Genomic DNA, 71,556 nt, shown 5'->3' with positions numbered 1-71,556 from the left:
TCATTAACAAAATAAATAGGGTAGTAAAATATATACAAATGAGCACAGTGCTGAGGGGAGGAGAAGGGAGAGGGGGAGGAGCAGAGGGAAAGGGGGCTTAGCTGAGGGGAGGTGGGGAGGGAAGGGGAGGAAGCAGAGGGTGGAGGGGGGAGCAGAGAGGAGCAGAGGAAACGGAGGGAGAAGGGGAAGCTCAGTCTGGGAGGGCCTCTTGGAGGAGGTGAGCTCTCAGTAGGGCTTTGAAGAGGGGAAGAGAATTAGTTTGGCAGAGGTGAGGTAGGAGGGCATGCCAGGACAGCAGGAGGACATGGGCCACAGGTCGATGGCGGGACAGGCGAGAACGGGGGACAGTGAGGAGGTGAGTGGCAGAGGAGCAGAGCGTGCGGGGTGGGCAGGAGAAAGAGAGAAGGGAGGTGAGGAAGGAGGGGGCCAGGTGATGGAGAGCCTTGAAGCCCAGAGTGAGGAGTTTTTGTTTCGTGCGGAGGTTGATGGACAACCACTGGAGGTTTTTAAGGAGGGGAGTGACATGCCCAGAGCATTTCTGCAGGAAGATGATCCGGGTAGCGGAATGAAGAATAGACTGGAGCGGGGAGAGACAGGAGGAAGGGAGGTCAGAGGGAAGGCTGACACAATAATCCAGCTGGGATATTATGAGAGCTCGACTGCACTAGGCTCTCTAAAATGCGCATATAATATCTGCTTTCTATCCCTACTAGGGTCTGACCCTCACGGGGGTCAGGGAATGGTGTCTAGAGAAACAGCATGGCTCAGTGGAAAGAGCACGGGTTGGGGAGTCAGAAGTCGTGGACTCTAGTCCCGACTCCGCCATTTATCAGCTTTGTAACTTTGGGGAAGTCACTTAACTTCTCTGTGCCTCAGTTACTTCATCTGGAAAATGGGGATTAAAACTGTGAGCTCCATGTGGGACAACGTGATTATCTCATATCTACCCAGTGCTTAGAACAATGCTTGGCACATAGTAAGTGCTTAACAAATACCAAATTATTTAATCTGATTATATTGGCACATAAGTGCCTAACAAATACCTCAATTTCTACTATTATTTCTGAGTCTGAAATTTAATGATGATGATGATGTTGGTATTTGTTAAGCGCTTACTATGTGCCGAGCACTGTTCTAAGCACTGGGGTAGACACAGGGGAATCAGGTTGTCCCACATGGGGCTCACAGTCTTCATCCCCATTTTACAGATGAGGTAACTGAGGCACCGAGAAGTGAAGTGACTTGCCCAAAGTCACACAGCTGACAAGTGGCAGAGCCGGGGTTTGAACCCATGACCTCTGACTCCAAAGCCCTTGCTCTTTTCCACTGAGCCACGCTGCTTCTCTAATGCTGCAATGGGTGTTGATGGAGCACAAAGATGGACAATCTCTTTTCTTGGAAGGCCTCTAAAAGTGTCATGGATGGTCCCCTGACAAATGGCTTGAACCTGATCTTGCCTGGAGACAGAGGAATATCCTCAAAGGCCTCTCTGGGCACCTTCAAGGATGAACTATATTGTAAACTCCTTGAGAATAGGTATCGTGTCTACTTACTATTTTGTAGGGAGTTCAAAGTAAGCACTCAATAAATACCGACTATTGATCGAAGGATTGATTGACCACATCATGATTCTAAGCTCCTCTTCCCTCTCGCTCAGTAAGTAGACCAGATCCCTGTCCTCCAGGAGTTTACAATCTAGTTCACCCTTGAAGCTACTCTCTCTCTCAGTGGTATTTATTGAGCGCAGAGTTGGTAGACACTTTAACTGCTCACGACAAATTTTTTAGTGCTCAAGATCTTCAACCCCCAGGGGGTGGAGTGTGAACAGCTTGGGAGCCAGAGGTCTTGGGTTCGAATCCCAGATCTACCACCTGTCAGCTGTGTGACTGTGGGCGAGTCACTTTACTTCTCTGGGCCTCAGTACCCTCATCTGTAAAATGGGGATGAAGACTATGAGCCTCATGTGGGACAACTTGACTACCCTGTATCTACCCCAGCACTTAGAAGAGTGCTCTGCACATAGTAAGAGCTTAACAAATACCAACATTATTATTATTAAGTTGAAATTCAGATTACTGAGTCCTGTTCCGGGTTCCCAGTCCTGACCCTCGGAGGGCAGGGAGAGCACCCTAAATCTTCCCACTCCCCACCTCAGGCTGACACCCTTTAGCTCCCCGGGACCTGCACTTCCCTTACTGCAAGGCTGGTTTAGAGTTCTACTGGGGCATCCTGCCCTCAGATTCATTCTCAAGTCCCTCCCTCTCTTCTTGGCCTGCACCCTCGAGGCCAATCCTCTCCAGCCCCAGCCCGATCCCAGGGCCAGCCCAGCCCCTGGGGACAGACAGTTGTCACCCTTGGGGGAAGGCAGCCGAGCTTCAGAAGAGCCAGCGGAGAGAAAGAAGTGGGAGAGGGAGGGGCAGTTGCCTGCTTTCAGACCTGACTGTCTGGATTTTTGAGTTTGGAATCCAGTTTGAAGTCTGATAGAAAACCGGGCTGCCCAGATGGGGCTCTCAGTGGTTTCCCCCTAGGTTGTGTGCTCCTAGATAAACAAGTCCTTTCTTGCGGCTGGGGTTCCGGCCTTGCCAGCCTTGCCAGCCCCCCTCGGGACTCGGGCAACGGCTAGCAGGGCCAGCCAGCCTGGGAGTTGAAGGCAAACCTGAAACTGGGAGTCCAAGCCAGATCCGTGGTCAGGGTTGGAACCGGAACACAAGCCGGAACTGGACCCGGAGCCAGGACCAAAGTCATAACTGGAAGCTTCTCCAGGCTTAGACAATCCCTCCTGCTCCAGCAAGGCCTGGAGAGACTGGGAGCAGAGGAGAATGTTTCTTTGTTGGGGGCTGGAGGTACAGCACAGTGGGGGCAATCATTAGGCAGAGTCTCACCTGCCTGAGGCTGCTAAAGTCTGGTGCTCGTTAAAACCACCCTCTCCTCTCAATCCAAACTGTTACCTCCTTAATCCAAGTACTTGTCCTATCCCACCTTGTTTGCTGCAGCAGCCTCCTTGCTGGCCTCCCTGCCTCCTGTCTCTCCCCACTCCAGTCCATACTTAACCTTTCTGTCCAGATCATTTTTCTACAAAAACGTTCAGGCCCTGTTTCCCCACTCCTCGAAAACCTCCAGTGGTTGCCCATCCACCTCCTTGTTAAGCAGAAACTTCTTACCAAAGGCCTTAAAGCACTCAATCACCTTACCCACCCCCAACTTACCTGGCTGCTTTCCTACTGCAACCCAGTCCGTACACTTCGCTCCTCTAATGCCAGCCTGCTCACTGGACCACGATCTCACCTATCTCACTGCCGACCTCTTGCCCATATCCTGCCTCTGGCCTGGAACACCCTCCCTCTTCATATCTGACAGACGATCACTCTCTCTCCCTTCAAAACCTTATCAAAAACACATCTCTTCCAAGAGGCCTTCCCTGACTAGTCCCTCATTTCCTCTTCTCCCTCTCCCTTCTCTGTCTCCCTTGCACTTTTAATTGCACCCTTTTTTTTACCCCTCCTTCAGCTCTACAGCACTTCGATCAGCAGCTCAGGCTCTGTTTGTAAGAGGGATGTTTGTAACCCTCATGAGAGATGTCGGAGAGGGATGGAGAGGGGCAAGGGGAAGCTTGTCCCCTTCCACTTGATTTCCCTTTTAGCCAGAGCCCACCAATTGGCAGAACGGACACTGGGTGCTGGGGGCGGGGAGTGAGAAGAAACCCTCTGGAGAAAAGGAAATAGACTCAGCACCAGTTCTGCCATTTCCCAACTGGAGTTGCTTGAGGAAGAGAAAACGGTACCATCTGAGGGCAGACTGGGAAGGATGGGGGCATTTAAGCCCAGGCCTCACCTCTACCCTCACACCACTTTTGTATTCCTCCTTACACTCAGTTCTTTCCCCTGCCCTCTTACTGTAAGCTCCTAGAGGGCAAGGATTGTGTACAAAGGCTTTGTACAGTGTTCTGCACACAGGAAACACTCTATAATAGTGATGGTATTTGTTAAGCGCTTACCCCAAGCACTGTTCTAAGCGCTGGAAGAGGTAGAAGGTAATCAAGTTGTCCCACGTGGAGCTCCCAGTCTTCATGCCCATTTTATAGATGAGGGAATTGAGGCACAGAGAAGTAAAGCTATCTGCCCAAAGTCACACAGCTGACAAGTGGAGGAGCTGAAATTAGAACCCACGACCTCTGACTCCCAAGCCCGGGCTCTTTCCACTGAGCCATACTATAAATACCAATGATTGATTGAGAGGACCTGAGCTTCATCCTGGAGTTCAATCCTCACCTGCTGGTCCTTCATCAGCCCCTCCTCGGCCTCTGGGAAGAAATGAAAAGGCTTCCCACCTGTAGAGTGCTTTGGGATCCTTTGCCAGGGGATCCAGGTAGGGCTGGGGGCAGCAGAACTAGGGCTGAGGGGAGTGAGAATCAGTTTCCTGCTGCCCCACAGCCTGAATTCTCCCAGTTCCCAAGCTTGTGGGGATGAACACTTGAGTGAAATTGAGCAGCAGCATGGTCTAATAGGGAAGAACATGGGCTTGGGAGTCAGAGGACCAAAGTTCTAATCCTGACTCTGCCACTTATCTTATGTATGCCCATCCACAACACATGTGCATCTGATGAAGAGGCAGGGAGGTTTTGTGGGAAAGCCCCGATCTGGAAGTCTGAAGACTTGGATTCTAGTCCCGGCATTGCCATTTGCCTGCTGTGAGACCTTGGGTAAGTGACTTAACATCTCTGTGCCTGCTTTGTTACCTGTAAAATGGAGATAATATACCTCTTCCCCCTTCCCGTTAGGCTGTGAGCCCTCTGCTGGGTATGGACTATATCCCATTTGATTACCTTGGATTTGCCCCAGTGTTTGGCACACAGTAAGACATTAATAAATGCCATCATAGTAATTAATTACTCTATTTGCAAATGCTTTTTATGTTTTCCTCATTGGGATAGGGACTATGAATGACCTGATTATCTCGTATCTTTCCCAGTGCTTAGTACCAGTGCTCAGCAAATATAATTACTATTATTGTTATTCATAATAATTTATTTTCTACTTTCCAAGTGCTTTGATTAACCAACGATTGCTACCGCTGCTTATTTCTGGTTTTCAAGACTGCCTCTTGCTCTCAGTCAGGTGGTTAGTCAGTCATTCGTATTTACTGAGTGCTTACTGTGTGCAGACCACTGTACTGAGCGACTGGGAGAGTACAATGTAACAGACATTCCCTGGCCACAGTTAGCTTACAATCTAGAGGGGGAGACAGACATTAATATAAATAAATTAGAGATATGTACAGAAGTTCCGTGAGGTGAATGAATAAAGGGAGCAAGTCAGGGCAGTGCAGAAGTTGAGTTGAAGAAAAGAGAAAGAGGGCTCAGTCAGGGAAGGCCTTTTGGAGATGTGCCTTCATTAAGGTTTTGAAGTTGGGGAGAGTAACTGTCGGCTATGGAGAGGGAGGGCGAGAGGCAGGAGGTGGGCGAGAGGTCGGTGGTGAGACAGATGAGATTGAAGTGCAGTGAGTAGGTTGGCATTACCGGAGCGAAGTGTGCGTAGGCTGGGTCGTACTAGGAGAGTAGCGAGGTGAGGTCAGAGGGGGCAAAATGAGTGACTGCTTTAAAGACAGTGGGGAGGGGTTTCTGTTTGAGGAGGTGGATGGGTAATCACTGGACTTTCTTGAGGAGTGGGGAAACACGGACTGAATGTTTTTGTAGAAAAATGATATGTGCAGCAAAGTTAAATCTGGACTGGAGTGGGGAAAGACAGGGGCTAGAAGGTTCACCTAATCTTTGCTTGAGAAAAGCAACCCCCTCACTAGATTACTGCCCACCAGGCTGGTCTGTCCAATGTCATGGTCTCCCGGCAGTGAAAGGTGGGGCACGTTATTTGAAATTGTGCTTCACTGCCTCTTTAAATCATTCTCATTCTCTCTTCTCTACCACTCAGCAGCAGAGTGGGTAACTTGTTGTCATCTCTGCTCCGCTCACCTCTCCTCTGACCCAGCAAGCCAGTGCTGCTGTGAACCTTACCCTGGTGTTGGTGGCCTAGGGGCAAGTCACTTTATCAGCTGTAAAATGAGGATAAAATCCTTGTTCTCTCTCCCACTTAGACTGTGAGCCCCTGTGGGAAAAAGCCTTTGTATGGTAAAGTAGGACAGCCTAATGGAAAGAACATGGGCTTGAGAGTCAGGGAACCTGGGTTCTAATCTGAGTTCCCCAGCTTTTCTGCTGTGACCTTATGCAAGTCACTTAGCTTTTCAGTGCCTCAGTTATGTCAACTGTAAAATGGGATTAAATGTTACTCCCTCCTAGTTAGAATGAGTCCCATGTGGGACAGGGACTGCGTCCAACCTGATTTTCTTTTATCTACACCAGAGCTTAGTACAGTATGATATTTGTTTGTGACACGCGTACTATACGCCAGGCACTATACTAAATACTGGGGTAGATACAACCTAATCAGGTTGGACACGATCCCCGTCCCACATGGGGCTCACAGTCTTAATCCCCATTTTACAGATGAGGGAACTGAGGCACAGAGAAGTAAAGCGACTTGCCCAAAGCCACACAGCAGACAAGTGGTGGATCCAGGATTAGAACCCAGGTCCTCTGACTCCCAGGGCCGTGTTCTTTCCGCAAGGCCATGCTGCTTCTCGACATGCTGCTTGGCACAGAGTAAGCACTTTAATAAGACCATAAAAGTACTGCCCTTTGCAGAACTCCTTAGCTACTTACTGGAATCTTCTTGACTGGGCTATACAATATATAATCTGCCTTTGCTAATTCTGACTTGTTTTTTGGTTCCCAGGACACGTGTTGTGAGCCCCATGTGGCACGGGGACTCGTTCTGAATTGATGATCTTTGATTACCCCAGAGCCTGGCACATAGTAAGCACTTATTAAATACTAGCAAAGTAAATTTCCAGACCGGGAAAGGACGATTAATGTGTTACCATTCCCCAAAGGTCCCGAGGTCTGGAGAAAATAGGGACTTGGGAAAAACCAGTGTCAAAGGAACCATTCCTCCACCCACTCCCCCTGAGACCGTGTTCTTCCCTTCTCCCACTCCAGGCTTCAGTTTCCCTACCGTGCAAAATGGAGAAAAGACCTGCCCCTCCTCACCATCGGTCTGTGGAGCAGAGGGTGCTTGGTAGGGAGGGAGGATGAAAAGGTTAATGTTTTCTGAGCACTGAGTAACGCTGCCCTAACTTTTTAAAAAATACCTGATGAGGAAGACAGCTACTAATATAAATATTAAATGTGAAAGAATAAGCAGCGTGGCTCAGTGGAAAGAGCCCGGGCTTGGGAGTCAGAGGTCATGGGTTTGAATCCCGGCTCTGCCACTTGTCAGCTGTATGACTGTGGGAAAGTCACTTAACTTCTCTGTGCCTCAGTTACCTCATCTGTAAAATGGGGATTAACTTTGAGCCTCATGTGGGACAAACTGATTACCCTGTATCTACCCCAGTGCTTAGAACAGTGCTCTGCACATAGTAAGCGCTTAACAAATACCAACAAATGCCAACATTATTATTTTTAAGCACTTACTATGGGCTAAATACCGGGGTACATACAAGATAAGCTGTTCCCATATGAGGCTCACAGTCTAAGAGGGAGGGAGAAGTACTGAATCTCTATTTTACAGATGAGGAAACTGAGGCACAGAGGAATTAAGGGACTTGCCAAGGTCATAAAGCAGGCAATTGGCTGTTAACTAGAATGAGAATCCAGGTTTCTCGACTCCCAGTCCTGTGCTCTTCCCAGTGCTTCAACCTTCCTCTGAATTCTTGTTCCCTTTGGCTCTGGCCATGACATTTGCTCTCAGCATTTTACACCAAGGAACTGTAAAGGGCCATCAAGAGCGGTTGTAAAGTCTCCTTCTCTAGAGAATTTACCTAGTTTATGGTACTCTACCAAGTGCTAAGTACAATGCTCTGTATACAGTAAGTGCTCAGTAAATGCCACTGATTGACTGATGGATTAGTAAGAAAGAGACATCAGTGGTCAAGCAGCAGGTGATATTTCCACAAGAACCAAAACTGAGGTCAAATAATCTAAAATCAATTCTCCAGCAACCTCACTGGGGCCAAGGTTAGGGTAGAGTAAGGGTTAAAGTGAGGATTGGGGCTAAGATTATAGATAAGATCGAGGTTAATGGCCAGGGGTACATGATTGCTCTGTGAGCTATTCACCCTGACAATGACTTAATTAGGCTATAATCTCATCTGTGAATTACTTCCCTCAATTTAGTTTAGTGCTCGGCACGCAGGAGGTGCTTAACGGTGGTATTTGTTCAGTGCTTACTCTGTGCCAAGCACTATACTAAGCACTGGGGTAGACATAAGCTCTTCAGGTCAGACACAGTGCCTGTCCCCAGCAGGATTCATAGCCTAAAGAGAGGAGAGAAGAGGTATCGGATCCCCAAGTTATAGATATGGAAATGGAGGCACAGAGAAGTGAAGCAACTTACCTAAGGTTACACAGTGGTCAAGTGGCAGAGTCTGGATTAGAACCCAGGACTCCTGACTTCCAGTCTTATGCTCTTTCCACTTGACTAGGCTGTTTTTCTGGAGGAAACTGGAAAGCAAGACATGTATGATCTCACATCAGACTGGTCATTCCACCAGACAAGAGGGTAGGTCCTGGCCCAGCCAGAGGCCAGAACTTAATAATAATAATATTATTATTTTGGTATTTGTTAAGCACTTACTATCTCCCCCGTTTAGACTATGAGCCCGTCATTGGCCAGGGATTGTCTCTATCTGTTGCCGAATTGTACATTTCCAAGTGCTTAGTACAGTGCTTTGCACATAGTAAGCGCTCAGTAAAAACTATTGAATGAATGAATATGTGCCAGGCACTGTATTAAGCACTGGGGTAGATACAAATAAATCAAGTCGGACGCAGTTCCTGTCCCACATGGTGCTTACAGTCTTAATTCCCATTTTACAGACGAGGCAAATGAGGCCAGAGAAGTGAAGTGACTTGTCCAAGGTCACACAGCAGACAAGTGGTGAGGGCAGGGTAAACTCCTCATTATTGGCTTCAGAGCTGTCCGTCACTTTGCCCTTTCCTCCCTCACCTCCCTTCTCTCCTTCTACATCCCAGCCCGTACACTCTACTCCTGGTACTAACCTTTTCACTGCTCCTCGTCCTCGCCTGTCCTGCCGTCAACCCCTGGCTCACGTCCTACCTCTGGCTTGGAATGCCTTCCCTTCTCAAATCTGCCAAACTAGCATACCTCCTCACTTCAAAGCTCTCCTGATGGCTCACCTCCTCAAGGAGGCCTTCCCAGACTAAGCCCCCCTTGTTCTATGCTCCCCCCTCCCCTCCACCCTGACTCGCACCCTTGGCCCCCTCCCCACCACACAGCGCTTGCGTATTTGTGTACATGTTTATAATTCTATTTACTTCGATTAATGTTGTGTATAAAGCCATAATTCCATTTATTTATAATGATTCTAGTGATGCTTTTTTAGTTGTGTTGATGTCCGTCTCCTCTCTTCTAGACTGTGAGCCCATTGTGGGCAGAGATTGTCTCTATTTGTTGCTGAATGTACTTCCCAAGCTCTTAGTACAGTGATCTGTTTTGCTCTGCCATCCGTCTCCCCCGGTTAGACTGTGAGCCCGTCATTGGGCAGGAATTGTCTCTATCTGTTGCTGAATTGTACATTCCAAGCGCTTAGTAGAGTGTTCTGCACATAGTAAGCACTCAATAAATACTATTGAATGAATGAATGAATCCTGTGTTAGTGTGAGTGTTTTAGTGTGAATGAATGATTCAATCACATTTATTGAGCACTTACTGTGTGCAGAATGCTGTACTAAGTGCTCTGAATGAATGAATGAATGAGTGAATGAAGAAATGAACCCAAGTCCTTCTGACTCCCAGGCCCGTCCTCTCTCCACTAGACCTTCTTCCTCCTGGCAGGGAGCCTGGAGCCAAGGTGATCCAAGAATGTGATCGTGGCCGCGAGCTCTCTCCGCAGCTGGGCCAGCATGCTGCTGTAGCGTCTGCTCTGTGGGCCGCTCCTAATCCAGATGTGTGTCGATGGGCAGCTCTGCACAGCCCTTGGAAATGGCGGGTGAGCGACCAAATTGTCCACACACTGGGCATTTCCCCAACACTGCTTCTTGGTGCAGACACCCACCTGTGGTCCCCCGGGGCCCAGCAGGGAGAAATGACGGCCCCCGTTCCAAGTTCCTGCACGGGCCACCGCCCTGCCATGCCACGGCTGCCAGGGCGGGGCCACCGGCCTCCCCCACTGGAGGATTGTGCGAAGGGAGGTTTCCTGCTGTCAGCCTTCACCCCACCCACCGGGAGACCACAGCTGAAGGCCTTGGGGTGGTGGAAGTGGATGGCGAAGGCATGAAGAGAAGGGCCAGACAGGGAAACACAACAGCTTCAGGGCAACTCTATTTCCTGAGCACTTACTGTGTGCAGAGTACTGTACTAAGTGCTTGGGGAAGTAAAATATAACAATATGACGTATTCCCTGCCCACAGTGAGCTTACAGTCCAGAGGGGGAGACAGACATTGTAGAGCTGTTTCCTATGGAGGGCAGCCCTTGACCCCTAGGGCACTGAAAAGTGTCTCCAGCCCATCCTTGTCCACTGTGCCATGGCGTGACTCTTATCTCAACTCTTGGGGACTCTCCTGAGCCCCTGAGCCACAGCCTGGCTCCTCAGTCCCCTCCCCCTGGCTCAGCTCCATGGTCCATCCAGGCCCTATTTGGTCTCCAGCTGTGGTATCATGTATGGCCAAGGGGAAAAAGCATGGACATCAGAGTCAGAGAGCCAGGGTTCTAACCCCAGCTCTACCACTTGCCTGCTGTGTGGCCTCAGACCGGTCACTTAACATGTCTGGGCCTCGGTCTCCTCATCTGTAAAACAAAGATTAAATACCTGTTCTTCCTGGTACTAAAGCAGTGAACCCCATGAGGGGCAGGGATGCAGGCCTAAGGGAAATAGGGGACAGCCCCAACTAGGCTAGCTTTACCAGGGACAGGCCCAGGAATTTCTAGAGCAGGCAGATTTCTAACACTTTGAGGCCTTCTCTCAGAGGGGAAACTAATTGGCATGAAATGTCCACCATTCATCTAGTGACATCTGGGGCACAGCTAATTAGAGGCGAAGAATTGGGCAAAACAGGGTGGGCTAAAACACTGCAGAAAGTTGTGAAGGAGCTGAGAGCTAAGATTCCACCTCTCCTCCGTACCAGCTGCAGGAAGTCACCTCCTCCCTAGCCTGGGGATCCATTTTGGTTGTGAACTGGCTCCGTTAGGGCTACAGCCACTGTACCGCAAAGATCCTAGGAAACCCCATACTGGCCCCCTGGGAAGGAGGGAAGGAAAGTGGGGTGCTCTGGCCTGAGCTTAGCCCCGCTTTCGGAGGTCGAGACCTGACTGAGGCTCACAGGCCGTGCCTGGGCATGTCCCCTTCTTCCCTCTAGACCATAAGCTCGCTGTAGGCAGGGAATGTGACTACCAACTCTGTTATACTGTACTTTCCCAAGTGCTTAGTACAGTGTTCTGCATATAGTAAGCACTTAGTGAATACCACTGATTGACTAGGACATCTGCCAAACTAGCTCACCTCCCCCCTTCAAAGCCCTACTGAAAGCTCACCTACTCCAGGAGGCCTTCCCAGACTGAGCCCCCCCTTCCTCTGCTCCTCCTCCCCTCCCCATTGCCCCCGCTCCCTCCCTCTGCTCTATCCCATAGCACTTGTGTATATATGTACATATTTATTATTTTATTATTCTATTTTATTAATGATGTGTATATATGTCTGTTGCTGAATTATACATTTCAAGCATTTAATACAGTGCTCTGCACACAGTAAGCCCTCAATAAACATGATTGAATGAATATATAATTGTATTTATTTATATTGACATTATTGATACCTGTCTGCTTGTTTTGTTGTCTGTCTCCCCCCTTCTAGACTGTGAGCCCATTGTTGGGTAGGGATTGTCTCTGTTGCCAAATTGTACTTTCCAAGCACTTAGTACACGGAGTAAGCACTCAATAAATTTGATTAAATTAATATTACGCCTTGGGCGTTGTAAGGCCAATACCGCGGGAGAATAGAAAGGTGGGAGCATAGTGGGACTTAACCAATCTAGCAGCGTCTGCGGGTGTCAAACAGAGAACAGTGGACCCCTTGATCCGTAATCCTGGGAAGAAGGCCCCTGAGAAAGAACAAGCACATCCCTGCATCAGGTGCAGCATGGCTCAACTCCAGGAATGTAGTCCTTATCTCATAGGGCAAGGACAGGTAGAGAAGTCTGGACTAGGGGGAAATGCCGGACTAGGTCAGGAGGGTACTTCCCATGGCGATAATGCACCCAAAGCCCCCCCCAACTACTGTTGTGCAGGAAACCAGCACAGCTAATAAAAGTTTGTAGCTTCCCCCTTGCTTCCCTATTCAATTTACTTATTAGACGTAGCCTTTTTGTACCTCGCATTATCTCACGCACTTAGATCTGCTATCAATGTGAACTGTATCTTGTGCACCTGTAGACATGCGAGGGCCAAGTCTTCCACTGGGGAAGGAAATGTGGATGTGTTGTGTTCTGGGAAGTTTGAGGGATCAGGACCCTGAGCTACTAGGGGAGGAGACAGTGTGCCTAAGGCATAGCTGCTGAGGGCCGGAGAGTGGTGAGTTTGAGGAAAGCCAATGCCAGATCGGAGACAGGAGGAATCCTCTTGTTCACCTACTGTTGCTCTTGAAATAGTCCCTTCTAGACTCTAAGCTCATCGAGGGAGGGATTGTGTCTACCGACTCTGTTGTACTCTCTCTAAGTGCTCTGCAAAAAGTAAGCACTCAATAAATACCACTGATTGATTCATTCAATCATATTCCTTGAGCACTTACTATGTGCAGAGCACTGTATTACTAATAATAATAATGATGGCATTTGTTAAGCACTTACTATGTGCAAAGCACTGTTCTAAGTGCTGGGGGGATACAAGGTGATCAGGTTGCCCCACGTGGGGCTCCCAGTCTTGATTCCTGTTTTACAGATGAGGTAACTGAGGCTCAGAGAAGTGAAGTGACTTGCCCAAAGTCACATGATTGACAAGCGGCGGAGCGGGGATTAGAACCCATGACCTCTGACTCCCAAGCCCGTGGTCTTTCCACTGAGCCACGCTGCTTCTTGGGAAAGTACAATATAATAATAAACAGTGACATTCCCTGCCCACGATGAGCTCACAGTCTAGAGGAGGAGAGACAGACATAAATATAAATAAAATTTCAGATATGTGCCTAAGTGCTTTGGGGCTGGGAGTGGGGAAGGGCAAAGGGAGCAAGTCAGGGTGAAGCAGAACACAATGGGAGATGAGGAAAAGTGAGGTTTAGTCTGGGAAGGCCTCTTGGAGGTGGTGTGCCTTCAATAAGGTCTTGAAGCGGGGGAGAGTGGTTGTCTGTCGGATTAGAGGAAGGATGGAGTTCCAGGCCAGAGGCAGGATGTGGACTCAGGGTCGGCGCAAGATAGGGGAGATTGAGGCACAGTGACAAGGTTAGCATTAGAGAAGCGAAGTGTGTGGGTTGTAGGAGAGAAGCGAGGTGAGGTAGGAGGGGGAGAGGTGATGGACTGCTTTAAAGCCAGTGCTGAGGAGTTTTTGTTTGATACGGAGGTGGACGGACAGCCACTGGAGACTTTTGAGGAGCAGGGTGACATGTCCAGAACGTTTCTGTAGAAAAATGATCCAGGCAGCAGAGTGAAGTATGGACTGGAGTGGGGAAAAGACAGGAGGTTGGGAGGTCAGCAAGAAGGCTGATGCAGCAATCCAGGCGAGATAGGATGAATGATTGTATTAACATGGTAGCCATGGGGATGGAGAGGAAAGGGCAGATTTTAGCGATGTTGTGAAGGTGGGATCGACAGGATTTGGTGACGGATCGAATATGTGGGTTGAATGAGAGAAAGCCAAGGATAACGCCCAGGTTATGGGTTTGTGAGACAGGAAGGATGGTGGTGCCAGCTGCAGTGATAGGAAAGACGGGGGGAGAAGAGGTTTTGGATGGGAAGAGAAGGAGCTCTGTTTTGGATATGTTAAATTTGAGGGGACGGGAGGATATCCAAGTAGAGATGTCTTGGAGGCAGGAGGAGATGCGAGACTGGAGAGAGGGAGAGAGATCAGAGGAGGAGATAAAGATGTGGGTGTCACCATTTGAAGCCGTGGGAGCAAATGAACTCTCCACGGGAGTGGGTGTAGATGGAGAATAGAAGGAGACCCAGAGCTGGACCTTGAGGGACCCCCTACATTCACTGAAACCTTGACATATGTAAATACTATCAGCTCCTAACTAAAATGTGGACCCGTTTGATCCATGTGTAATATTGGAGACTTGCTCTCCCAGGGATGGAGTGAGGAATTCTGGCATATCTCCAGACCTCAGCAGACAGACTTCAGAAACCAGGACCGGCTAGCCGAATCCCAGGAGGTTCCCAAGCCTAAATCTAAGAAACGTGGGCCGGAGGCAGTAAATGTGGGTCATGCTAATGTGGAACTCTCAGAGGCCCCACACTGGGTACTAGGAGCCTGGGGTTCTAGCTGGGTCTCTTGACTCCGAGAAGTGGTGTGTCCTGGTGGATAGCGCACAGGACTAGGACTGGGTTCTAATCCTGGCTGTGTCACTTGCCCGGCTGTGTGACCTTGGGCAAGGCACAACTTCCCTCTGCTTTAGAGAAGGATATGGACTGTTTCCAACCTGATTAGCTTGTATCGACCCCAGTGGTTACTACAGTGCCTGGCACATAGTAAGGACTTACTACCATAAATGAACGAAGTGACTGGAAATGGAATGAAGCCATTCACGATCTGTATAGCAATGAATACCAACCCATGCTGTTACTGGGAAAGACCAACAATCCATCCAGCCTAGGAACGTGTCACTGATAGCGACACCAAAAAGAACAATCACTATGGTATTTTTAAGCATTTACTTTGTGCCAAGCGCTGTGCAAGGAATCCAGTCAGATGAGAAAACACTCTGAGGAACCCATGAAATGGCAGCATTCCTGGGCATTCATCTTCATGATAAGGACGGACCATTTAACATCCCCAACGTTTCCCTTCCAGCAGCCCATCATAGACCATGAATTCTTCCCGGGCCCTCCAATTTCTTAAATTTCCCCATTCTACATATCATTCATAAATCAGTCAAAAGTCCTGGAGTCTCACAACTTCCACCTGCTGGCGAAGAAATGTCTCCTTTTGACCGAAGAAGCCCCTTTGTAGCCTCAGCTGGTGTCCCCTCACCCGGCCGGAGAAAGACAAGGCCTTGCCTACCCAACTCACACCTTCCATGACCTTTTAAACCAAATCACAGCCCCGCTGAGCCTGGATCTGTCCAATCTGGGATTCCGCTTTCAATTTGATTGGCTGGAGAGGTGGTGCCCCAGTTGAGCTCCACAGACCCAAACCTGCTGGGCCAGGTGCCTCAGTTTCCTGCTGTTGTAAAGTGAGGCTTCTCGCGTGGTCATTCGGGCCATTCAACTGGTTTTGTACCTGAGAGTTCATCCTTTCAACTGTCTCATTGTGTCAGGAACTTTTATATTTAAATGCTCAGCTCCTAAGGGATTCTGACCATTGTGATCGTCATTGATTAGTTAGCAGAATGGCATCATGGAAAGAGCACAGGCCTGGGAGTCAAAGGATTTTATTATTTAACTATTTATGTATTTATTATTTATTGAGCACCTACTGTACCAAGCGTTTGGTTTGAGAGAGTACAACAGAGTTGATTGATAGGTTTCCTGTTTCCTCTACAGTCTAGGTGGGGGGACAGACATTAATATAAATATTAATTATGCAAAGCAGCATGTCTTAGAGGAAAGAGCACGAGCTTGGGAGTCAGGGCACGGGGGTTCTGATCCCAGCTCCGCCACACGTCTACTGTGTGTGACTTTGGGTAAGCCACTTAACTTTTCTGTGCCTCAGTTACCTCATCTGTAAAATGGGGCTAAGGGCTGTGAGCCCCATGAGGAACACGGGCTCTGTCCAACCTGATTATCTTGTGTCTACTACTCTAGCACTTAGTAAGTCCATAGGAAATGCTTAAAAATACAATAATAATAATGATAAGATTTTGAAGGTGGGGAGATTGATAGTCTATTGGATATGAAGGCGGAGGGAGTTTCAGGCCAGAAGCAGGATACGGTTGAGGGGTTGGCAGCAAGAGAGACGAGTGTGGATACAGATTCAATACCTGCTCTTCCTTCTACTTAGACTGTGAGCCTCCTGTGGGACAGGGACTGATTATCTTCTACCTCAGAGCTTAGTACAAGTGCTTGCAATTAGTAAGTGTTTAACAAATATTTCTATTACTATTATTACCCTCACAGCTGTATAGGTTCTGCAAATTCCTTTAGAGAACCAATTTGTGTACCTTTAGGACACTACTCCCCCCTTCCCCCCCACCGAGGAAATATCTGTTGCTAGTGCCTTGATTAATGTGACAGTGTTTACCTGATCTGTTTGTAAGCAAAAAGTGCCTGTGAGCCCTATGTGAGACAAGGACTCAGTTCAATTTGCTGGTCTTGTGTTTAGTCCACAGTAAGCATTTAACAGATCTCATTATTTAATACGGATGGAGTCTGGAATGGACAAAATATAAACACAAAGCACTCCCACAGGATGAATATATGCTGATTTGAATAGCTATTTTAACTGTAGAAGCTATTATTATTTGCTGAGTGACAGTCTGTGAGCTGTAAGAACTTTGAATTCAGAGATACATGGAAAAGTAGCATAGCCTAGTGGACAGAGCACGGGCCTGGGAGTCAGAGGACTTGGGTTCTAATCCCAGTTCTGCCATTTGTGTACAGTGTGGCCTTGGGCAAGTCATTTCATCTCATATGTTTCCACATCTGTAAAATGGGGGTGTGAATACCTGTCGTCGTCCCCCCCCACTTAGACTATGACCTCCAGGTAGTTTAGGGACTGTGTCTAAGTAATCTTCTATCTACCCCAGCACTTAGTACAGTAGTTGGCATCTAGTAAGCATTTAACAAATACACTATTATTATTGTGGAGTCGGGGCCAGGGCCAACAAAAGGGTGTCCAACATCCTGGTCCATCGCCAGTAGCCATCGTGTTCTGGAGGCAGGCTAACACTCGTGAAGCGTCAACACCGCCCCGGGACTAACGAAGGCAGGAAAGAACCACGATGAATTAATGAGCCAAGACAAACTTTCATGGTTCCCAAGGGCAGCACCATCTGTCCAGAGTCTGGCTAGCAAGGTCCCCCTTGCCTACCCAGCAGACGGGGAGGGAAAACCCCACAGACTCGGTGTTCCCAGTGAGCTGCCGGGGCCTCCTTCTCAAACTGCCCTGGGCAACAGCTTCCCCTTGTGGTGGATGCCAAGGTCAAAGGACTGGGCTTTTCCACCCCCATGGTCTGCCCTCCCCCAGCAAGTAGAAATCTGACAGGATTTCTGAGCTCATAATAATAATAATGATGACGAAAACAATAATCAAATCGTAATAATACCGGTATTTCTTCCATGCTTATTATGTGCCAGGCACTGTACTAAGCCCTGGGGTAGATACAAAATAATCAGGTTGGACACAGTCCCTGTCCCACATGGGGATCACAGTTTGTTAGAAGGAGGAGGATTTAATTCTTATTCTACAGATGAGGTAACAGGCACAGAGAAGAGCAAGAGCAGGGATAGACACTCAATTACTGTGGAGCTCCTTGAGGACAGAATACTGTCTAACAAGGTAGATGCTCACCCCAAGAACCAAAGGGTGCGATTGGTCTTTAAATGTAGCTTTCCACATCCAGCAGCCAAGGAAGAAGAAGGGCTATATCTGTTCTGTCACCAGTATCTCTGCACTGTTCTGCTTTGCCTCAATCGTCATGCCCCCAGAGGCTCAGCCCAAGAAAGAGATGCACGGCGACCGCAGGGTGCTGGCAAGCCAGGTCAGCCCTGGGACTGTGCCAGCCTAAACTAAGCCAGATCATAAAGACTCCTGCTTGAGAGCAGAACCAAACCAAGAGACTCTCCCCAGTACCGTACTCTCCCAGGCACGTAGCACAGTGCCCTGAAGAGAGTAAGTGCTCAACAAAAATACCACTTGTGGGCCAACTGAGACACAAAGAGTGATGAAATAGGGGCCATGTCTGAATTGCATCCTTGTCCTTTTCTTAAAAGTTTAGTGTCCTGTTCACACTACAGATGCTTGATAAATACTACTGAATGAATGCCTGGGAAGATCACACACAGGTAAGATGATCTGGTTATAATACTAAAATTTATGTAGCACCTAGTTCATGTTGTTATCATGCTAGTCATCTCCAAATGGCATGACTACAGATCCCAACTGCGCAGATCTTTATAATGCTTACCCTTGTTGAATTCTAGGAGAGGAAATTAGATCTTCACTGGCTTTGCTTACTATTGTTTGCTTCCCATACTCAAATGAATGGCAGTAGATGCACCTTTTATCAATCAGTGGTATTTACTGAGTGTCTACTCTGCACAGATCACAGTGGCTGAGTACTTGGGAGATTACAATAGAGTAGACAGCATTACTCTGACACGTATTATTAAAGATCCTCCCGTATTTAGTGTCTGGTCTTCTCTTAGTTAGAGATGCCAACACATTAAGGATAAACCAATGTTGCCTTCAAAAAGCACCAAGCCCCTGAGGCTCAAAGGGAGGCTCTTCCTTCCCAACCCCTGTCCTCTCCCTGACTTCCCTATCACTGTGGGTGGTACGACCATCCTTCCCATCTCTCAGGCCCACAACTTCAGTGTCATCTTTGACTCGGCTCTCTCGTTCACCCCACACATCCGATCCGTCACCAAAACCTGCTGGTCTCACCTTTATAATATCGCCAAGATCCGCCCTTTCCTCTCCACCCGAACGGCTATTTTACTGCTACAGGCTCTCGTAATATCCCAGCTAGATTACTGTGTCAGCCTGCTCTCTCATCTCCCTTCCTCCTCTCTCGCCCCGCTCCAGTCTATTCTTCACTCCGCTGCCCGGCTCATCTTCCTGCAGAAACGTTCTGGGCATGTCACTCCCCTTCTTAAAAACCTCCAGTGGGTTGCCTATCAACCTCCGCACAAAACAAAAACTTCTCACTCTAGGCTTCAAGACTCTCCATCACCTTGCCCCTTCCTACCTCTCCTCTCTTCTTTCTACTGCCCACCCCACACGCTCCGCTCCTCTGCCGCCCACCTCCTCACCATCCCCCATTCTCGCCTATCCCGCCGTCAACCCCTGGGCCACGTCCTCCCGCGGTCCTGGAATGCCCTCCCTCCTCACCTCCGCCAAACTAATTCTCTTCCCCTCTTCAAAACCCTACTTAAAGCTCACCTCCTCCAAGAGGCCTTCCCAGACTGAGCTCCCCCCTTTTCCCTCTGCTCCCTCTACCCCCCCTCACCTATCCGCAGCTAAACGCTTTTCTCACCCCTTTCCCTCTGCTCCTCCCCCTCTCCCGTCCCATCTCCTCAGCACTGTACTCGTCTGCTCAACTGTATATATCTTCATTACCCTATTTATTTTGTTAATGAGATGTACATCACCTTGATTCTATTTATTTGCTATTGTTTTAATGAGATGTTCTTTCCCTTGATTCTATTTATTGCCATTGTTCTTGTCTGTCTGTCTCCCCCAATTAGACTGTAAGCCCGTCAAAGGGCAGGGACTGTCTCTGTTACCGATTTGTACATTCCAAGCACTTAGTACAGTGCTCTGCACATAGTAAGCGCTCAATAGATACTATTGAATGAATGAAAGTGTTTGAAAGATTGCGGGGAAGACAAAGAATATCTGTAGGGGAACAAGCTTTTACTTCTGGGCCAAATGCAAAAGACGACCCAAACTATCCTCAATCGATCGTATTTACTGAGAGCTTCCTATGTACAGAGCACTGTGCTGAGCACTTGGGAGAGTACGCTATAATAGTTGGCAGACACTTTTCCTGCCCATGAGGTGCTTACAGTCTAGAAGGGGGATATTCAAATCGAATTTGTGCCGGTTAAGAAATCCAAATTTACCAGGCTAATGAATGATCAGAATGAAGTTATCCAGAAAAGTTGCCACTCACTTCTGGGAAGACAAGACACACATTGGTGAGATCTCCTTGTGCACCCTCTCTCTCTACTGAACTCGACTCACTTGCTCCCCTATCACTTCATCGCTCTCATACCACTAACCCTGGATTACCTGCACGGTTCGCCACCTCCGCTCTTGGACTTAAGCTGCAGAACGCAGTTGGAAGAAATCTAAATATCAGGCCGACCTTGTCCACTTCATGTTAATCCTTTCTTGCTTTAATTCTGCCCTCTCTCCTGCCAGAAAAAACTATTTCTCTTCCCTTATTGACACTCATGCCCATCTCCCTCACCAGTTGTTCCAGATATTTAACTCCTTCCTTAGTCCCCCGTCCTCCCGCATCCCTTGCCCCTAATGACCTGGCCAACTACTTTATTAAGAAAATTAACACCATCAGGTGTGAGTTCCCTAAAATCGCCCCTCCCCCTCCTCAGTCCCTCCTCTTCCCGGCCCCCTCTTCAACTTTCCCATCCTTCCCAGCGGCAATTCCAGAGATCTCCTTCCTCCTCTCAAATGCCACCCCCTACACATGTGCACAGGACCCCATTCTTTCACACCTTAAAATAAAAACTCTCACCCCTTCCCTTCCTAACAACCATCTTCAGCTGTTCACTCTCCAGTGCCTTCAAAGATGTCTCTCCCATCCTAAACAAAACCCCTCCCTTGACCCATAGCCCCCTCCAGTTATCGCCCCTTCTCCCTCCTATCATTCCTCTCCAAACTCCGTGAGAGAGTCGGCTATACTCACCGTCTCAAATTCCTCTCCTCCAATTCTCTCCTGGACCTCTTCCAATCTGGCTTCTGTCCCCTTCACTCCACTGAAACTACTCTCTCAAAGGTCACCAATGATCTTCCTCTTGCCAAATCCAACGGCTCCTACTCCATCCTAATCCTCCTCGACCTCTCAGCTGCCTTCAACACTGTGGACCACCCCATTCTCCTGGATACGTTTACCAATCTTGGCTCCACTTGCTCCGTCTTCTGGTTCTCTTCTTATCTCTCTGGATGTTAATTCTCGGTCTCCTTCGTGGGCTTCTCCTCTCCCCACCCCCTTACTGTGGGGGTCCCTCAAGGTTCAGTTCTCGTTTTCCTTCTATTCTCCATCTACAGTCATTCCCTTGGAGAACTCATTCGCTCCCACAGCTTCAACTACCATCTCTATGTGGATGATGCCCAAATCTACATCTCCTCCCCTAATCTCTCTCTCTCCCTCTTTCTCCAGGCTCATATCTCCTCCTACCTTCAAGACATCTCTACTTGGATAGCCTCCTGTCGCCTCAAACATGTCCAAAACAGAGCTCTTTATCTTCCCACCTAAACCCTGTCCTCTTTCAGACTTTCCCCTCACTGTGGATGGCACAACCATCCTTCCCGTCTCACAAGCCCGCAACCTTGATGTCATCCTTGACTCCGCTCTCTCATTCAACCCACACATTCAATCCATCACCAAATCCTGTCAGTCCCACCTTCACCACATTGCTAAAATCCACCCTTTCCTCACCATCCAAGCGGCTACCCCGTTAATACGATCACTCATCCTATCCCACCTAGATGACTGCATCAGCCTTCTTGCTGACCTCTCTGCCTCCTGTCTTTTCCCCACTCCAGCCCATACTTCATTCTGCTGCCCGGATCATCTTTCTACAGAAACTTTCAGGACACGTCACCCCAGTCAAGAAACTTCAGTATCCATCCACCTCTGTATCAAACAAAAACTCCTCACCATTGGCTTTAAAGCACTCCATCTCCTTGCCCTCTCCTACCTCACCTCACTTCTCTACTATGACCCAGCCCGCACACTTCGCTCCTTCTCACTGTGCCTCGATTTTGCTGTCTCACCACTGACCCCTGGCCCACATCCTACCTCTGGCCTAGAACACCCTCTCTTCAAATCTGCCAGACAATTACCCTTCAAAGCCTTACTGAAGGCACATTCTCCACCCCCCTTCCACCCTCCAGATTGTGAGCTCGTGTGGGCAGGGATTGTCACTCTTTATTGCTATACTGTACTTTCCCAAGTGCTTAGTACAGTGCTTTGAACCCAGTAAGCGTTTGATAAATATGATGGAATAAATTAAAGCAGGGAATCTGCCTAATCACTCACCTAAATCTGAAACATTAAACAAGCCTTTCTTGGAGTGCCATCTACTGGACTGTGCTTACTTTTATCAGTGGAAGTAATGAAAGGTAAAGCTGGAAGTGTCGTGTAATGAAATCACCAAAGGAATTAGCTTGGGGGGAGCCCACAAAACAATGAAACAAAGCCAGCCAAGATTAACTCACAGCTGCAGGATGCAGAATCACCCGAACAAGTCAAGATTTGTTGCACTCAAGCACCTTGACTAATCTCTCATTCAACCACATATTCAGTCCATCACCAACTCCTGTTGGTTCAACCTTCACAGCATCACTAAAATCTGTCCTTTCCTCTCCATCCAAACCGTTACAAGGTTAATCCAAGCGTTTATTCTAACCCTCCTTGATTAATAATAATGTTGGTGTTTAAGAGCTTACTATGTGCAGAGCACTGTTCTAAGCACTGGGGGAGATACAGGGTAATCAGGTTGTCCCACGTGAGGCTCACAGTCTTAATCCCCACTTTACAGATGAGGTCACTGAGGCCCAGAGAAGTTAAATGACTTGCCCATGGTCACACAGCTGACAAGTGGCAGAACCGGGATTACTGTATCAGCCTCCATGCTGACCTCCCTGCCTCCTCTCTCCCCACTCCAGGCCATACTTCACTCTGCTGCCCAGATCATTTGTCTACAAGTGTTCAGTCCATCCATACTCAAGAACCTCCAGTGTTGCCCATCTACCTCCGCATTAAAACAAAAACGTCTGTCAACTTTAAAGCACTTAATCACCTTGCCCCCTCCTACCTCATCACTCTACTATAACCCAGCCCACATTTTACTCCTCTAATGCTAAGCTATTTACTGTACCTTGACCTCGTCTATCTTGCCGTTTCCCCCTTGCTCACATCCTACCTCTGGCCTGGGACGCCCTCCCTCTTCATAGCTGACAATTACTCTCCACCTGCACAGCCTTACTGAAGGCACATTTCCTCCAAGAGGCCTTTCCTAAGTACTGGTGTACATATCCATAATTTATATTTATATTCATGTCTGTCTTCTTGTCTAGACTAGCTCACTGTGGGTAGGGATTGTGTCCGTTATATAGTACTCTCCCAAGTACGCTTACAGGGCTCTGCACACCGTAAGCGCTCAATAAATGATGGACTGAATACAGGCATTCATTCATTCAACTGTATTTACTGAGTGCTTACTGAGTGCAGTGCATTGTATTAAGCACTTGGGAGAAGAGAGTTGATAGACACATTCCCTGCCCATAATGAGTTTACGGTCTAGAGGGGGCAACAGACATAGTATAAATAAATTGCAGATATGTACATGAGTGCTGTGGGGCCGGGAGGCGCAGGGGATGATTAAAGGGAGCTAGTCAGGGTGATGCAGAATCGAGTGGGAGAAGAGGAAAGGGGAGCTTAGTCAAGGAAGACCTCTTGGAAGGGATGTGCCTTCATTAAGGCTTTGAAAGAGGGGGAGAGTAATTGTCTGTCAGATTTGAGGAGGGAGGGCGTTCCAGGTCAGAGAGGATGTGGGTGATGGGTCGGCAGCGAGGTAGACGAGATCAAGATACTGTGAGAAAGTTAGCGTTAGAGGAGCGAAGTGTTTGCGGGCTGGGTTGTAGAAGGACAGTAGTGATGTGAGGTCAGAGGGGGCAAGGTGTTTGAGTGCTTTAAAGACAACGGTGAGGAGTTTTTGTTTGACGCGGAGATGGAAGGGTAACCACTGGAGCTTCTTGAGGAGTGGGGAAACAAGTCCTGAACGTTTTTGTAGAAAAATGATGCGGGTAGCAGAAGGTTCGGTCCTGGGTCCCCACCTCTTCTCCATTTTCACCCATCCCCTTGGGGATTTCATTTGCTCCCGTGACTTCAAAAACCACCTCTACATTGATGATTCCCAAATCTCCATCTCCAGCCGTGACTCTTCTCCTCTGCAGTCTCACATTTCCTCCCGCCTTCAGGACCTCTCTATCTGGATGTGCTGCCACGACCTCAAACTTAGCATGTCCAAAACAGATTCAATCATATTTATTCACTCAATCGTACTAATTCAATCATATTTATTGAGCGCTTACAGTGTGCAGAGGATCGTACTAAGCACTTGGAAGAGTACAATATAATGGAGTTGGTAGACATGGTCCCTGTCCATAACGAGCTCACAGTCTAGAGGGGGAGAGAGACATTAATATAAATTAGAGAGAGGTGCATAAGTGATGAGGGGGTCAGGGAAAAGGTGAATAAAGGGAGCAAGTCAGGGCGACGCGGAAGGGAGTGGGAAAAGGGGAAATGAGGGTAGGCCTCTTGGAGGAAATGTGCCTTCATTAAGGCTTTGATGGTGGGGAGAGTAATTGTCTGGCAGATATGAAGAGGGAGAGTGACCCAGTCCAGGGGCAAGATGTGGACGAGAGGTCAAGAGAGGCAAGATAGACAAGATCAAGGTACAGTGAGTAGGTTGGTAGTAGAGGAGCAGGGTTGTAGTAGGAGAGCGGTGAGGTGAGGTAAGAGGGGGCAAGGTGATTGAATGCTTGAAAGCCAACAGTGAGTAGATTCTGTTTGACGTAGAGGTGGATGGGCAATCATTGGAGGTTCTTGAGGAGTGGGGAAAAAAATGGACTGAACTCTTTTTAGGAAATGATCTGGGCAGCAGAATGAAGTAGGGACTAGAGTGGGGAGAGACAAGAGGCACGGAGGTCAACGAGGACACTGATATGGAAATCAGGGTGGACTAGGATAAATGCTTGAATTACCATGGTAGCAGTTTGGATGGAGAGGAAAGGAAACAACTCATCTTCCCACCCAAATCCACTTCCAACCCAAGTCCTCCCCAACTTGCCCATCACTGTAGACAACACCATTACTCTCCCCAAAGCTTGGCATTATCTTTGGTTCATCTCTGACTCAACCCACATATTGTTACCTCATTTTGTTGTTCCTTCTGTTACAACATCACTAAACTCCGCCCACTCCTCTTCATCCAAACTGCTACTATGCTGATTAACACATACATATCACTCTGACCACTGCATCAGCCTCCCCACTGCAGTTGTCCTAACCCATCTCCCTGCCTCCTCTCTCCAGGATGTACTTCACTCTGCAGCTCGGATCATTTTTCTTAATCAAAACAAAAAAACACAAAATGTTCAGTTCGTATCTCCCCTCTCCTCAATCTCCAGTAGTTGCCCATTCACATCTACAAGCAGAAACTCCTTGCCATCAGCTTTAAAACACTGCTCATCCTCTTCTCCTTCCCCTTTGATTTCCTATCAAAGGAAATGAATGCCTTGATCTCATCTATCTCGCTATCATTCCCTTGCCCATATCCTCCCTCTGGACTCCATCCCCCTTTTTATTTGGCAAACCACTCTCCCCACCTTCAAGGTCTTATTAAAAGAAAAAAAAAAAATCACACCTCTTCCAAGAGGCCTTCACCAACTAAGCCCTCATTTCCCCCAAATCCCTCTCTCTTCTGTACCCTTTAGGCACTTGATATATGCCCCACAGCACTTATATACACATCCATAATTTAACATCTGGCTTCCCCTCCAGACCATAAACTCCCGATGGGCAGGTGTGTCTACCAATTCTTAAATTGTATTTTCCCAAGTACTTAGTACATCACCCTGCACACAATAAGTATTCAATAGCAATACGTGTGGAAAGAACACGGGCCTGGATCCACCACCTGCTTATTGTGACTTTGAGCAATTCACTTAAACTACTCTACTCTACTACTACTCTAGGCCTGTTTCCTCCCCTGTAAAATTGGGATTCAATACTGTTCTCCCTCCTAGACTGCCAGCCCCATGTAGGACAGGAACTGTCTGACCTGCTTAGCTTGTATATACCCCAGTTCTTAGAACAGTGCTAGACATTTAAGCATTTAAATAAGCATTTTCATTGATTGATTAAAATGACTTTTAGTCTTCTTTGATCTAGATTACTTAAAACAGAGCAGAGGTGAGAGGACGGTGTGGGTATCCTGCTCAAAGGGCTGTAACCACTGATCTCAAAACTGGTCTATATCACCCATTAATCCCATTTCCCTATTTTTGAAAGATCCTATATACTATTTCCTAGTGGGAAAAGCTCTTTTTGTTCTGAAACCCTCTCCCTTCTGCACTTGGATTTGAGACTTAACGGCATTTGTTTTTTTTGTCCCACAGCACTCATTCATATGGTATTTACTGAGCACCATGTGCAGAGCACTGTACTAAGCACTTGCAATAGGACTAGTCAGCAGACACATTCCCAGCCTGCAAGCTTACCATCTAGCAGAACTACCTATAATTTCTATTAAAAATCTACATAATTCTATAAAAGTCTGTCTCCCCATCTAGACACTAAGTTCACCGTGGGGAGGGAACAGGTAAAACAACTCTACTGTATTAGACCGTCCAAGCATTTAGTATAGTGCTCGGCCCACAAAAACAACTCACTAAATACCACTGACTTGATAGTGGGTCATGCCCCTATAAAGTGAAAGACTGTATTCCTCCCTCCAACACAGTAACTTTAAGTGCTTATTCTGGGAACTCACAATGCTTCCCAGCTAGAACTCCAATAAGCAGGGAATTAGTTCTTTATGGACTTGGTACTGGGGGGGGAGGGGAGGGGAAGAGAACATAATATAATTGTTAGTATTACGGTATTTATCAAGTGCTTACTATGTGTCAGGCCCTAAGTGCTGGGGCCCATACAAGCCAATCAGGTTGGATAGTCTCTATCCCCATTTTACAGATGAGGTAAGGGGCACAGAAGTGAAGTGACTTGCCCAAAGGCAAGTCAAGTGGTGGAACAGGGATTAAAACCCATGACCTTCTGACTCACAGGCCCATGGTCTACCCACTACACCACGGCATTTTGGTGAGTTTAGCCATAGCTAGGCCTCTTGGCCCTTTGGAGCCAAGATGGCAGCCCACCTTTTGCCTGCTATTGGGAAGACACAATCTCCACCCTGGGTAATCTGGTGAATTTTTGCTTCCCCCAAGTCACCATCTCAACACCCAGGACAACTCCTGCCCACTGCTGCTCTTGGTAGAGGTGGTGGCCAGCTAGCCATGCCAGTTACCACAGGTGAGCACCCTGAGCAGGGAGTGCCATGGCTCACCCCCACAGCTGCAGGAGCCAGATAAAATGGTTTCCAGCCCAGCCTGACAAGCTAAGCAACGGGAGGGTGGTGACAGTGCTTCTTGCCAGGCCCAGGCTTGGCCCATTTCCTCAGAACTTATCTTGGTCCACCTCTGTGCCAGCTGCTGTTGGACCCCAGGGCCACCCAGGTGGAGATAAAATGGTCAGAGGACCCCTCCTTGTTGGTATCTGGGGTGGGACTCAAACCGCCTCTTGCCAGGTGGTCGTTACAGCAGCCCACAACTGTCACATTCCTCCAAGCTACCCCAACTCAGCTGGCACCCAAAAAGCAATGGAGTTCCAAGCCACTTCCCCTACCTCCTCACCACTCTTCCCCAGCCCCCAGGGTCACCCCCAAAATCAAAAATCTGAGTTAGGACAAGGTGATTACTGACACAGCCCAAAAGGTGGAATAACGGGATTCCTGGAAGCTCATCACTCCCTCTCCCCCTACAGTCAACGTCTCGTGGACTGGGATCGAATCTACCAACTCCATGGTATTGCATTCCAAGCTTAGTATATTTGTCTGTATCCACTATGTGCTCAATAAATACCACTGATAGGTGGTACTTGTTGACAGCTTACTGTTACTTGCCAGGCACCGGGTAGACACAAGATAATCAGGTCCCACAAACCTAGGAAAAAGATCACCCCCCCCACCCTCAAAACACCATAATGGAGTCAAATTGAAACGATAGCAGGTGCCCATTAAAATGGCTCCCAACATTATGTCAAAGAATTGGCAGCCACACTGGTGTTTATCTCCCTAATACCACTTCCTGGCCGGGCTGCAGGGGAGGAATCAATCCTGAAATGTTTCTCCACCTCTACTCCAACAACCCAGCGTGGTGGTAAAAAGTTTATTACCCTCTCCCTACCAAAGAAGAGGTAATTTAGGAAGAAAGGTTCTCCCAAATATGGGGGAGGAACTGAGGGAAAAGAACACCAGACAGCCATGGTTTTCCCTTGAGTTTAAATCACTTTTTATTTCTGAGGAACGTCACTCGTGCTGCACATTTTCAAATAGACCCCAGTGTCAGAGAGTGGGAACATCTCCTCCCCTCTTCCTGAGAATGAACAGGACCGGCATTTTAAAAAAAAGTTAAAGTCACCACACCTGGAAGGTTTAGCACCAGCATCCAAAAAGAACAGGGGTAGGGGAATAGGAATAAGAAAGGAATTACCAAAATTTCTATCTCTTTGGTTGGGGCCTTTCCCCAGAGAGCTGCTATCAAATTTATTTCAAAAATACCACCAAAACGGTAAAACTGGAAAAACCCGGTTGCCGCTGAAACGGGGGGAGGTCATTCTGATTCTTTCACCTGTGCAGGCGTTCCCGGGATCTCAGTTTGCTGGTAAGGTTTTTTTTTTTGTTTATTTTTGTGGGTTTTTTTTTTTAATTTAAGAAAAATAAAAAAAGTTCCGATGTTTTCAAATCTTACTTCTGTCTTCCGTTTTTATTGCTTGGATGTTTCTTTGGTGTTGGTAGTTTTTTTTGTAGTTTTTTTTTTTTTTAATAGTCTTAGGACACCTGAAGAGAGGGGGGGAAAAAGAAGTCAGAATAATCCCTAACTTTATTAGAATATATAGCAAAAGCTAAAAGAATCTGAAAATGAACATGCAAACTGAACTATTCTCAATAACTGTAAGGTGTCATGGAAAAGCAGGGGCAGCACTATTGGCAGAAGAGAGGAGCAGTATCCTGGCATCTGAGGATTGGAGAGAACACTAAGGACTAGAGAAGCAGCTTGGCCCGGTGGTTAGTGCAGGGGCCTGGGAGTCAGAGAGTTCTAATCCTGACTCCGCCTACTGTGTGACCTTGGGGAAGTCGTTTCTCTGTGCCTCAGAACTCCCTCATCTGCAAAATGGGCGTTCGCTGTTTCCCCTCCTTAGACTGGGTGCCCCAGTAGCCCCAATTAAAAATCAGATTGGACACAATCTCCGACCCACATGGGGGGGTCACCGTTTAAGAGGGAGGGAGAATGGGTATTTTATCCCCACTTTACAAACCGAGGCATGGACAAGCAAAGTGATTTGCCCAAAGTCACACAGCAAGAAAGTGCCGGAGTCAGGAAAAGAGCCTGGGTCTCTCACTCCCAGTGTCCGCTCTTTGCCCCAGACTGCACTCTCATTATCCCTAAAATTTTGAGATAGGTGGCCAGGGCAAGAGTCACCCCATAATTCCTTTGAGCATCCTGATGCCACTGTTCAAGGTAGAATACTGGGATGAATGGACCACTGGTCTGACCCAGTAAAACCTATTTCCCTCAGTAGAGGCTGAGTAGAAACAGTTTCTACTAGAATGGAATACGAGTCCTAGAATGCACGTGGTTCTGAGTGCTTGGAAAAGTAGAACAGGAACAAAAATAAATACAACTGAATGAAAAGGTACAACCCCTGCTCAAAAGGAGGGCTGGTTCCTGCTTACATGCAGGTTTGTATTGTCTGAACTTAAATAAAACTGGAAAGAGGAACTGAGAATGTAAAAAATGGAAGTCTGAGTGACAAAAACAAAAAGCCTAAACCCTTAATTGGCCACTAGAGGACACAAACCAACAACAAACCACAGTTCTACCACATATTCAGCTTAAGTCGGGGTTCCTCCATGGATGATTTTCCACTCTCCCATAGTAACAGTAATAATAATGATGGAATTTGTTAAACGCTTACTATGTGCCAAGCACTGTTCTAAGCGCTGGGGTGGATACAGGGTAATTAGGTTGTCCCACGTGGGGCTCACACTTTTAATCCCCATTTTACAGATGAGGTAACAGGCCCAGAGAAGTTCAGCGACTTGCCCAAGGTCACACGGCAGGCAAGTGGCCAAGCCGGGACTAGAACCCATGCCCGCTGACTCCCAAACCGCTGCCCTTCCCACTAAACCATGCTGCTTCTCTCATCCAAGGGATGCCCCAGTTCTAACACTTCCCATTTTCTCACAAGCCTTGACACCCATGATTAGAAAGAGTGAGCTGCCTTCCATTTCGAAGGACAGCACGCAGGGCAGGCAAAGGGAGCGGAGGGGTGGTCAGTCTACAGGGAGAAGCTGGCGCTTCCATAGCTTTTTACCTTCTAGTGGTCGAGGTGCCTGGGGAGCCGGTTCATTTCACTCAGCGCTGCTCTGCTCGGTGGCGGGAGCAGGGTTCTCGGTTGATGCTTCAGCCGCCTTTGTCTGATTTGCGGGGGGAAGGCAGAACAAAAAGAACACAATGTGTATCACTTCAGGTCACTCAGTTACAGTACTGCCCGCTGCGCGCCGGGGACTGTGCTAAACACTGGGGTGGGTCTTATCGTGGGTGGCATTTAAGCACTTACTGTGCATAGAGCATTTGGGAGGACACGAGATTGCAGAAACACGCCCTGCCCAAGATGGATTTACAATCTAGAGGAGGAGAAGGGGATTAATATAATTTATAGTTTATAATTTATCGATATGCACTTAAGTGCTGTGGTCCCAACTTAACACAATCAATATGGTCCCTGACCTTCATTGAGTTGACAACCTAGGAACAAAAGCAGAGTTCAAGAAACCAGCAAACCATCAACTCTAACAAGCAAAAGCCTTAAAGCAGAGCACCGTGAGGATTCAGTTAACGGGACAAAAGCAGGGCCATTACTGAGTGCATCTGGCCCAAAGGGGTCCCACAGTGGCAAAGGGGTGTTTGAAGGAGTCACGGGATGGCTACCTACCTTGCAAGGTTTGGGGCGAATTCAACATCAATTTTCCACTAAAAAAACGTTACAGACCACTCTTATGACTCCTAATCCCTTGAGTCTGCTGATATTCGCACGGTGCACAACACACCGTGGTCAGTTCCTTTTGGCTGCCTTTGAATCAACATGTATGGGATTTAGCGCAAGACACGGCAACTACTCCCCATCTCAGGCCTCACGCTGAGAACAATGTGATGGGTCAGCTTTTGTATTCCCAGACACCTATCTGTAAAATGGGTATTAAATCTGTTCTCTCTCTTACTTGGAATGGGCAACTCATGAGGGACAGAGTGTCTCAGAGACAGAGAACTGCACCATTTCTACATCACTGAGCTCATTTTCCAATTCAGGAACAATGCTGCTTTTCTAAGCGCCTGCTCACTCATCCTACAGCAAATTAGTGATTCGGCGGGCCATCATGTACAGAACACTGTATTAAGAGCTTGGGAGAGGACAATATAACAGACATCCCCTGCCCATAATAAGCTTGCAGAGGGAGATAATATAAATAAAATTACAGATATGTATATAAGTGCTGTAGGGCTGGGGGTGGGGATGGATAAAGGGAGCAACTCAAGGTGAGGCAGAAGGCAGTGGGAGAAGAGGAAAGGGAGGCTTAGTCAGGGAAGGCCTCTTGGAAATGTGCCTTTAATAAGGCTTTGAAGGATAAAGGAGTAAATATCTATCAAATATGAAGAGGGAGGGCATTCCAGGGCAGAGGCAGGACTTGGGTGAGAGGTTGGTGGCGAGACAGACAAGATGGAAGTACAGAATAAGCCCCAAATAGTATTTAATTTCCAGAACTTCGTCTCTGAAAGCTTTCCTGTAGAAGCCTGCCATGGGCACCCTACCCTAGCATTTAACCTCGAGTCAGGGCTGTCTGAAGCTTTGCTTTACGTACGTTTAGACTGCTTCCACCTCTCTTGCTTTCAGCACCCCAATTTCCACTTGCCATACAGCATCTGCTCGGGTATCAGACCGTTACCCATTCTCTTCACATGTCCCACACGGCTGACGTGCTGAGGTTAAACATAGCTTCCGTGCTAAGAGACTGACTTCGTTGTGTGTGATCCTGTCTTGTAACTCGATGCCAAGGACAACTCATGAGACCGGCTCACAGAACAGCTAAAGGAATAGGATGCTGACCTGTGATGGAGTATCGGCTGACAAGGCTAGGTGCTACTGCAGAGTGATGTAGTTAATCTGAACACTATCTTGAAAGTGAGCCTCCGGGACAAATACAGAGCAATTCTTTAGTGACAGTCTTTAAGGACCTCAAACATCATCCGAAGTTGGAAGTGTTTCCCAGAGAGGCAGAAGCATACTCTCAACACTTGAGGCTGGGCCCACTATACTTCTCTATTTCACCCAGCTGGCAATGAGGAATGGATGGGGAACCCCCAGCTGACCTGGCCCGTCGTATCGTGAAGTGGTCTCAGAATTGCTACAAAGATCACATTTGTTTTTCCACAAGGAGATGTGAAACCACGTCATCATTCTGGGAACATCAGTGCAAATCAGATTGTAGGACTTATCTTACTAGCAAGATCTTAAATAGAACAGGATTCTAATTAGTGTCTTCCCAGCAAGGTAATTCTCACCAAACAATGGGATTTACTGAGTGCTTACTGGGTGTAGAGCACTGTACTAAGCACTTGGGAGAATATGACAGAGTTGGTAGTGACCTGTTCCCTGCCCACAATGAGCTTACAGCATATAGCAGAAGAGGCATTATAATACATTTTTTTATTGCTACAATCTCATCATTCACTTTTTTTTTTGTCTTTGAAGATGGGGGCATATGAGATTCTGTGGTGTCCTTCCAGTGTGAGGAAATTCCATGCTTGAACATCTCACTGACCAATTTTCTCGACTGACAACATTTTCAGGAGTTGGGTCAAATGCTAGATGGATATATTGGAAGGTTCTGCACTGGGTTTGATGGCAGCCCAGAGTTAGATCCCTTCCCATTTTTTGGGACCGTGAGAAGCAGTGTGGCCTAGTGGAGAGCAGCACAGGCCTGGGAATCAGTTCTAATCCCAGCTCTGCCAATTGCTTGCTGTGTCAAAGTCATTTCACTGCACTTCAGTTCCCTCAACTGTGAAATGGGGGGGTGGAGGGGAATCTGTTCTCCCTCCTCTTTAGATTGTGAGCCCTATGCGCGACAGGGATTTTGTCCAACTTATTTAACTTGTACCTAACCCAGCGCTTAGAACAGCGTTTGACGTAGTAAGTCCTTAAATATCATGTTTCAAAAAGCAAAAACAAAAAAGCAGCTGTGACATGGTAAGCACTTATGTGCCAACCCTTGAGGAAGGTACAAGATCATCAGACAGTACCTGTCCCTCATGGGGATCACAGTCTACCTATCTTGATCTGTGACAACACAGGTTTCCACAAACCTCGCTTCTGTCCGAGTCAGGAGGTGCGGAGCTGCTTCGAGTCGTTGCGGAACAATTACTCGCCACAAACAGATCTCTATTAATCTCTATCGAAGGCTACACTACTCCCCTCACCCTGAAGGAGAACATTCTGGCTGAAGTTTAGTTGCGTTTACCTCTTTGCCGTCTTGTGATGGAGCATTCGTAGGACGGGGTCGGCGACGGTAATTATAGGGGCGCCTGTAACCGCGGCGGGGGGATGGCTGATTTGGACCACTGGCCCCGTGCTGGTTCTCTTTATCTTCGGTCTCGCCCACAGCGGGAGCGGGACGAGGACGAGGCGGGCCCCTGGGCAGAGACACGGACAAAGAAAGAGCAATCGGTCAGGAGCCAGCCGGTAAGGGAGCAAGATGGCTCAAAAAAATAATACGGAAAATGGCTAGAGTCTAATAAGCTGATCCTTTCTCTGACTAGCCACCAATGCAAACTATTCTCTCACTCTTACACCTAGTTGGAAGAGGGTTGCCCAAACCAGAGAGGAACAAATGAATAATCAATGGTATTAACTTCTCTGTGCCTCAGTTACCTCATGGGGATTAACTGTGAGCCTCACGTGGGACAACCTGATTACCCTGTACCTACCCCAGCGCTTAGAACAGTGCTCTGCACATAGTAAGTGCTTAACAAATACCAACATTATTATTAAGGTCAAAACCAGAGGCGAGACCTATAGGCTGTTTCCAACTCCCACTAATCACCCAGGGGACCCTGTCTGTGCAAGGTCTATATCTTCGCAGAAAGAAAAGGGTGGTGAAGGGAGAGTTCTGGACCAGATCAAGCCACCCTGCCTTCAAAAGGTAAGGGGTCTCTTTCTGCAACCCCAACTAACTCCTTGAGGAAACTTGCGAGGGAGGTGGGAAACAGACATGTGGAAGGCCCATGAACTCACCCCAGCTGCCAGGTAGGCATCGGGGCATTTAGGGGCTGCCTTCTCTAGAAGCAGGATCAGACTGCCATGAGCAGGGACCACTTCACCTAGGTTGGCTGGTAGCCCTTTGCAAGCCAGGACAGGCAGAGGGGGAGTGAGCAGTACCTGCGATACCGTGGGCGGAAGTTTGGATTCCGATGGACTGGGCCTTGCAGTTGTGCACCCTCTGGGACCCCATCCTTTATTTCCCCCATTTCGCCACCCTGGAAGAAAGGAAAGCGTCAATCAGCAGTACTTGAGCACTTACTATGTGCAGAGCGCTGTGTTCAGAGCATGAGGTACCAATGGGCCCCCTGACCATTCAAGCCAGGAGATAGAGCGCAGGTCTCTGTCCTCTGCCAGGATTCAGAATTCACAGTGCAGTTCAAGGATATTAGGTCCTCTTTCTTTGGGCCATAGAGACAGCCTGAAAGCCCACTAGTCACCGTGGCTAGATTCATCTTGTCTTTTTGGATCCACCCTTTCCTCGCCATCTAGATGGCTGCCATCCTGGCCCTGGCCTCTCCCCTCTCCAGTCCATACTTCACTGCTGCCCAAATCCTCTTTCCAAAGTGCCATTCTACACATCTCACCCTACCTCCTGTTCCTTTCCACAAAGAGAAGGCACTCCATAAGTTCCCTCTTAACCCCTACTCTTCTCCCGCTGCACCTTCCTCAGTACCTCATTCTTGACTCTCCCACCTCCCCGCTCTGGCTCTCCCTTCTCCTGCCTGAAAATCCCAACCACTTCAAATCTGTCAGACTTCAGTCCTTCCAATCTGCACAACTCTTCTGAAACCTCACCTCCTCCAGGCTTTCCCTTGCCAAGTCACATCTTCCCAACTACCACCTCATCATCTAGACACTTACAACAACCTCTTAGAGCACACAACGACCAGCCTGCTTTACTTAAGCACCTTTTCTCTCATGTGGGAACTATCATGGGCATTTCCCCCATTTGATTCTAAGGTTTGGTGGAGTGAAGCGGCACCGCCTAGTGGACAGACAGCATGGGCCTGGCGGTCAGAAGGACCTGGGTTCTAATCCCAGATCCACCACTTGTCTGCAGTGTGTCCTTGGGCAAGTCATTTTTCTGTGCATCAGTTAACTCATCTGTAAAATGGGGATTAAAACGGTGAGCCTCATGTGGGAAATGGACCGAGTCCAACCTGATTAGTTTGAATTTGCCCCAGCGTTTAGTACAGTGCCTGGCACACAGGAAACTCTCCATAAATTCATTCATTCAATCGTATTTATGGAGCGCTTACTGTGTGCAGAGCACTGTACTAAGCGCTTGGAATGTACAATTCGGCAACATAAATGCCTGGAGGCCAGGATTGTGTCTTCTGCTTCACTCTCTCTAGCACTTAGTAGTACTCTGCACATAGTAAGCACACAAATTTTATCACCTGATAAATTTGCTGTACATCAAGAACTGGGAATGGTGTTCCATCCTCAGAATGCTGCAGTTTTTTTTTTTGGTGGGGGGAGGGGAGTGGAAGGAGGGAGTTAAATATACTTTCCATCCACCTTCCATACTAAGTAATTAACTGGCCAGGATCAGAAACCCTTAGCACAACCAAAGGATGGTAAGCCAGGGCTTCTGACAAGCATGCTGAAGTCTCTAAGCATCTCATGAGCCTCAGGGCCCACTTCCAGACCTTCACAGTCCTTTTCCAGTTTGGAAGTGCCCCTCTTTTGTTCATGGGGCCCGAATCTTGTTCAAAACCCACTCCATCAGTACTTCAATAGCAGTTCCAGGTTCATCTCAAAGGTAAAGATGCTCTCTCTACTCCAGTCAGCACATTCCAAATAGTTAAATGATCTAAGTTAAAACTATCCCAGAGAACCTGGTCTGGGATCTTCTTCATTACAATGAATTCATTAAAAAATAATAATAAACAGACTAATGGCAGTCATTTAAGGGAAAAATCCAACTTCCAGAACTCTTAGGAATCGAGTGGTTTCATCGATGGCTAGACTTGTATGATTGAGGTTCTGGAGGACAGCTCCAGAACACTGATTTCTGCCTCCCAAAAAAGAGTTGCCCATAAGAGGCTCTCCCCATTCTGACTTACCACATCGTATTTCACTCCTTAGACTAGCTCTACTCTCCTGAAAGAACCAGCTTGAATAAAAGCAGGAAGAGGCAGGAGTCTACCTGCTTGCCAAATCTTGGCTGGGATCCACACCTCTTCAAACTTCTGGAGTTTGAATCACCACTGCCCCTACTCTCCTCTACTCCTGGCTTTCATTCATTCATTCAATCGTATTTACTGACCACTTACTATTAGCAAAGCATTATATTAAGCCCTTGGGAGAGTACAATATAAACCACGAAAAGACACATTCCCTGCCTACGAGATTACAGTCTAGAGGGGGAGACAGACTTGCTATGTCACATAAGAGAGCTTTCTCTCCCCAGCCCCTGCACCCTATCTGGGATTGCTCAGGGCAGAACTTCAGCAGAAAAGGAGGCTTCTTAACTCTCAAAAGTGACCACAGGAGGGAAACTATACCATCTTTATCTGACTATATAGTTTTGGCGGTCTATAAAAAGTGTCTCATTTGGGGCATGGTGGGGGCATGAGGTTGGTTGCCTGGAGATGAAGGGAGTACCTCTGTGACCTCTCAAAACAGCTTCCGACTCAAGCAATCTCTTGGGTACCCAACTCTGCGGGTGTGCCAATACCAAGGAAAGAGTTTATAAAAATACCAACAACTTTTGGGGCTGGAGGAGTTTTTTTGATCCCTGAGTGTCACGGAGATATATTGGTTTCCAACATTGACGTTAGACACGGGCTAAAAGCTGTTAAAGAATCATTAAATCTATATTAGAAGGTGAGGCAAGGACCTAGACCTTGTAAGGACTCTAACTTGGGTATCACTTTGGCAGATAATTTGGGAAGTACTTGCTCCATGCCTTAAATTTTCCATCTGTAAAATGGGTTAACAGACATCCTTTACTCCAAGGGAGTGGCAAACACACTCCAAAGTGACCCCCTGGGAAACATCTTGGATCTATTAGAAGGTAAGAAGTACATGACTTTAGGAAAGCAGCTTCCACCAGCACTAGACTCACTAAAAATAAAAATCCACAACAATCTCAATAACTTCTACCATCCCCCATTTCCTAGAATTTCACAGTGCTGCCTTAAAGAAACCTGTTGTGCCTTGGGTCCGGGACTCCTCCATATATGTAGTTTTCCTGGTTATTTTTAGCCGCCCTGTCAGAGGCAGCTGCTGGGGGGCGGGGGGGAAAGCGGAAGAGAACCAAGACGCGATGCAAAAAGCAGGCGTAGTTTTCAGGACTGGGATGAGAGGAGGGGGTGGAAAGACAGAGGCAAAGAACGCGTTGGTTAACTTGTTACGTGAGCAAAGCAGGAGCGTCAATATTTACTACATGACACACATGACTATCAAGGGTTGTCAGTGGGGCGGGAACAGGAGAGTCCCTTTAGACTGCTAGTGAGAAAAGAGTCAATTGATGTACGCCACCCCAACTTAAAAAAGCCTCCATCACGTGGAGAGTCATAACACGCCAGCCTAAGAGGAAGGGAAAATGCTAAATAAAGCATGATCAGTGAGGACAATGAAACCGGAGGATCCAGATGCTAATGGATTGCACTGAGAATCCACGGAAAGAGAAAAGGGAGGAAAAACAAAAAACAAAACTCAAAAGTTAGTTTAGTAACCGTGATGGGCCTCTCCCCACTCTGCAAGAACATGAGCTCTGTGGAACATTAGGAAGTAGAATACTACAGATCCCTTCCTGACTGCCATTTCACCCCTGAATTGTGGGGGATGAGAGGGGGAAGGAGTTTCACAGCTTTACACCTTTCTTTTCCCCCAGACTTGACACCTGAACCTGTAGATATTACAACAAAAGCAGCAGACGGATGGTCAACTCAGTAAGGAATTACCAGTGTGAGGAAAGATGAAATACCGGCAACCAATTTAGGCCAGGCCCCAACGTTCTTGGCTTCTGCTGCTAAGAGTCTACAGCTTTGCTCTCCGGGAGCTGCCCCACTGAAGGGAGGAGGAAGAAGGAGGAGGCAGAGAGGCAAAGGCAGAAGGAGGAGGAGGAGGAAGAGGGAAAGGGCTGCTGCAGTGCCTGAGCGCCCGGGAGCCATTTACCTGCATGTTGGCATGCGAATAGCCCCGAGAGCGGCGGTCAAAGGTCTGTCCCACGTGGTAAGGCGGGAAGCGCCGCTGCCGATACTGCGGGCGGCGAAACTGACTCCGCACCCCGGGGAACTGCCCATCAGCGGTAGGGGGCTCGAATCCTTCGCTGCTGCCGCTCCCTTCCTCCTCCTCCTCCCCAGGGTACTAGCGAAGCAAAGAAACAGAGAGAATCAGAAATAGGGGCGAAGCGGACTGGCTGGGGACAGAAACCGAGGATCGGGGTTGGGGGGGCGGCGGGGGGGGGGGGGGATCTTGCTTTTGACGGGATCTTCAGAGCAGGAATGGTACATCTAACACAGCTGGGAAACTGGGAACCGCGTAAGCCATAGGTAGAAAAAGGCAGAAGAGCAGTAAGCAATCTATGTGGGCCTAGGTGGGAAGCAGAGTGGCCCGGTGGATAGAGCACAGGCCCGGGAGTCTGAGAACTTGGTTTCTAATCCCCGCTCCTCCGTTCGCCTGCTGTGAAATCTTGGGCAAGTCACGTCTCTGGGCCTCAGTTTCCTCATCTGTAAAAAGGGTGTTTCAGTGCCTAGTCTCCCTTCTATTTAGGGTGTGAGCCCGATGAGGGACAGGAAATGGGTCTACTGTGATCATCATGGATCTACGCCAGTGAACCACACACAGCACTTGAATACCATCGTTATTAAATGGATAACAAAATCCCTTAACCCTACCCACAAAGTCACTCATTTAGCACCAACTCAGACGAATGTGCCCTGACATTTGGCCACTCGTCCTTATTTTCTTCCAAACACACAGTTCTGATATGACTGTGCCTACGCATCTTTGCCACATCTTTGTCAAGCCCCTGGATTTCCCACAGCCAACCAGAAGAAAAGAATCTTCCTTGACATTTATGATAAAAAAATTTAAAAAAATGGAATGAGCAGTCACTGGGCACATAAGCCAAGCCTAAATGACTTTAAAAAAAAATCACTGAGTGATGACAATCACCTTTTGAAAAAACTAAAAATCCAGTTTATGTTTCAACACACTTTAAGAAACCTGGGCTTCAGTATTTTGTGACTCAAAAGGAAATATGCAATGTGGATGTTTATGACTCCAAAATCCACGTGGCCAGTGTTTCAGGAATATAACTATTTCCCAATGTTTCCAGAGAGCTTTAAAAAAATTAAGGCAATCTAGAAATTCAAAGTTCATAAGGCAATGTTTACAACAACCTTGCTTAATTTAGGGAACCTGACCGCGATCCAAGACTTGATAGTTCAATGCCAAAAACATGTCAACTCTGGCACTCGATATATTTTTAAACAAGTTTAGCCCCCATTTGATTGATTTACGGTATTAAGTCCACCTTGGGAGTAGTAAGCGTTAATGGCAGGTAGAAATGAGGTAAAACCCTAAAAGCCCCTAACATTTGAATCAAAAAGCTGGTTCACTTGCAAACACTATATACCAAACAGACGAAGATAATGGAAGTCATCGTTCCAGTCTTTTGTGGGGGGCTTAGACACCAAATATCTACAGCCTGGTTGGGAGAGGCTCCCCCCACCCCCCAAAGAGTCTAAATTCTAAATGCTCTCTCATCCCCTGGCAAGATAGGAGGTGGGGGAAGAGGAAAGGAGGGAGACCCTGGCACTAGCAACAGAATTACTTCCTTTCCCGGGCAGCGCTAATCCGCTTGGGTCTCCCTGGGAGACAGGACACGATTCTGGGAGCCTGAGCCGGTTTAGGAAAGAACTTGCCCAGTAGAGTGAAGCATATTAGGAGTCTAGGACTGCCAGCATTGCCAAGGAAGATCATGGAAGCTTGGGAACCTGTGGTATGGTCAAATACAGGTGGGCAGACCAGATTTCCTTCTAGGAGAAAAAATGCCTAAAATCCTGAACTCAGACCGAGCCAATATGGACATACTTGAGTGTGAATCTTTACACAGGTTAGATCGTTGGGGAAAAATCAACTGTAGTTTAAACGGAGGGGGCGGGGGAGGCATCGGACTGCCTTCACTCTCTCCAGAGCTACAAATACAATGAAGACCCAGGCGCACTTCCACGACAACCCTATCCAAGCACCACTGCTTTTCTATTCAGTGCCGTGGTATTCTGGGAGATCACCTACCTTCTAACAACTAGGATTTTAAAATTTAATATCCATCAAGAATGTTCACACACCTCTAATACCTGTGTGATTTCAGGGTACTGAGCTTTCCTGGCTTTGTTACCTATGAAAGGAAAAAAAATCTCAGCCACAATACTAGCTGTGATTTGCTTTCCTGGTTTTATATTCTGGGGACCTATTTCAGAGTAGCAGCTCAAGGCTCAAAATAATATCAGGGGTGGAAGCTGAGGTTACCAGGAATAGAAACTTCAATAGAAGCAGTGTGGCCTAGTGGGTTACTATCTCACCCCAGATGATCCTCAAAGCATCTTTTAAATGCTCTGGTTAAAGAAGGAAGGTTTTGTGTGGAATGGGGAGACACGCATAGAACCGTTTTAGAAAAATGATCCAGGTGGCAGAGTGAACATTGTATTGGAGACGGGAGAGGCTAGAGGCCAGGAAGTCAGCGAGGAAGCTGGAAATAATTGTAATGATAACTAGCATTTTTTGACTGCTTACTACGCCACTGGGGTTGATGCAAGTCAATCAGATTGGACACAGTCCATGTACCATATGGGGCTCAAAGTCATAATCCCCATTTTACAGATGTGGTAACTGAAGCCCAGATTATTTAAATGGCTTGCCCAAGGTCACACAGTAGACAAGTAGAGGAGTTGGAATTAGAACCTAAGTCCTTCTGGCTCCCAGGCCTATGCACTTTCTACTATGCCATGCTGTTTCTGACATCTATTAATGAATGCCACGGATCGATTGATGTGCTGGGGTCAGGAGTAGTGGCAGTAACTCATATTGGACACCTACTGGGTCCGGTGCCTTGTACCAAGTGCTTGAGAAAGTACAACAGAACAAACATGTTCCTCGCTTGTCAAGGAGGCAGGCGTGAAAATATTTACAAGCAGTGAAATCAGTTGTACACGTGGTCAACTTGGGATGTGACAAGTGCTTGGGCTGGAATGATGGTGGTTTGGGTGGAAAAGAAAGGGCAGATTCTAGAGAAGTAGTTGGTCAGACTGACTGAATATGCAGGTCAAAAAAGAGGAATGCCCAGTCTGAGGACACGGGAGACAAGACGTGGTCAATAGTGGGAAAGGGTTTGGGCAAGATAAATTCTGTTTGACATGTGCTTAAGGCAGAGGAGCTAGAGGAACCCGCAGCTGCTGCAGCTCTGTGCTATCTTTCTCTTATACCTTAGCCCCTCCTTCCCCATCCCAATTGTCCTCAGTCCCCTCCCTCTGACATCCACCTCCCACCCAACACCTCCCTTCACCCCACTCCCTACAGGCCAGTTTTCCTCAGTTCATTCCCATCCAACCCCTATCCCCCACTCCATCCCTGTCATCCTGTCCCAGCAACTGTCAAACACACTGGCCCCTGCCAGCTCACCCCCAATAAAACCCTTCCAAGCCCTCATGCCACCTCCACAGCCTCAGCCAAGTGCAGCCTATGGAATCCCTTCAAACTTCTCTTCATCGCTGACCTGTTTTTGACCCAGTAACTGCGCCTCCTTGCTATTGCTGAAACCGGGTTCTCTCCAGATAAGTCGCCCCTGCTGCTCTTGGGGGTGAAGAAGTGATGACTCAACTCCTCCCAATTCCTCAGACTCACCGGGCTTCCTTCTCACTCCCCACTGCCTCTTTCACACCATCCCACTCCCCGAGCCCTCGTTTACTTTCTTCGCTGCCATTATCAACAGTCTCTACCACCCACTCCAATTACTAGTCACGGTCATCTACCGCCCAAGTCCTCCAGCTGTCCAAACCATTTTAATCCCTGCTCTACATTCCTTCTCTCATTCCTCATCACTAGACTGATCCTTGGGCACTCGAATGTCGATGTGGATATCCTCTACTCAGAGCAAATCCCCTCTTCCGGCCTGCAGCCCTGTCTCCCGGACCCACCCTGCTTCTTCAAGACGAACCAGTCCTTTGGGCCCGGACTGCCTAGACCCATTGCAATCTGGTGAGGGGCAATCGGCACTGTCCACCTCCTCTCATTCCTCTTCTCCAGTGACCTCCACTCCAACTTGGACACACACACACACACACACACACACTTGATCTTACACTCGCGAGTAACCACTCAAAATCCACACTCACCAATTCTGAAATTCTTCCATCAGACCACTACCTCCTCACCTGCTCTCTTTCCCATAAACCCACCCTCCACAAATCTATCTAGAGACCTATTCTTTCGACCCCCTCCAATATTCTAGTCATCCTACCTATTGGGTCTCCGTGCCCAAACTACCATCTCCTGGCACACGTCAATGCCTTCACTAACCCACAACCCTGGATCACTGCCACAGTACCTTTCCTCTTCTCCTGTCCCTGAGCTGCAGAGCGCTGGAGGAAGAAATCCAGACATCTCTGAATCTGTTCATTCCTGTCTGCTTCAATTTGGGCTCTCCAATGCTTGACAATACTTCTTCCTAATTCACTCGCAAGCCCACACTCCCTGCCAGCCGTTCCAGACATTTAACACCCTCCTCAAACCTCCTGACTCCCACCCAACTCTTTTCCTTAATGACCTGGCCAAATACTTCAGCAACAAAATTGAAGGTATTAGGTGTGATTCCCCCCCTTCCTACATCCTCTTGGACTCTCCCTAAATTCAAGAACTGATCTCTCACCATCCCTCTAAACCTATCACTACCACCGGTGCTTCTGACCCCATCTCTTCATACTTTTTTTTAAAAAAAAAAAAAGGAAAAAAAACAAAAGACACCTGTCCCCTCCCTTCTTCCCTCATTGACTGCCCTCTTCAACTGTTTCCAATGGCTTCTTCCCCACTGCTTTCCAACATGCTGATGTCTCCCCTAGCCTAAAAAAACCCAACAAAAAGCCTTGGCTACAGGGTTCCCTCCAGTTAGCGTCCATCTCCCTCCTAGCATCCCTCTCCAAGCTTCTTGAGAGTTGCTGCTGTCTCCCCTTCCTCTCCTCCGATTCTCAAACACACAAAGCACTGTACTAAGTGCCTAGGAGAGTAGGAGAGATACATTCACTGACCAAAACAAGCTTACAGGCTAGAGGGGGAGGCAGACATGAATGTAAATAAATTACAGATATGTGCATAAATGCTGTGGGAGGGATGAATAAAGGGTGCATATACAAATGTCACGAGTGACAGAAGGGAGAGGAAAAAGAGAAAATGAAAATTTAGTCAGGAAAGGCTTCTTGGAGCTGTGCCTACAATAAGACTTTGAAGGTGGGAGAGGGATCATTAGTTGGATATGAAGAGGGAGGGCATTCCAAGCCAGAGACAGGACATGGGCAGCGGCCAGATCGATGAGATTAAGGCACAGTGAGCAGGCTGACACTACAGACGTGAAGTGTGCAGGCTGGACTGTAGTAGGAAAGCAGCAAGGTAAGGTGGGAGGGGACAAACTGAGTGCTCTGAAGCCTTTGGTAAGGACTCTGACGTGGGGGCGGATAAGCACTGACTGGAGGTTCTTGAGAAGTGGGGAAAACATGGATTGACTTTTGTAGAAAAATGATCCAGGCAGCAGAGTATGAAATGGAGTGGGAAGAGAAAGGCGGTTGGGAGGTCAGCAGTAATCAGCAGTAATCAAGGCAGGATAGGATGAGTGCTTGCATTACCATGGTAGCTGTTTCGATGGCCCCTCTCAGGGTCACACCTGGAGAGTTTCCAGTATTCAACCAGCCTCGCCTATGGGAGGGAGAGTCAAGCAGAGGCCTACCCATTCCATTCCTAGCTTGGGCGATGGCTAGCGAGCGGAAGGCAGTCTGCTACAAGTCCAAACTCCCCTCCGCTAGGTAGCAGCAGCATGGAAGAGTCAAAGGAGGAGGCTCAGAGTTTACTACATGAAAGGAGGCAATTCATTCACTCTATAGAATTTATTGAGCACTTACTATGTGCAGAGCACTGTACTAAGCGCTAAGGCAATGGTAAACCACTTCCAAATTTTTAACCAAGGAAACTCTATGGATACACTACCAGAAGGGAGTGGGGCATTTTGGGAGAGGCGTGTCAGCTAGGGGTCGGAGACAACCTGACAGCGTACGACGAGATGAGTTTGGACAGAGAGGAAAGGGTGGATTTTAGAGATGTGATGGCTGAACCAACAGGATTCAACTAAATCAAGGATTTAATGAAGGGATATCTCCTCGCGTACCAGACTAGGCATCTCCCACTCCCTTCTGCATCACCCTGATTGCTCCCTTTGCTCTTCCCCCTCTCACCCAGCCCCACAGCACTTATGCATATATCAAATTTTATTTGTATTGATGTCCATTTCCCCACTGTGCTTTGACTGTGAGCTCGCTGTGGGCAGGGAATGTCACTGTTTATTGTTGTACTGTACTTTCCCAAATGCTTAATACAGTACTCTGCACATAGTAAGAACTTAATAGAATTGAATGAATTCGCAGACGATTCCCAAATCAACACCTCCAGCTCCGACCTCTCTCCTTCCCTGCAATCTCACATTTTCCCACCTGGGTGTCCCACTGACACTCAAAATAAGCCCATCCAAAATGGGAACTCCTAATCTTCCCACCCCAGCCCTGTCCTCCCCATCTTTCCCATCCCTGTCAGCAGTATCACTATCCTATCTCTCAAGCCCGTAACCGTGGTGCTGTCCTTGACTCATCTCTTTCACTCCACCCACATGTATAATCAGTCACCAAATTCCTGTTGGTTCAACCTTCTCAACATTGCTAAAATCTGCCCTTTCCTCTCCATCCAAACTGGCACCACGCTGATCCAATCACAACCCAACAATTTATCACTGTCAAACTGATTTGCTTTTATCCACCCCACCACTTAGTACAGTGCCTGACACACAGAAAGCACTTAAATACCTCCAATAAATATTTTTTTTAATAAAGTATTTGTTAAGCACTTACTATGTGCCAGGCACTGTACTAAATGCTGGGTGGATATAAGCAAATTATTACTACTAAAAATTACAATTATTACTTATCCTATTCCACCTTGATTACTGCAACTGCTTTCTCACTGGCCTCCCTGGCTCCTGTCTCTCCCCCACTCCAGTCCATACTTTGCTGCCCGGACCATTTTTCTATAAAAGTGTTCAGTCCATGTCGACCTCCAAAGGTTGCCCATATACCTCCACATCAAATTTCTTACAATTAACTTCTGCAGAGCCAATACGCTTGCTCTATCCTACCTCATCTTACTGATCTACTACAGCCCAGCCCCCACTCTCCAGCTTACTCACTGTGCCCCACTTTCATCTGTCTCACTGCCAACCCCTTTCTCATGCCCGCCCCCTCCATATGTGCCAAACCACCCCTCTCTCCATCTTCAAAGCCTTAAGTTCACATCTCCTCCAAGAGGCCTTCCTCAATTAAAGCCCACTTTTGTCTAGCTCCCTCACCCTTCTGTGTCATCTATGCACTTGAATCTGTGACTTGTGGACATTTGATATTCATCCAACACCCACCACTTATATACATCTTTAGCTATTTTAAATAATTTATAGAGGTCTTTCCCTCCCTCTAGACTGTATGCAAACTGTAAACAAGGAATGTATAGGCTTATCCTATTGTACTGTGCTCTCTCAAGTGCTTAGTACAGCATTCTGCACATAGTAAGCCACTTATATACCATTAAGATATTGGCTGGACATTCAAGTAGAGATGTCCTGAAGGACAGCAGACGAGAGATTGCCACGTTTGAGAGGCAGATTTGGGAGTCATTTCTAATCCAGGCTCCGTTATAGGTCTGCTTGGGTAAGTCTCTTAGCATCTCTGGGCCTCAGTTATCTCCTCTGTAAATTGGGGATTAAGAATATGAGCCCCATGTGGGATAGGGCTGTGTCCAACCTGATAAACTTGTATCAGTTTTGGTGTTTAGAACAGTGTTTGGCACATGGTAATTGCTTAACAAGTACCATTAAAAATAATAATAATTTTAAAAAAAGAGCGCTCTCCAAGGGAGTGGGTGTAGATGGAGAATGGGGCCTTGAGAGACTCTCAGTCAGGGGCTGGAAACAGGAAACAGCAACAGACAAAGAGCGACCAGGGACTTAGGAAGAGAGCCACAAGAGAACTGTGTACTAGAGAAACCAAGACATACCATAACACTTAAAAGACAACCTATGAAGCAGTAAAAAATTTTTAAAGAGGAAAAAAATAGAATTTTTGCTGGTGTAGACACTGAGAAAGCTTTACATGGAAAGTTAAATGCCACTGGGAATTTAACTTGAGGTCAAAGGGGCTGGGGTGGGGTAGGAGAAAATCCATCAAGTTCGATTTGAAGAGGAGCAGTTGCTCAAGAAAAATAGCTCAAGTTGGTAAACTCTTACAGATACCACCACTTTTCCACAGACAACAAACTTAGTTGACCGTCCTGAATCTTCATGGGATAGCAGCAGCTCCAGAGAGGCAGTTACCTACTTTGGACCTGTAAATTTAAACACAGGCGACAAGGCAAAGTAGGGTCAGACTTACGTTTCGGGGGGGCCCCCTGCGCCGGCCAAAATAGCCCCGCCGGTAACGGCGTCGGTCGGCAGCATAGCGGCTGCCCTCCACAGGAACGCCGTCTGGGCCGGTGACATTCGCCGCTTCTGCTCCCTGATGGATCCAAGTGAAGAATGAGGATAAGATACAGGACTCGAAGAAGATATTAAGCAACCCTATTTTAGAGCCTCTCTGTCTTCTACCCAGTGGTAGGGCTTGGGGGCGGGCAGGGTGTGCGTTTCTAAAAATCTCTGGTAAAAAGCAGAACGGTATGAAGGCTATCCTTACTAATTACGAACCTAACAAACTGAATATATGAATTTCTTCCAGGAAAGGTAAAAAAACAAAACAAAAATAAAAAGCGAGTTAGGGCATTAGTTCTGCTTGGGATTGCTTACAAAGGAAGAATACAGTAGTTTGAGAACTCATCCCCGTCCCGCTTTCGACGGCTCTTAGCCTGGCTTAACCTGAGGTTCCAGGTCAAATCCAGGACAGTGTTAATCCACCTCACCTCCAGAGACTCGAGGGGGACTCCAGGGCTTAAGGACAGTTGTCAAGCCACCGCTACACAACTACAGGAGATCATGCCAAATCTGCCCTATTTAAAAAGGGTCTTTCTCCAGCTGATGACTAAGATTCAGGTCCCCTGTCACTGATCAACCCAGCTAGGTCCATTAGAGAACACACTCTCTTGCGATCCAAAAGAAGGCTACCTGACTTGTTTGACCAGCATCAGCACTGGGACGGTAAGGACCTGCGTTCTACCAACACTTTTTAATCCCTGCTCGGCTCACCCAGCAACCACGCAGTAACTTCCTAGGCATTTTTAGCCAAGTGTCTAGCACTAAGAAACCAGAAACTATTAGACTTTTACAGCCTAGTGGATGAAGCACAGGCCTGAGAATCAGAGGGACCTGGGTTCTAATCCCAGCTTTGACAGTCATCTGCTATGTGACCTTGGGCAAGTCACTTAGTTTCCCTGTGCCTCATTTACCTCATCTTAAAATGTGATAGGGACTGTGTCCAACCTGATTTCTCGTACCCACTCCAGTGCTTAGAACAGTGCTTGTCACATGCGAGCACTTAAATACCACAAATGTTATCATTCTCTGTGCCTCAATTCCCTCATCTGTAGAATGGGGATTAAGAATGTGAGGCCTATGTGGGACAGGGACTGTGTCTACCCCTATTTACTCCAGTGCTTAGAGCAGTGTCTAGCACAGTTAGTGCTTAATACCAAAATTATTGTGATTATACTTATATTAGACTATTTAAAACTCAGCACTGGGCAGGCAAAAGATATCAAGTTTGCAGCCAGGTGATGAAGCCTCTGTTACCTTCTCGCCTTCCACCACATCGAATTCCACAGTCTCTCCATCTCCAACACTGCGCAGATATTTCCGTGGATTGTTTTTCTTGATTGCTGTCTGTCAGAGGAAGAACAGATTAAAACTTTACATACTAAACATTCCCTCTCACCACTACCGCCTTCCTTTGTGTGGTGGGCCTCGCAAGCTTAATGCATTCTTTTGGGGATGCCCTCAACTGAGCCCTGGGCATCAAAAGTGATTAGCCATTCTGGTGCTAACAACTTCAACTGAGAAGATCCCCTAGATGCTGCAATGAGCACACACTCTGGACACCTTAAAGGGACCCTATCTCCTTCCCATAGAATCATCCTCCTGGAGGTGTACCCGTAGCTGGGAGGTTTTGCATCATCCAAAATAGGGGCGTGACTCACCAGAGAGCCAATCAGGGTAAGGTAGAGAAACCCCCTGCCCCATTGGCTCCATCAAAACCAAGCTAGCACTAACATAAGTCCAGGGCAGCACTCCATTTTAGGCCAGGGAAGGGTATTGCAACTGTGCTCTTCCCCAGCTGCATAATGAAGCCATTCAAATGCAGTTGTGAGGACCTAGAAGTCCTGGGGGCGGGGAGAAGGATGTGTGTGCCCACACCATACTAAGCAGGCAGGAACCTCCCCCGCCCTCCCGAGGAGCCTGGATTTTTGAATTTGACCTTCAGCTGGGACCAGGATCCCATGTTCAGTCTGTGCAAGGACTCTGAGTGAATCCTCAGAAAGCAATCTATGGGAGGAAAATGGGGCCGCAGAAAGCTTTCGCCTCCTGCCAGACTTCCAGAGGATACAAACCACACAACTCTCCAAGATGGTATAAGGGATGAGAAGAACAAAGACCCAGAGATCTAATCCCTCTGAGAGGAAGTTTCATGTTGGACTTAGAAGGAAAAAAAAACTTCACGACGAAGGTTGCAAGTCCTAGCCACTGTGGTCATTTTGGATTAGCCAAAACACAAGGGTCAACTGGGAATATTTCTTAGAAAGGCTAGGTTTTGAAGAGTAGGAACAAAAAAGGGATGGGCAACCATGAGGCTCAGTTCTCTACCTGCATATTAATTATCAGTTAAAAGCTAATGGGTTCAGGGAACATACAGAAGACCAGAGGTGATTGATCGTCTGTACATGTTCGAATAAACTTTCTATACACCCCTTCCACAGAACTCCACTTCCTTAACTGAGAAGCATCCCTTCTAAACAGAACCTCCCTGCCTGTTGATGAACATAGGGAGCGTTGGAGCAGGAGAGCCCTCGGGTCACTTTCCAGGTATGTAGGTCAGCCTTACTTAAGGATCTGGGGAGGAATCCGGTTCCTCCCCTGCTCCTAGAAAAGGGGGGGGGGGGGAGTGGGGAGGGTGCGCACAACTGACAGGGTAGACATCTTCCAAAGGGGAAAGAGGTGTGTATGCCTGGCACATGCAACCAGTCCAACAGTCACCCCTCCCTGCCTGTTGGTTGCCTTTTCCTGCTCAACAAGGCAGGCCCCAACTCATCTGGCTGAATCACCATGCCACTACAAAGGGTGTAATCACAACACACACACACACACACACACAAAAAAAAAAAAAAAAAAAAACCCACCACACAGGGGTGGGTAACATCCCATGACCAGACTCCCCAATTGGAAGCAATTCAGTTCTCAGAAGCACTAAAGATTCCTCGGGACCCACCCTAATTCTCCACTGTCAGAGACCACTCCACTCAAACTTCCACTTCCAAATCTATAGATTTCAATGGCATGTTATCCTCCCCCGCCACTTAGAATGATAAAGCCCACCGCAGCCCAGGATTCTAGAACAGAGGCCTGGACATTCAGCATTATTAATGGACTCTAGACAATGTGGGGCGATAATAATGATCAACAGTCAGGAGCAGAGTAGCAAGGAAATAAAAGTAAATCCTTAATTAGGCAGGTTGCAAATGTACAGAATGGTTCAAGTGGATTTGTTCATAACCTCTGAAGAACCACCATGGCACTGGGTTAAGAAGCTTTGAAATAGCCTCCCTCAATCAATTTTAATAAGCACATCCTATGACTGTAATAGAAAGGAGGTAGGGCTTCAAAGAGATTATTACTTTTAAGGCCTGCAACCCATTTCTTTAGCTTACTTGATGTGCTTCCCTGGAAACATTCCCACACTTACCCCACATGGTGCGGGAAGAATACTTCTAGGCAAAAGGCCCATGTTCCCCTTCCATTCATGTACTGTCTCCTCCCTCAGTTCTTCCCTGACAATAGTCCTGCTTGTGACTAAATGCCCCACTCTAGGACCATCTATTTTCCTCACTCCATTGGGCTCCTGGCCCAGTGATTAGCTTTGCCTAAGAACTGGTTGGCAGTTCCCCCGGTTCTTAAGCCAACGTTTCTTTGCTCCGTTCCCTCCAAGAACGTGAACACCATGTCTCTTCAAAACAGAGGTGAGGGGAGAGAGAAGAGATGCGGAACCCGCATCCTAAGCCAACAGCCGATGAATACCTCAACCTCTACGTACTACCCTGAAAAGTTGACCTGCTACTGCGTGGAATGGGTTTTCCATCCATCTTACCTGGTGTACAAATACATCTTCTTTAGTGTCGTTTCTGAAGGAAGGAAACAAAAAGACACGTCTTAGTATGCAAAAGGAAAGTATCGAAGACAGAAGCCCCCTGGTATCTCTTCACCACTCTCCGAAGTTTCACGCGATAATTCGCCGGCCTCCCAGAGGATGGAAAGGGCCTAAAACAGATTCCATCAGGCAACTGGGATTCCTGAAGCGCAAAGCTCTCCTATTTGCTTCTCCAGCCCCAAGTCTGGTGTTCCCAACAGCGACGGCTTGTCCGCCTTTCCAAGGACCAGGCACCCTCTTGCTCCACCCCTTAATCCCTGGGCAGAATCCAAGGTTACGTGTCCGACAACGGCGGCCACCCTTTTTAGTAATCTCTCTCCCCTCCTTCCCCCCTTGTCATCCCACCACGTGGTATGTAACCAGAGCCCAAGCTTGTTTGCCCAGCAGAGGCAGAGCAAAGCTGTCAACAGGATAGGACACAGCTGTGGAACAGGCTCTCCTTACACTGAAACCCAAAACAGCCCTCGACACAGGGAGGAGCAGGGGATCGGAACAGGAGGGGTTTGGCCAAGAAATACTGATCCAGCAGGAAGAAAGAAGGGAGAGACACAGAGAGCCTTGGGTGCCTCTGGTTTGATGGCACGAGAAGCTGGACATGTCCCTTAACATTAAAAAAGCATCTCCCCACAAAGTAGGAAGACATTTCGTTTGGAAGAAAAATGACAAAAAGTCTTCCTGCTCTCCATGCCGATGGAATCCCTTCCTCTGGAATAATCCCCAGGACTAATTTATTTTCCCTAGCCCATCTAAGAGAGATAAGTCCACCATCAACCGGGATGAAACCCAGTACCTCCTTCTCCTCAGGACCCACCTTGATTCCCTAGAATCTACTAGATGGTTTTTTTTTTTTTTAAATCACCCCCTCTTTAGCAACAGCAAGTTTTCTCCACTTAGATTTGAAATAGTTTCTTTGGTCTTAATTTAGAATATTTAGTTGCATATTATCCCTTGAAGAATTATTGGCTTCCCAGCTTCCCTGAAGAAAAACTACTCATTTTTCCCTTGTTCACGGCAGGGAGAAGTAACACGGCCTAGTGGAAAGGGCACGGGCCTGGGAGACAGAGGAACAGGGTTCTAAACCCAGCTCAGTCACTTGCCTGCTGTGTGACCTCGGGCAAGTCACTTAACGGCTCTACGCCTCAATTTCCACATCTATAAAACGGGGACTGTGTCTTAACCTGATGATGATATCTTGTATCTACACCAACGCTTAATATAGGATATGGCACATAGTAAGCACTCAATAGATACCATATGCAGTGGGAGTCACAAAATAATACCTACCGATTGATAAAACCATATCCATTTCTGACGTTGAACCATTTGACTGTACCAAGGACTTTGGTGGCTGAGGAAAAAAGAAAAAAAAAAAAAAAAGAGACATTAGTCTGATATAACCCAGCTTGGTTATAAAAATCATTGCACGGTTGAGCTCCAGAGAAACCTCCACCCCCAATAACTTCTGTGCTCATTTGCTAGTGACCTGGAACAAAAAAATATCCTCCATAATTCCAATCGTCAATCAGGGCCAGGGCCTAACTGCTGCCAATCAAGACACCCTTTCAGGACCTTGCTCCTCCCATCCCGGATAGTCCCAGGAGGCAGAAAGAAGTTCCGAGAGCAGTTTTGAGAAGAGAGAGGAGTCCTACAAAACCAGGAGGGCTTTAACCGACTGCTGCACAGGCCTAGGACCTAGAGGCATTTCACAACCAGTGACAGGGCTCATGCCATTAACCCAAATGAGGAGTCCAAGGTATGTCACCAACCCACAGTTCTACCTGCCGATCAAGAATCCAGCCCCTACGTTTCCCAAAGGGCGAAGGCTGGATTTAAATTTTTTTGTAACCATCACTGGTCGTATCCAGCAACTCCCCAGACATATAAGTCATTTCCCTCTTCCACACCTTCTTAGTTGAAAAGCCCTGGATCAGCCACTAAAGCTCAGTTAGAGCAAACACATATTTCTTGCCATTTTCAGTTACACTGGTGGCCCCAACAAGTGTGGAGGGGTGGGGGGGAAATGGAGACACCTGCCCCAGCCCGGCTAGCTGTGGTAGTAACTAGTAACTTGGGACCAGAAGCAGCAGCAGCAGCAGCAAGATGGCCTGGCACAGGGCGAGTTCTCTCATCTGCTTTCTCCCCAGCCCACTACAGGAGATGTTGATTGGCTAGAAACTCTTCATGCATGTGTGGCATTTTCTGATAACACGCATCCTGTGAATTCTGGGGGTGGGGGAAGAAAGAGATGGGGGACTACTCAGAAACACCACAGAAGATGCTCTCTGAAAACATTTGTGGAGGGAAGGGTTTGAGTTACTTTAAAAAAAAAAAACACAACAAAAATGAGTAAAGGCACAGAAAGGTTTCTTAAAGGCAAGATCATGGGTGATGAACATTAGAAGTCATTCCATAAACTTCAAGTCAAGACAATAAAGGCAGGATACACGGCATTTACTGTAAACAACACTTCAAATTCTGTCAATAATAGAAAGACCTAGAGTATTCTGATCTCAAATGCGAGCAGAGTGCGCTGACTCTGTGGGCTCTATTTGCCAACAGGGGACTGCGTGGCAGGGCCAAAAATAAGAATAGAACTGATGCTATCCTGATCCAGTCCTGTGAAGGCCACGAGACAGGGCATCAGCAAGCCTTTCCTACCTCTCAACAATGATTCGTTTGGGCTTCTGGTCCCTCCTCTGAAAAGCGACTCTCCTGTAGTCAGAGGTGAGTTAAAGCCAACACTCCTCCCTCTCCCCTATCTTTAAACTCCCGTAGCTCTCAACTTGGCTGATCGGTCCCCTAAGTTTTGCTACCTGGAGGCGAAATCTTCCGCTCCAATTGACACTATTTGTTCCCTTAATACGGAGTGGACAAAATCTGGCCAAAAGGCCAAACCTAAGCTGAGTGACTCCCATTGAGCGGTAGTGGAGCTAAAGTTCTACTCCCAGCAGTTCTTTCAATCATGAGCCCCCACTGTGTGCACAGCACTGTACAGGAGAGTTAATCCATGGCAATGAGAATGGGATTCCTCAAGGTTTAAGGTGCCAAGCACTGGTAGAGTACAATCAGATCAGACGCAACTCCTGTTCCTGTTCGATATAGGCTCAGGTCCAAGTGGGCGTAGTTAATCCTCATTTTTCAGGTGAGAAAACGAAGGCCCAGAAGTTAAACGCAAGTTTGAGCACCCCTCCAAGTCTACGCAGCAGGTAAGTGGCATATCTATGCGCTTAGTACAGTGCTCTGCACACAGTAAGCGCTCAGTAAATATGACTGAACGAATATATGAACCCCAAGTCTCCAAGTCTCTTTTCATTGGGCCAAGCTGCTTCTCCAGGTTTTACTGGATATCTACGGGGAGTAAGGCACAGTAGAACCGCTTTCTAGCTCCGAGCCCGTCGCAGATACAGCCAATCACTGATCCCCACACAGTCCAGGGCCCCAGTACAAGGTTGGGGGGGGGTTCAGGGGGAGGGGGTGGGGGCGCACACACTGTGCTGGTCGTGGGAGATTTGCATTTTCCACGGGCTTGGAGCTAGTTAGAAAAACACTGAGTAAGATTGCCAACGGGCCACCACAATTTATGAAATTGACAAAAACGTGGTTAGTACGACCACTCCGAAGGCACCTTCGACTCAAAATATGTAAGTCTTTTTCAATCTTTTTTCCGTGGCAGGTGGATTCCGCCACACAAGCCATGGGAAAAAAAAATAAGTCCAAGAGGTAGAATGACTGTGCCAGTCATAATTCAATAGGCAAGAGGGGGCTAGAACTTGGTCCCTATTACAGGGGATCATTATCAAAGTGCGGCTGACTGACTCCTGACTGTCTGTGGGGTTTTGGGGTTTTTTTTTTTTGAGGGGGGAGGGGTGTATTTGTTAAGCACCAGGTGCTGGGGTAGATACAAGCTAATCAGGTTGGACAGAGTCCGCCCACATGGGGCTCCCAGTACTGATCCCCATTTTACAGATGAAGTAACTGAGGCAGAGAAGACCCAGCAGACAAGTGGTGGAGCCAGGATGAAAACCCCAGGCCCTTCTGACTCCCAGGCCAGTGCTCTACCCACTAAACCGAACTGCTTTTATGCAAGATTTGGCTGATGGTTAATTCAGGATTCCATGTCTAGAGTAGTAAGTTTCTCTCTCAGGCTCACCACTAAAATCTGACCTAAGGGATAGCTACTACATTCCAGATCTTCCCTTGGAGACCCACTCATAACCGAGAGATACATACCCATCACACATACTAGTGTTCAGGCTGTGTTCACGGCCTTAAACGCAGGCAGGGCTGACAGAGGGAATTCAAGCCAGTTTAAATGAGGTAGGCGCTGCAGGAGCAGACCTGCCCTGACCAATGTGAAACCCGCTCCAGGGAACACAGAAAGCTACGGTAGACCCGAGAGAGGATTTTAAAGCAAAACGTGCCTACTCAAACACCTCCAACCCCCTAACCTTCAGGCCCTGCCAAGGGGAAGTTATTCAGCTCACACTACCTCCAGGCAAAAACAGCTGAGGCAAGATTCATGATTTTAAGGCGCTTGCCTACAACCCGGCCCCAGTGCCAGCACACCTCTGTGCGAAAATGAACTCTCTTTTCCTGTGCCGAGCACACCTCTAACTTTCAACCAACCACCTAGGAGACTCTAGCAACTGGGAAGATGAGAGGGATCTTTCTACCAGAATGGCCACATATTTTCCTAGGGCAACGAAGTAAGAAGGAATGATCAGAGATAGATTCTTACTTTAAACATTACCTAGGCTGCCTAGTTTACGTGACTACCCGCTACAAATGAAAGTGTAGGTAGGAAGGATCTTGCCCTATTTTAACTCTGGCTACACAACTGATCCAAAAAAAAAAAAAAGGGGGGGGGGTGGGTGAGGGAGGAATCAGCAGTGCATTTTCTATTTTTTACATTTTCTTTCCCTGTACAGGCCTAGTTAGTTGTAGCACAGCTATAAACTAGAATCTGTCCCTACTTTGTATCTTGGATGACTGGATGTATGTCGCCAGGCTAATTTCCAGCATTCGAACATTCATGTCCAGGTCTGGCCAACAACCAGGAAGCCTACCAATCCTTAATACCTCCATGTACGCGCCTGAGAAAGAGGTAGCTAATTTTTTTTCCAATACTGATGCCAATCGAGTCTGACTTCCGAGACAAAGTCCGTACCCCTAAAGAAGTATTTTTGCGCTCACAATCCCTGGCTAGTTTTTAAATTCGTCTAATACAGCCACAAAGGGCTTCCTGAAATATAGCGAGTGGGCCTTCATCTTGCCCTGGAGTTACACTAGCCTGTCATTCTACACACACTTAGCCATTTTAGGCCCACCTCTTTCCCCCTCCACCCCAAATACTGATGGTAACTATGTGTCAAGCACTGTTCTAGGCACTGTTCCCGGTGCCGGACGGAGCTCACCGTCCAAGTAGGAGGGAGAATATTTCACCCCCGTTTTAGAGATGAAAAAACTGAGGCGCAGAAGCGCCCCGCCTAAGATTATTAAATCCGCAACTTCCAAGACTGGCATTAGAATCCAGGTCCCCTGAGTCCCTGGCCACTGCAAGGCCTCACTGAGCCTTCCCTATTTGGCCAAAAATAGAAACTACCACCAAGGTAGAGGAAGAAAAAAAGAAAAACAACAAGAAACACAAAAACAAAACCAAACAACAACAAAAAACCCATTCAAGCTATAGGGAATCACTTAGTGATTCTATCACGAAGAATCACTAATAACACATAGCATTAGGGACATTGCAAAGTAGCACGGCCTAGTGGATGGAACACGGGCCTGGGTCCTAATCCTGCATCTGCCACCTATCTGCTGTATGATCCTGGACGAGTCACCTTACTTCTCTGCGCTTCCATTCCCTCCTCCGTAAAATGGAGAGTAAGACTTGTGAACCCCACGCGGGGCAGGGCCTCCATCCAACCTGATGAGCTTCTCCACACGGTGCCGAGCATGAAATACGTACTTAAATACCAATAAAAAGCCCACCACGATTTGGAGAGCTAGAGGGCCCCCCTTCCAGTCGATAAATTCCAACCGGAGATCCGGACAAACGTTTCACCGAGAGGCCGATTCCCCAACCACCCCACACTGGGTGTGTGTTCTTCCTGAGGCTGGGAGCCCAGGTGGGAGGGGGCCGACCTGAGGAGAAATCGTCTCTACAAGCCTGGAGTGGGACACACAAGCACTTTGACGACACTAAGCAGAAAGTGCCCATAACAGGGGGTGGGGAATGTGGCTTTAGTGACAAAAAGTCCACCTAAGGGGAAAGGCCCTGGCTGACACGTGGGCTGCAGACCGACCTGCGGCCACGCTCCCTCTCCTCAGGCCCGATGGCACCCACAGAGTCCCGCTTGCCTTCGAGAGAAAATCTGGACCCCACTCACCCCCGACCATCGGAATCACCACCCCCTTCTGGCCCCATTCAGGCCTCATCTCCATCAGCCGTTTGGATTGTGAGCCCGTCCCTGGGCAGGGATGGTCCCTGTCCGTTGCCGACTCGTAACAATAGTGTTGGTATTTAAGCGCTTACTACGTGCAGAACTATTCTATTCTATTGACTATTCTAAGCACTGGGGTAGATACAGAGTAATTAGGTTGTCCCACGTGAGGCTCAGTTAATCCCCATTTTCCAGATGAGGGAACTGAGGCACCGAGAAGCGAAGTGCCTTGCCCACCGTCACACCGCTGACAAGTGGCCGAGCCGGGATATGATAGCCTTGGTATTTAAGGGCTTACTACTGTGTGCCGACCACTGATCTAAGCGCTGGGGGAGATAGAGGGTCATCAGGTTGTCCCACGTGAGGCTCGCAGTCTTAAGCCCCATTTTCCGGACGAGGGAACTGAGGCACCGAGAAGTGAAGCGACTGGCCCTCCGTCACCCGGCTGCCAAGGGGCAGGGCCGGGCTTCGAACCCACGACCTCTGCCTTTCCCCTGAGCCAGGCCGCTTCTCTCGCACTTGTCCGTGCAGGGCGCCGGCACCGAGGCGGGGCTCAAGAGACACGACCGAACGAACGAAGGCCTCGCTCCGGCGCCCCGTCCCGACCTCGCACCCCGTCGACGGGGGGGGAGGGGGGGTCGGGCGGGCAGAGAGGGCCGGGACCGGCTCTCTCTCTCTCTCTCTGTCACCGAGCTGCCCATTCCCGGCGCTTAGTAGAGCGCTCTGCACAAAGTGAGCGCTCAACAGATACTATGGAATGACTAGAGACGGAGGGCCAGGGGGCCTTCCAAGTCGGGCGGCCGCTGGCCAACTCGGGGGGGGGGGCGTCGGGGCGGCCCCACGTGCGCCGGCTGCCCCCCAAGCCCGCTCGGCCCGCGGCTCCCCCGGTGCCCGGGCTCCGGCCGCGTGGGCCGGGCGAGGCGCAATGGCGCCCGGCGGGGCCCGGGCTCTCCATGTGCGGCGGGCGGCGCGGCCCGGCCCGGCCCGGCCCTCCCCTGCCACCGCCGCCCTCTTCCTCCTCCTCCTCCTCCTCGGCCCACGTGGTGCCCGCCCAGTCCCGAGGGGAGGAGGAGGAGGCGGCGGCGGCGCCGGGAAGCCGCCCCAACTTGCGGGCCGAGCACATGGGGCGGAGCGGGGCCCGCGCACATGGGGCGGGGGGGGTTTGGCGGGGGGGGGGGGGTCCGGTGGGCGCCTCCCGCCCCCGCACGGTGCCCCCTGGGCCCCGGCCCGTCCCCCCGCACGTGGCCGCCCCCTGGGGCCTCCTCCCCGCCGTCCCGCCCTGCCGAAGTTTGCGGGCCCGCGGCCTTCCTCACCCAGAACTTTCTTTTCCGGGTCTTCGGTGGCGGCGGCGGCGGCGGCGGCCGGCGGGGGGGCGGCGGCGGCGTTGGCGGCCGGAGCGGCTTCGGCGGGCGGGGGTCCGGCGGCGGCGGCGGCGGCGGCGGCCCCGGGGGTGTGGGCGGTGGCGGGGTCGTGGGGGGCGGGGGCGTCCGGAGCCTGCGGCGGGGCGGCCTCGGGGGCGGCAGTGGTGGTGGTGGTGGTGGTGGCGGCGTCGCCCGCCTCGCTCATGCTCATGCTCGCCTGGGGCTGGGCTGCGGGGCCGCGGTCGGCGGGGCGGTCGGTGGGTCGGTCGGTCTGTCTGTGCGGCGGGCGAGCGGGCGGGCGGCGGGGGGCCGGGCGGTGTCTGGGCGGGCGGGCGGGCTGGCGGGCGCGGGCCGGCTCGGCGGGGCTCCTCGCTCGGTCTTACTGGCCGGAAAATGGCCCCGCACAAGTTTTTGAAGGCGAGGGGGGGCGGGGGGGGGCGGGGAGGGGCGGGGGGAGCGGCCCGGGCCCCTTCGCGCGCCGCCACGCCGCCGCCTCATTAGCATTTAAAGGCGCCGCGCCTTTAAGCCGCCCGCGGGAGCGCGCCCCCGACCCCACCGGCCCGGGAGTGCGCGGTGGCGGGTTCTAATCCCGCCTGGGGCCGGTCACGTCGCTTCTCCGGGGCTCGCTTCCCTCAGCTGGAAAATGGGGAGGAAGACCGGGAGCCCCACGTGGGACCGCCTGATGAGCCGGGAGCTCCCCCGGCGCTCAGGACGGTGCTTGCCACATGGCGAGCGCTTCACAAATAGCAAATAATAAGCGTGGTTATTATTATTATCGGAGAAGCAGCGTGGCTCAGGGGAAAGAGCCCGGGCTCGGGAGTCAGAGGTCATGGGTTCGAATCCCGCCTCTGCCACTTGCCCGCTGGGTGACGGTGGGCGGGTCACTTCGCTTCTCTGGGCCTCAGTTCCCTCATCTGGAAAAGGGGGATGAACTGTTCACGTGGGACCAGCTGATGGCCCTGTATCTCCCCCAGCGCTTAGAACAGTGCTCTGTACGTAGTAAGCGCTTAACAAATACCGACGTCATTATTCCCCGGGCCTCAGTTCCCTCAGCTGGAAAATGGGGAGGAAGACCGGGAGCCCCCAGTGGGACCGTCTGATGACCCGGTATCTCCCCCAGCGCTTAACAAATACCGACATTAGTATTATAGGGGAAGGAGCCCGGGCTCGGGAGTCAGAGGTCATGGGTTCGAATCCCGCCTCTGCCACTTGTCCGCTGGGTGACGGTGGGCGAGTCACTTCGCTTCTCTGAGCCTCAGTTCCCTCATCTGGAAAAAGGAGATGAAGACTGTGAGCCTCATGTGGGACAGCCTGATGACCCTGTATCTCCCCCGGCACTTAGAACGGTGCTCTGCGCATAGTAAGCGCTTAACAAATACCATCATTATTATGATTATTGAGCCCTCACTGCGTGCGGAGCACTGACCTAAGCGCCCGGGAGAGTACGCCATAACACTCCGACCCCCCCAAAGCGAGGCAAGCCCCCTACCTCATCCGTTCACAGCACCCCAACCTCCACCTGCTCCCTAACCTGCCAGCCTTAATAATAATAATACTAATAATAACGGTGGAGAAGCAGCGTGGCTCAGTGGAAAGAGCCCGGGCTTGGGATCAGAGGCGGTGGGTTCTAATTCCGCCTCTGTTGCTTGTCTGCTGTGTAACTTGGGGCGAGTCACTTGACTTCTCTGGGCCTCGGCGACCTCATCTGGAAAATGGGGAGTAAGACTGTGAGCCCTTGTGGGGCAACCTGATGACCTCGTATCCTCCCCAGCGTTTAGAACAGTGCTTGGCACGTAGTAAATGCTTAACAGATGCCATCATTATTATTAAAAGGGGGGATTAAAACTATGAGCCCCACTTGGGACAACCTGATGACCTTCAATCTCCCCCAGCGCTTAGTGCCTGGCCCATAGTAAGCACTTAACAAATACCAGTATTATATAATAATAATAATAATAATGTTGGTATTTGTTAAGCACTTACTATGTGCCGAGCACTGTTCTAAGCGCTGGGGTTGACATAGGGGAATCAGGTTGTCCCACGTGGGGCTCACAGTCTTAATCCCCATTTTACAGATGAGGGAACTGAGGCACGGAGGAGTTAAGTGACTTGCCCACAGTCACACAGCCGACAAGTGGCAGAGCTGGGATTCGAACTCATGAGCCCTGACTCCAAAGCCCGTGCTCTTTCCACTGAGCCACGGATTATTAATCACCTTGGCTCATCCTCTCACAGCTCCCCCTCCTCCCACCTGCTCCCAAACCTGGCCATCTTAATCATAATGATAATAATAATAATAATAATAATAGCAGTGTTTTTTAAGTGCTTACTATATGCCACTCACTAGAGTGGATGCAAGCAAATTGGATTGGACACAGTCCCTGTCCCTCCAGGGGCTCAGTCTCAATCCCCAGTTTACAGATGAGGTAACTGAGGCACAGAGGAAGTGAAATGACTTGCCCAAGGTCATACAGCAGACAAGTGGCAGAACTGGGATTAGAACCTTCTGGACTCCCGGGTCTGTGCCCTAACCACTACTTCATCGATAATTCTATTGATTTATATCGATTCTATTAATAATGATAATGGTATTTGTTAAGCGCTTACTATGTGCCCAACACCATTCTAAACACTGGATAACGATGGTACTTGCTAAGCACTTAGTATGTGCCCAGCGCTGTTCTAAGCACTGGGGTAGAAAAAAGGTTGTCAGGTTGTCCCACGTGGGGCTCCCAGTCTTAATCCCCATTTTACAGATGAGGTACCTGAGGCCCAGAGAAGTGAAGTGACCTGCCCAAAGTCACCCAGCTGACGAGTGGTGGAGCCGGGATTATTAATAATAATAATAATAATATAATGGCATTTGTTAAGCACTTACTATGTGCAAAGCACTGTTCTAAGCACTGGGGAGGATACAAGGTGATCAGGTTGTCCCACGTGGGGCTCACAGTCTTTATCCCCATTTTACAGATGGGGTAACTGGGTCACAGAGAAGTTAAGTGATTTGCCCAAAGTCACACAGTTGACAAGTGGCTGAGCCGGGATTTGAACCCATGACCTCTGACTCCCAAGCCCGGGCTCTTTCCACTGAGCCACGCTGCTTCTCTAGAACCCATGACCTCTTTCTCCCAAGCCCATGTGACCGCCTGTCTCCTTGTTTTGATGCCTGTCTTCCCCCTTTTAGACTGTAAAACCCTTGTGGGCAGGGATTGTCTCTCTTTATTGCTGAATTGCACTTTCCAAGAGTTTAGCGCAGTGCTCTGCACACAGTAAGCGCTCAGTAAATACGATCGAATGAATGAATCATGCTGCTTCCCGGCGCTGACCCCCTTCCCGCCCCGGGTGGCCGGACAAACCCTCCCGTCGGGGAGCGCCCGCCCCGCTCACCTCAACTGCAATGGGTGCGCCTTCCCTGCTCCAACCCATCCATCAGTAATAGCAACTGTAGTATTCGCTAAGTTATTACTACGTGCCAAGCACTGTGCTAACTGCTGGGTCCCATGGGGTTGAATCTAAGGGCGAGGGAGAAGATTAGAGATGAGAAAACCGAGGCACAGAGTTCAGTGACTTGTCCAACGTCACGCAGCAGGTGAGGGTACAACCAGGAATCCAAACTCCCAGCCCTGTACTCTTTCCACTAGGCCATGGGGCCCCTCAGTCAGTCGATCACGTCGATTCGGTGCCCTGGGAGCGTGTCTGCCAACTCTTACAGTGTGCTCTCTCCAGCACGTAGTCCAGTGCTCTGCACACGGTAAGCCCTCCGTAATTACAATCGATTGATGGATCATATGGTATGCCACAGAGTTAGTAGATGTGGTCTCCCTGCCCTTGAGTAATTTACAATCTAGTGGACCTGTAGGCTATTCCCAAGGTGTGAGCTGAGTCCCGCCTCTTAGAACGGTGCTTGGCACGTAGTAAGCACCTAACAAATACCATTATTGTTATTATAATTATTATTATTATTATTATTAAGGACCTGCTACTTGTGAGCCACTCAGGGTGATTCAGGCCTTCCTTGCCAGTGGTTGCTTTGTTCAGGGACGATGGAGGGATTTTGGCAACCTAGCGGGGACCCTGCCTACATCACTCAGCTGTCCAGGAGGAACTCGGTTCGACACAGCATTATAACGAAGGCACGAGCAAAGCAGAGTGGCTCAGTGGAAAGACCACAGGACTGCAAGGCAGGCGACCTGAGCCCTGCCGCTTGCCTGCTGGGTGACCTTGGCCCGGTCACTCCCTGTACCTCAGTTTTTTCATTTGTAAAAATGGGCATAAAATACCTCTTCTCCCTCCTACTTAGACTGTGAGCCCGATGTGGGACCGTCCCCCGTGTCCAGCCAGATGAATTTGTATCTTGTGCTTAGAACACATAGTAAGCCCCTAAGAATAAGAATAATAAGGTTGTGAGTCTTCAGCTGTAACTATAAGATAACCAACTCCTAAGCGTGGAAATGTGAAGCCAGCCCTTCTCAATGGAGCTTATGGTCCTCGTGGCCCCGGATGATTTTCTTAAGTGCTTAGTACAGTGCTGTGCACACACTAAGTGCTCAAGAAATGCCACTGATTGATACTTTTAAAATGGGGGAAAAGGCCCGCTTCCTATTCAAAGGAGTTTGGAAGTACGCAGGGAGAATGTGGAAGTATTATTATCAAGCGCCGTAGAGTCATTTCCGATTCGCAGCGGCTCTGTGGATGTATTTTCTCCAGAACGTCCTGTCTTCTGGCATAATCCCTAACCTTGCTCACGGTTCTTCCTTTATAGTTTCTATCCATCTGGCCGCTGGTCCGCCTCTTCCACGGTTTCCCTGGACTTTTCCTAGCACTAGTGTCTTTTCCAGAAAATTAGGATACGTGTTCAAAATATGCTACTCCAAGTCGAGTCATTTGGCCTTCCAAATTTGGCTCCAAAATGCATTTGGGCAGTCCGTGGTATCCTCAAAAGCCTTCTCCAACACCACATTTCAAAAGCATCGACGCTCTTTTCACTGTCCAGCTTTCAGATCCAAACATTGTCACTGGAGACACCATGGAATTGACAGTTTGTGTTTTTGTGGCAAATCTTAGGTTTCATAACTTTTTTCCAGGCTCTTCATAGCCAGTCTTCCTAACATTAATCTTCGGCGTATTTCTCGACTACCAGTTCCTTTATTATCGATTATCGATCCCGGGCGGGAAAAGATTGTCAACTCTTTCGATCGTCCCTCCATCCACCACAGATGTGCTAAAGCTTCCAGTTGTCACGATCTTTGTTTTCTTGACATTCAAATATAGGCCCATCTTTCTGTTTCATTCCTTAACTTTTAATAATAAGCCCTTCAAGTCTTCTTCACTTTCCCGCTAGTAGGGTGGTACCATCAGGTTGCTCATATTCCTTCCTCCCATTTTTACTCCCCGTTTATCTTCATCCAATCCGGCTTCTCTAATCATATATTCGGTATAAAGGAGGGAGCAGATAAGGCGATGAGATACACATCCTCATCTTACACGCTTTATAATAGGAAACCAATCTGTTTCTCCATATTCTGCTCTTACTGTAACCTCCTATTCGGTATTCAGGTTCCATATTAATGCAATTAAATGGTCCGGCATGACCATTTTCCTTAATGTGCTCCAGAGCTTCTCGTGATCCACGCAGTCGAAGGCCTTACTGTAATCATTAAAGCACAGGCTGACTTCCTTTTGCTATTCTTTTGTCCTTTCAGTTATCCAGCGGACATCAGCGATAATACCTGCGTGCTTCCCTCCTCCTTTCCGGAATCCTGCTGGAACGTCGGGCAATTTACCTTCCATGTATGTCTCCATTCGATGTCGTGTGACTTAGCGATGCCTTGCTGGCATGTGAGATCAAGAAAACTGTACGATAATTGTCGCGTTTAATTATATCTCCTTTCTTCAGTATTGGAACATAAACTGATCTCTTCCCATCCAGTGGCCATGGAGTGGTTAGCCATAGCTGCTGCCATAATTCGGTAAGGACTTGAACCGATTCCTCTCCAGCTGCCCGAAACACCTCAAAAGGAAGCCTAGTAAAGCCGGGTGCCTTATTTTGGGCCAGACAGAGCAAAGCTGCTCTAACTTCACTTTCCATGACGAGTGGCTCTCATTCAAAAGGAATTTCTTCAAATACTTCTTGTATATTGCTGTCTTTCCGGTTCTCGTGTGTGTGCCTTCCATCTCTGAGTCCACGTGCAAGTGCTATCACGTTAAATACAATCACTCACCCTCTGCCTCCTGGATTATTGCATCAGCCCCCTTGCTGACCTTCCAGACTCCTTTCTCTCCCCCGATCTAGTCCATACTTCACTCTGCTGCCTGGGTCATTTTTCTACAGAAACGTTCAGGACATGTCCCCCCCATCCCTCAAAAAACTCCAGTGGTTGCCCATCCACCTCCACTTCGAAGAGCAACTCCTCATCACTGGCTTTAAAGCACTCAGTCGCCTTGCCCTCTCCTACCTCACCTCGCTACTCTCCGACTACAACCCAGCCCGCACACTCTGCACCCTCACTGTGCCGCGATCTCATCTGTCTCATCGCAGACCCCTGGTCCACATCCTGCCTCTGGCCTGGAACGCCCTCCCTCCTCAAATCTGACAGACAATTACTCTCCCCTCCTTCAGAGCCTTATTGAAGGCACATCTCCTCCAGGAGGCAGGCCTACCCTGGCTAAGCGCCCCCTTCTTCTTCTCCCACCCCCTTCTCCGTCACCCTGATTTGCTCCCTTTGTTCTTCCCCCATCCCAGCCCCATAGCACTCATGTACATATCTGCCATTCATTTGTATTTATATTAATGTCTATTTCCATCACGCTCCCTCTCCACCCCAGAATGTAAGCTCGTTGTGGGAAGAAATGTGTCTGTTTATTGTTAGAGTGCACTCTCCCAATTGCTTAGTACAGTGCTCTGCACGCAGTAAGTGCTCAATAAATACAACTGAATGAAAGAATGAACAGAGAGAGGTTGGGAGGGCTTTCTTCCCTTGTGGGGATGAGATCTCTGTACACCGCGGCAATGGCAGCCTGAATCGCTCTGTTTTCGTCCTGCTCCCTGTGGCTGTGGGGACAAAGAAGTCTTTTTCACAGGACAGCAGGAGGGAAGTCCCAGACTTCAGGTCTGGAAAGTACTGGAGCTCAGCGGAAGGAGCGCTCTGACTCCCAGGCCCATGCTCTTCCCTCTAAGCCAGGGTGCCCTTCGGCTTACATGTTCTTTTGGAGTTAACTCTTTCCTCTGTTGCCTCCACCACTCTTAGATTAGAAGATCCCTGAGGGAAGAGCTGGTGTCTTCTATCATTTTCATTGCAGACTGTGACTAATAATAATAGCTGGGATATATGTTAAGTGCTTACTCTGTGCCAGGCACTGGAGTAGGGGTAAAATCAACAGGGTGAACACGGGCAGTACAATGAAATCCTTCCCTCTAAACTGTCAGGTGAGGTTCCCGTGCTTCAGAGGATCATAAAACAATCGCCGAGCAGGCACCTCCCTGAGATTTCCTGGAATTTCTGCTCAAATTACACCCATAAGCACACATAATCTACAACCACCAAACCACTGAACACCTGTGCTGCACTAGGGACTCCACAGAGTTAATGAAAACAGAAATGTTCCCTGTCGTCCCACAGTTTAGGATCTCAAAACACAGCCTAGATGTGGAACCACATAAAGTTAGGTCGTTGAGAAGAAATCCGTCGAGAACATGTGTCTGGGCGCTGGGGAAGTGACCAGGGAAGATAACCCAGTCGCTAACGTCCAGAAGATCATCGTTGTCATCCTCATTAGGGCTGGATTAAACCTTCTGTGGGCCCTGGGGCCAATGCACACCTCCCAAGTGATGTCATTATAGCATGCGAGGCCCACTGCCCAGCTCCTCCCACTCCCAAAGCTATAGTCAAAGTCTCCCCACTGCCCTTCCTCCAACCCTCCCCATCCCCACACTCATTCCCTTTAGTCTCCAGCAGATTCCCACCAACCCCAGGATATGCTGGGGATGGGGGAGAGGGGACCAGGGACCAGGTGGGACATCTAAAGGCCATTTGTCTGACAGAGACATAGTCTGTCCTTTGCTCTTTCCCCTGCCTCCCTCTCCCCCACCCCCCATACTTATGAACCCCAGATGGAGAGGAGCGCTCCCTCACCTCTCCACCCTGCTCCCACTGACCCATGGAGTGAACTGAATCCAGCTGAGACGCGGTGTGGTCTAGAGGAAAGAGCCCAGGGCTAGGCGTCAGGGGACCCGGGTTCTAGTCCCAGCTCCACCACTTGCTGCTGGATGACCTTGGGCAATTCCTTTAACTTCCCTTGGACCTCAATTTCCTTATGTGTAAAATGGGAATTCAATTCCTGTTCTCTCTCCCCTCTTTGACTGGGAGCACCGTGTGGGACAGGGACTGTGTCTGACCTGATCATCTTGCATCTCCCCCAGTGCTTAGTATAGTCCTTACACCACAAGTATTGTTATAATTATTATTTTTATTAACTCCTTCAAGCTGCCAGGTCTATCTGGGCCTCAAGAAGAGCTGGGCAGCTGGGGCCCGGTGGCTTTTTGTCTCTGTTGACATCTGGCTGGGAGGGTCGGTCCTCGAGGGGAGCAGGAGAGCAGGGAAGAGTCTGTCCTGCTGAGGGGAGACTTAGGAGGTACCTGCAGCCCCCGGGAGACATGACTTTGGCCAGCAGTGACCCCAACCCAGCTCTCTGAGTGTCACAACCTCACTCCCTTACACTCTTGCAGCAAGGGAACCTGCTCTGACCCTGACCCCATGGATGGGGCAGAAGAGAGAGCGAGAGAGCATGGGTGCCCCAGAGAGTGAGATCTAACTGCACCACTCTGGCAGAAGTCAGGACCACCAGGCCTAGCCTCCAGCTTCCTTCCATCCTTATCGATACCTGTGCCCATTGCCCTTGCCATCTGTTCCAGACTCCCTCCTCAAACCCCTGTTCACCAGCCCTTGCTCTGTATGACCTGGCCTCCTATTTCATAGAGAAAATGGACACTATCAGGAGTGATCTTCCTAAAATCTCCTCTGACCCTTCCCAGTCCCTCCCCCTTCCTGCCCCTTCTTCAACTCTCCCATCTTTCCCAACATTATCTCTAGAGATCTCCTGCCTTCTTTCAAAAACCACCCCTTCCACATGCGCATCTGACCCCTTTCCTTTACACCCTATCAAAACACTTGCCCTCTCCCTTCTTCCCTCCCTAACTGCCATCTTCAACTCTTCGCTCTCCAGTGGCTTCTTCCCCACTGCTTTCAAACATGCCCGTGTCTCCCCTATCTTAAAAACACCCTCCCTTCATCCCACAGCTCCCTCCAGTTATTGCCCCATCTCCTTCCTATCATTCCTCTCCAAACACCCTGAGTGAGTTGTGTCCACCCGCTGTCTCAAGTTCCTCTCCTCCAATTCTCTCCTTGATCCCCTCCAATCCGATTTCCATCCTTTCGCTCCACAGAATAGACCTCTCAAAAATCAAAATATTCAGGCACTCCTCAAGGATCTCCTCAGTAACCTCCAATGGTTGTCCATCCACCTCTACATCAGACAAAAACTCCTCACCATTAGTTTTCAAGCAATCAATCAACTCGTCCCTCCTACCTCACCTCGCTACTCTCCTACTACAAATCAACCCCTATGCTCTGCTCCTCTAATTCTTACCTTCGCACTCTACCATGATCTCGTCTATCTCACTGCCGAACTCTTCCCCAAGTTCTGCCTCTGGCCTGGAACGTCCTCCCTCCTCCTATTCAGCAGACCATTACTCTCGCCCCTTTCAAAGCCTATTGAAGGCAAATCTCCCCCAAAAGGGCTTCTCTGACTAAACAGTCATTTTCTCTTCTCCTACTCCCTTCTGCCTCACCCTGACTTGCTCCCTTTACTCACCCCTGACCAGCCCCATAGCCCTATGTATGTCTCTAATTTTATTTATTAATATTAATGTGTATCTCCCCCTCTAGACTCTAAGCTCAATGTGGGCAGGTAATATGTCTATTATATTGTTGTACTGTACTCTCCCAAGTGCTTAGTACAGTGCTCTGCACAGAGTAAGCATTCAATAAATGCTGATTGACTGATTGACTGACTAGCTTCACTCCCCAACCCATCCAGCCTGGATGATCCAGGTGAGCGGGTCCCCCCACAACAATTTTCTCCAGGACCCGGAATCCAGATTCCCACCAGGCAATGGCCACATGCTCCTGAAGACATCATTCAGTTTGCTGTGTGCTGAGTGTTACTGTTCTAAGCGCTTGGAACAATACAGTAGAGTTGGAAGTCACGATTCCTGCCCTCAATAATAATAATAATAATTATTGTTAAGCACTTACTATGTGCCAAGAACTGTTCTAAGCTCTAGGGTAGATACGAGTCAGGTTGGACACAGTCCCTATCCCACATGGGGCTCACAGTCTTCATCCCCATTTTACAGATGAGGGAACTGAGGCCCAGAGAAGTGAAGTGACTTGTCCAAGATCACAGTGTGTTTATTGTCATATTGTCGTCTTTCAACGCTCAATACAGGGCTCTGCACACAGTAAGAGTATAGTAAATACGAATCAAGCAGCTTACAATCTAGGGAACATCTAGCTCCCCACTCCCTCCTGGTGTCAGTTAGTCGATTGTATTTATTATGCACTTATTGTGTGCAGAGTACTGTACGAAGCGCTTAGGATCGTGCAATATAACAATAAAGCAGACACATTCCCTGCCCATAATGAGCTCACAGTCTAGACCTGGCGAGACCGTGGGCTGGGGGTGGCAGAATGGCCAGGGGTGGCAGGAGAGCCGGGGCCATGTCAAGGCAGCACCGGGTTGTTCAGTAGCAACCCGAGCATCGTCCCACCCAATCTCCCTCCTCCTTCATCAGCCTCCCATCCTATCACAGAGAGGAAGATCTCCAGAAAAAATTGGAGATGGGCCATGCGCAGGCGCAAGGTCAGAAGGACCATCTGGGCAAGGGGTTCTGGTGGTGGGAACTGCATATCGGCTGCGGCATTGTGTCTCCCCCTTGGACACTGTGCAGGCCAAGCCTGGGTGCCATCTTCATAGCATCAAATTCAGCAGCCAAGTTGGTAGGGGCTGGAAACACAAGATAACCGAAGGTACACATTTCTGGATGGTGTCCAGCATAGGTATGGGCGGCAGGGGGGAGGGGGAAAGAGAGCCTTATCTTGGGAATCAGGGTCACAGCCCCTTAAAGCCTCTTCAGTAATCAGCCTCTGACCATCATCATCATCAAAATCATTTTTAAAGTACTTCTTTGGTGGTATTGACTAATTGTAAAGAAAGAAAATGTAATGCTTCCTCCCCCATCAGTTAGGAAACACACACATTAAGGGATTTAAGATTTAAGCCTAGAGGAACGGCACGGCTTAGTGGATAGAGCATCAGCCTGGGAGTCAGAAAGACCTGGGTTTTGCTTCCAGCTCTGCCATTTGTCTGCTGTGTGACCTTGGGCAAGTCACTTAACTTCTCTGTGTCTCTGTCCCCTCATCTGTAAAATAAGGATAAGACTTGTGAGCCCCATTTGGGACATGGCTTGTGTCCAACCTGATCAATTTGTATCTACCCCACAGTGCCTGGCACAGAGTAAAGTCCTAAGTACCATAAAAATGAATGAAAGCTTTGGACAAATTAATCTCACTAAAGGATATATTTGGGAAATAGAGGGGAAAGTTCCATCCTCATTGTCAGGATGTCAAGGGGGAAAACTATCATTCAATTCCTCAAAACATCCTCCAGACTCTAAACTCGTCATGAGCAGGGACTGTGTCTACCAACTCTGTTGTACTCTCCCAAGTGCTCAGTAGAGTGCTGTGTACACAGTAAACACTCAGTAAATATGGTTGAATGACTGATTCTGGTGCCGCTGTTGAAGACAGACTTCTGATCAAGGGGCTGAACAAGTGGAGACATAGCCCATGGTCTTACCGGGTTAGGAAATAGAGCAGTGGGTGGATGAATAAGAGGGTGAAGCAAGAGTAAGATTTAAAGGAAGGGAGAGCATGATAAAGTATAGTTAAGAGAGAGAGGAGAAATAATGATTGTAATCAAAAATGCAACATGGTTAAACCTCCCCACCGTGATCTCTGCCATACCACTTTGAAGGTTGCACAGTTGCTTCTGTTTCCAGTTATTAGAGAAAGAGTTCAAGTTCTATGGGTAGGAGGGCATCTAGAGGATGGAAGAACTGAGACTGAATAAGCACCATTTCCTTGAATGATCAGAGAGGTCAATCTTTCTAACGAGAACAAAGAAAGCCAATTTTCCCCAGTAGTTCCTGTTTTCACCGTGTCCATTCCCTACTTTTCGTTGCTGTTGGGCAGATGGCCACCTACCTCCTTGCCTATCTCAGCACCAGCCTGAGAATGAAAACAAACTGCTGCTTTTGGTTTTATTTTTCTAGCGTTTTGCTGCCAACGCAGGCAGGGTTTAATGGAAGGAAAGAACATCGGATGAGGACTCTGTTGTATTTTACTCTTCCAAGTGCTTAGCACAGTGCCGTGCACACAATCAGAACTCAATAAATACCATCGATTTATTGACTGGGGGGGAGAGGGGGTGTCAAGAAACCTGAGTCCCAATCCCCGCTTCGTCTCTTGCCAGTTTATTCATGTGAGGGGGCGGTAGGGTCTGGATTTGGCATGAGGAGAGGGCCCTGGAAAGAGGGAGCTGAAGGAGGCTTTTTAATTCCAAGATTTCTTGGGACTCATAGTTTGGTAACACGGTCCAGACTTTTGTTTTAGCCCTATCTCAAATAA

General features: G+C 48.6%; 1 protein-coding gene and 1 non-coding gene across 3 annotated transcripts; one reads left to right on the top strand and one right to left on the bottom strand.

Annotated features, from left to right (window-relative positions):
* Positions 1-28,233: 28,233 nt before the first annotated feature.
* On the bottom strand, positions 28,234-59,092 carry YBX3 (Y-box binding protein 3). 2 transcript variants are annotated; one of them, XM_029082346.2, is made up of 10 exons: positions 58,763-59,092; positions 52,291-52,354; positions 50,947-50,980; positions 48,381-48,470; positions 47,035-47,157; positions 38,474-38,665; positions 34,463-34,560; positions 33,546-33,717; positions 30,344-30,446; positions 28,234-28,805 (listed from the first exon to the last, which is right to left on the bottom strand). In XM_029082346.2, exons 1-9 carry the CDS (start codon positions 59,019-59,021, stop codon positions 30,381-30,383), a joined length of 1,098 nt encoding a protein of 365 aa, XP_028938179.1. In that variant the 5' UTR covers positions 59,022-59,092; the 3' UTR covers positions 28,234-28,805; positions 30,344-30,380. The 2 variants fall into 2 exon arrangements, with proteins under 2 accessions (XP_028938179.1, XP_028938180.1); XM_029082347.2 differs by lacking the exon at positions 38,474-38,665 and having other exon boundaries at positions 58,763-59,090.
* Positions 44,217-44,354, top strand: LOC114818113. The gene has a single exon (XR_003765933.1). It is a non-coding gene; the product is annotated as a small nucleolar RNA SNORA7 (small nucleolar RNA).
* Positions 59,093-71,556: the final 12,464 nt, after the last annotated feature.

Source organism: Ornithorhynchus anatinus, chromosome 17 (assembly GCF_004115215.2).
Source record: "Ornithorhynchus anatinus isolate Pmale09 chromosome 17, mOrnAna1.pri.v4, whole genome shotgun sequence".
In the NCBI taxonomy this organism is placed as follows: Eukaryota; Metazoa; Chordata; class Mammalia; order Monotremata; family Ornithorhynchidae; genus Ornithorhynchus; species Ornithorhynchus anatinus.
This window is presented reverse-complemented; position numbering and strand designations above follow the sequence as displayed.

Excerpts from the sequence above, each read along its gene's own strand:
- YBX3 (XM_029082346.2), bottom strand. The coding sequence starts at position 59,021 with ATGAGCATGAGCGAGGCGGGCGACGCCGCCACCACCACCACCACCACC. Across the intron at positions 47,158-48,380 it reads ATGTGGTGGAAGGCGAGAAG|GGAGCAGAAGCGGCGAATGT; the intron begins GTAACAGAGGCT and ends TGGATCCATCAG. Across the intron at positions 30,447-33,545 it reads CATCACAAGACGGCAAAGAG|ACAAAGGCGGCTGAAGCATC; the intron begins GTAAACGCAACT and ends CCCGCAAATCAG.